We start from the raw sequence: 72,089 nt of genomic DNA, 5'->3' as shown, positions 1-72,089 counted from the left end.
AGCCAGAAGTTTTCCTGTGTCCCATCCTTCCTGCAGATGCTTGGACATGTAAACACAGAAGCTTATATTATTTATAACAGCTTGGCCATTAGCTCAGGTTTATTACTGACTAGCTCTTACACTCAAATTAACCCATAATTCTTGTTTATGTTTATGTTTAGTCACGTGGCTTGGTACCTTTTCTCAGTTCTGCCTTGTCATCTTGCTTCCTCTGTGTCTGGCTGGTGACTCCTGACTCTGCCTTCCTCTTCCTGTCTCTCTCCTGAATTTCCTGCCTGGTGATAGCCTGACTCGCCATAGGCCAGAGCAGCTTCTTATTAACCAATAATAGTAACAAATATTCACAGCATACAGCAAGATATCCCACAGCACTTCTCCTTTTCTGTCTAATCAAAAAGGAAGATTTCAACTTTAACATAGTAAAATTACATATAATAGAAACAATTATCAAGCAAGCATTACTGTTATAATAGCTAGTCTATTTGCATTTGACAAAATTAAAGAAAATATTCTATCTAGCCTATATTTGTGAGTCTGAAGTTTCATGTCTAATTTATCTTTTATCATGACTAAGGAAAACTATAATTATAACTATCTAGTCTTCAACTACATTAAAGAAGCTAAAAGGATATAATATTACCTAAGTAAACAGGAAATGCATTATAAGCAACTTCCAAAATTCTGGAAATGACAGAGGCAGCTGGCTACCTGGACAGTCATCCAAAGTTCCTCTGTAATATTGGAGCATCCATCTTCATCCAATAGGCCTAGAGTTTTTTAGTCACTTCTCCCTGTGTCCTGCAGAATGTCTGGCAGTCTTCTCTGCAAAGCAGAAACCTGAAGGACTATTTTGCCTTTTTTTTTTTGACAAATTCAGTGGTCACTTTCCTATGGGTCCTGTATATCCAGTTTATATAACATATTATCAGCAGTCCAGGCAAGAGTAGTTTCTTGCCCAATTCACTAGTTTTTTGTTTTTGTTTTTGTTTTTGTTTTTGTTTTTGTTTTTGGCAAGAAGAAGATAAACTCCATATGGAGTGTCTTTGATGCCCATACTCCTCTTTGAAGTAAATTGGTCCTGAACTAAATTTGAAGCAGATGTATCTCACTGTCCAGAAAGTCTTAAGTTTTTAAAACATTTTAAATGCCATAGTCTTTAGGTCTTTGAAGTATTTGAACATTATCTACCTAATAGAAATATATCTATGTATACCTTGAGAACTTAACTAACATGACTATAAGTTTGACTATTTTAGAAGACTAATTATTAATCTATATTTCTTAATTATACATTACAATTTCAAATGAGCTTTAAAACATAATACCTTAAACAAGAGTATGTATATATATATATATACATATATATATAGTATAACAAAATTAACTTTAATTTTGTATCAATAAACTAAAATCCATACCAATGTAAAACATTTTTAAACAAGTTGTTGCTCTTTAAAAGTAGATTCAATAATCTACCCTTTTATCCTATCATATATTTCTATATCATATCCCCCTTTATTAACCAGTCATAGCAACACATATTAACATCATACAGAAAGATATCCCACACAGCAGATTCAAACATTTCTAGATTATTTTAATAACTTCACCATGCAACTGATATGTCCTTATTTTTTATAATGTAGTGGCAATGAAAGAATATTAAGAAAAAGGTTTTGGTTGCTGTTATTTTATCATGTTTAGTGCAGTACTATCTTGTTTAATGCTCAAAGTTGAGAAAGAAAATGCATTCAGTGTGTCCAAACTGAGAAGAAAGTTCAAAATCTAAGGATCACCACTTCAAGTCCGTATTCAGGGTCCTAACAGAAGAAATGCACATACTTTAAGTAGCCTGGTCAGGTGGAGTCCTTGCTTGGAGGCTGCCTGTCATTGTAAATCTTCTTTCAGGGGACAAGTTCTCTCTCTGACAACATGTTTCTCCTATAGCTTCCCAGGGCTTCAGACTTTCCTTCACCGATGAGATTCCTGTGATAACTGTAATTTATTGTGATCTGGGTTTTCTAGAGTACAATAGCCAAATAGAGGGACACAAGGAGTTTTTTTTTTTTACATTTTCCCACTTTTTGTTTTCACAACTTAATCCTGAGGTGAAATTTTGCCATGCATGGTACAAATACCATTAACATAATACCAGTAGGAACCAAGTTCAGAACAATTTTAATAGTGCCAGGTGACTGCATAAGAGTCATTTCTCCATAACCTCTTGGTTTTTAGTTAATTTGAAAGGGCTATTATGAGCAATTCCATGTTGTTTCTTTGAGTCGGAGACTCAGGCTTAACGTATTAAATCTATGGATTCTAAACCAATAAACATAAAAAGTTAAGTGTATTTGACATTTCACAATCTAAATGCTTTGGATAGTAGCTAATATGTGAGAAATTGCTATCCATAGGTCTCTGAAACCTTATCATTAACTACAGTACTCAAGAATACATAAAGTAATTACTCTCTTGGGTAAGCTATACTTCCATCAACAAAATAAAAAATAACATTAATTGTATTATGTATAATATGTATAAGTAGGTTTATATTCACACATTTATGTAAACCAATATATTGCATCTAATTTTGTGGAATGGTCTATAGATACATAGTAATATATAATGTGACTATATAATTTACATAGAAAAATATTATTCTGACTAGTTTTGAGTGATTTGTGCATATGTGTTTAATTTTGTTTTGTGCTGAATATTTAAGTTCTGTCAAAATTAATATTTTTAAATTATTACTATTAGTGTGACAGGATTAGATGAGGTATTGTGGGAAATAATTGGGTCATGAAAGCAGAAGTATCAAATTGGATTGATTGGCTCATAAAAGATGCCAAAATTGATTGTCCACTTTCTCTTATTCATATGACCTGGCAGAAATATTAGCATCAAATAAATACATAGCATTTTAAAAGAATCTGAAACAGTTAGCAGGTGTACATGTCTACATGTCTATAAACCCTTGAAGGGCTGGAAAGAAAGCTCAGCAGCGGCTTGCTTGTCTACCATGTGCACTCTTCGCTTTTAATTTCATATCTGAGAGAAAAAAAAGCACTTTTATAGGAAGTTACGATTATTACTTTTAAGTGTCAAGTTGATACAACCTACAATCACCTGGGAATAAATTCATGAGCGGTTTTATGCATGTATGTACTGGGTTGACGTGAGGGATGGGGCTGTGGGAATGGGAGGAGGGAGAGAGCACTGAAAGAGCTGACTAGAAACTTGTGCAAGGGAAATTCCTAGAAATCTACCAGGATGACCCCAGCTAAGACTCCTAGCAATGGTGGATGCATAGCCTGGGAGAGAGAGAGAGGGGGAGAGGGAGAGGGAGATGGAGAGAGAGAGAGAGAGAGAGAGAGAGAGAGAGAGAGAGAGAGAGAGAGAGAGAGAGAGAGAGAGAGAGAAAGAGAACTAGAAAATGAGTATGCATGCATTCACTTTTTTCTTTCCTTGCCTAGATGTGATGTGACTTTCTTTTTCAAGTTCCTGCCTTGATTTTCCCACAGTGATAGAAAATAACACATAATTCTAAGCTAAAATAAAGCCTTGTCCATGAGCATGATTTTGTCAGGATATTTTTTCTTGAAAATAGAAATGAAGCCAGGACAGGATCCTAGTGTTTTTTCAAGAATCTTTTCTGTACCTCCAATTCTTAATTGAGAAGCATATCAGAATGTTTAAGTATACATGTTTACATTATGCTTAAATTAGAAATACAAAAGCACTAATTTCATTCAAAATGCAATACAAAAATATCTGGTGGCTATTAGTTAAAATAAATAATTTGATGTGTCTAGCCAAGATAGGTTCTTTTAAAATTTAAAAGAATATGGAATATATTATTATTGGCTTAATTAATAACATGAGTATAACTTCCATAATAAGCCTAATATGGAATTATCACAAAGGTTCTTAAATTTACATTTATAATGTGGCTCTCATCATGATATCAGTTATTTCTCATTTTTGTGAGATTCTTGTGTTAATTATTAAATTAGTAACTGAGTAATTTAGGTAACTTTATTGGTGAAACTCAGAATCCTAATGTTCATGGACACAAGTTTCAGTCAACACACTTATTCATTTTATTCTATGTGGTGACCCATGAACATATCTCCTAAACAAGCCTGCACATTCAGCTGTAGTTACAGAACAGATACTTCTAGTTGTATTTCTGGATATGAGCCACAGCACTGAAGAAAATTCTGGATCAGAAATGTGAATTCAGCCAACTCTTGTTAACTTAAAACCTCTGAGGCTGCTAATTTTTAAACTTGTGTATCACCAAGTCCTCCCATAGATGTTGAAATCTTAGGTATGAGAATCTCGGAATTTGAGACTTGGATGTCCTGAATGCATCTAATATGATTCAATACATACTTTGTTTTCTTCCTTTATTTCCTATCCTGGATCACGTGCTTATAAGGTCATTATTTCTAGGTAGCACCTATTTTAATATCCTGCATTACTAAGCTATAGCTAGTACCTTATTATTCAACAGCGTTTGTGGAAAGGGGTTATGAGACATTATGTGTAAGAAATGACTAATGTATTTGAAGTAAAATTACTGTGATTTTTTAAATTATCTATTACCATGTAGGATTTTCTAAATTTTAGAAAGATATATTTAGTGTTTATTATATTCTGGACATAAAAACAAGGCTCATTGCATGCATATTCACATATGTATGCAGGTACATAATTATATATGCATAACACTAATATATATATATGTATACAAAGAACTTATATTACATGTATTTTTATCAAATAATTTAAGTACTACATATGTAGATTCTATATCCAGTTTAACAATCACACAGAAAGGTAACATCAAGTTCGTTTTCAAACAAAAGAAGTCTAGTAAGAGAGAAACTGTAGAATTTGCCCCTAATGTGATCCATTAAGAGACTGAGTAATGCAAAGTGTGATAAAATGGCTCTAATTCATGAAATACACTGACAGCATCACTGAATAAGCAGCACCTGTTTGCTTTCTTCATTAGCAGTTTGTTAAAAGTCTGGAAACAAAACGAATCTGTTAAAAGTGAAATTGTGTTCAGTAACTGTCTTTCATCAATTTTTGAATGACTCTCACGAACACTTGCCAACAATCTGGTAAAGATGAGTTTTTTACATCAACCACTAATAATCAACCAGCATGCCCTGTGGATGCTAAAAAAAAAAAAAAAAAAAAAAAAAAAAGCGCAAGCTCAGTTAGTTGATGAATGAATGGACCAACCAAAATACATTGTCTGATCCTCACAAAATTCAAACCAAAGATAAAAATGCTTGAGTTTGCAAGGTATGTGGGAAACAAAACAAAACAAAACAAAGCGGTGCTTAAATTGTAGACATCCTTCCTCAACTCTAATGAAGAGAATCCAGAGCTTGAAAATGTGCAGGAATTTAAACCTGAGGTGGAGACATAGCACAAACTTTTCTTTAGAGCAACACACACACACAGTCAAACTGGGTTATGGAGAAAAAAAAAGTAGTGAATACCATATGTGTATTATAGGAAAATAATTAAATTTGTAAAGTAATTTATATTTAAACTGTCTATTCGTGGCAGAAAAATTATATGCAAACAACTTGAAAGCATATCACAAGGTCTGCTTACAGTTTCCCACAGGTGCTGATTGTGTTATGCTATGCAGGACTTGACTCGTCCACAGAAGCAGTTCAGTGTCCTCTTATTTCTGCTCATGTAACATTATATATTTATCTACACATGTCTTCTGAGTGGACATGGTACCCCTTTTCCAATCTTACATGGGAAATGCCAGGAATGTGAGAATCACCACATTTTCAGCATGTAAATCACTGAGTCCTCTTAATTGGAAAATGCATTTCTTAATAGTCTACTCTGCTAGAAGTACTAGAAAGGTATTGCAAAGCAAGAAAATCAATTGATTATAAAAATTTACATAAATTGATTTATGAATTCTTTTATTTTATTTTGAAGAAGAAAAAAATTTGAATAGAGAACTTGAATTATAAAATCAGAAGCATAGTACTTTTAGTCATGCTTTGAAATTTATCAATAAATTTTCTTTTTTGTCTTAAAAGTGTAACTGTTTTGATGCAAATTAAGTCATTATTATAACACATATTTATTATTTGACAGATATTTTTTCCAAAAGTAAGTGCATAAATTGATATAGCTATGGCACAAAACCAAAGATCATAACATACATTGACACCTTTACAATTTATTTAAAATTTAAAATTTATTATCGAAAATTTATATTTGTTATTTTCAACAAAATTAACAAGAATATGTTGAACATATGGTGATGTTTACTGGAAGTCATTAACTTGATACTCTGGAATCACCTGGGAAATTGGCCTCTGAGCACACCTATGAGGAATTATCTTGATTATATTGGTTGATGTTAAGGGCCTATCTTAATTGTAAATGGGAGCATTTCCTGGGTAGGTGACATTCCACTGCATATGTCAGAAGGGGAGCTGGGTGGCAGTAAACATGCAAGCATTGCCCCTTTCTTCTGACAATGAATCCAATGTGACCAGCTAATTCAATTCCCTGTTATTGCGAATTTCCCTCCAAATGGACTACATCCTGCAGCTATGAACTAAAATCCATTCATTCTTCCTTGAGTTGCTTTTACTGGAGAATTTTATGACAGCAATAGGTAAGACACTAGCACACATATTCAAGCTATAAGAATGAACAGATAAAATGTCGGTTGTACATTCTAAAAGTAGATTTTAGGTATTGAGATTGCTACCTACATTTAATTAATTAATTCAGATCCAGAAAAGTATTCTTCTAGTATTTAATGTGCAGAACCCAGAACCCTTTCTTTCTTTCTTTCTTTCTTTCTTTCTTTCTTTCTTTCTTTCTTTCTTTCTTTCTTTCTTTCTTCTTTCTTTCTTTCTTTCTTTCTTCCTTCCTTCCTTCCTTCCTTTCTTTCTTTTTCTTCCCTTTTTACTGCGCAGAATTTGTCTACATAAACATATTCAGACAGAAATGTTTCAGATACTAAGTAATAATATGATTATAGAGTGTATTTATAACTAGTCAAAGGAAACCATACCATTTGAACATTGAAGAATGAGTGCTCTACTCACAAATATTTGCTACTGTGTGCATGCATCAAATGATTGCACATAAAAGAGGATTGCTTGATAAAATAAGAAACTTGATATTGATCTTGGTGGCAGATGTTGTGCTCTTCAAGCATGCTGTGTTAACGCTTCATGTTCACAACCTGTCTGTGATGGAGAAATTTTTCTATCTTTTTCTCAAGAAAGGAATTAACACCTCTACTAATTTCATACCTCTATTTATGGCTTATTTTTTTATTGCTCTGCTTTTTGAAGCTTATATAAGAAATATTGAAAATGAAAAAAATAATCAAAGTAAATGTTGCAGTCATATTATGGAAATTGAGCTTTGGGTCATGCAAATTGTACATATACTTAATCGTGTCAAATAAAGTGACTTTTGTAGGAAATATTCACCATATATGTAAAATACTCAAATGTTTGAGATGTACATTTTATTTAGTTTTTCAGGGTTGTTTTACTTGATTATTTGACATTATTTACGTAGACAATGATATTATCTGTGCGCTCAGACAATTATATTCGTACTTTCTAAATTGGTTCTCATTCACTTTCAGTCTTACCATAATAATAAAAAGTCCAATGTCTTTTGAGAACCTGAATTCTCCCAGTTTAAAAAGAAAGTATCACTGATTTTTATAATTAAATACAAGATTAAGACCTACTTTGCTGTTTTAGTGTATTGGTTTTCTAGATAGTCTTAATCAGTTGACAAAATTCCTTTGTCATTAGATTTCTAATTTTTTTTTCACAAATTGACATTGGAACCCCTCCAAACATTTTCTTTCTTGTAGAATTTTTTTCTGTTTTTTATAGTAGGATGTGATCTGTTTCCATGACATGACTGGAAGCCTTCCCTTGCTTCTCTTTTCTGATAGGTGTTTTGATATCACTTCTTCCTTAAGTCTTTGATAGAATTTCACAAAAATGTCATCTGGGCATTGTGATTCCTTGAATGGACGCATCTTAGATTTTTTTTTTATTCAACAACTTTAATAGTATAGTATTATTTACCTAATGTATTTCTGCTGTAGTTTTTCTAGTTAACGTAATGTAAATATACTTTATTTTGTCTAAGTTACCAAATTTGTGAAACTTTTTTGTTTCTTTTATTTTTCTTTAAATAGTCATGGGTTGAGTTAATATTGATAACATCCCTTCATTTTAGACATTACTAATTCATTTCTTCTCCTGTTGCTCCAATTTTATTTAATCTTTTAAAAGACCAAGCTAATCAGGTTTGATAATGATGATTTTCTTTATTATTTACTTTTCTAACATATTTTTATTTTTCTCTAAATTTTGTGTATTTTTAATTCATCTTTCTCCAGTTACTTAAAAGGAAAATTATTTTAACTTATTTTCTTTCTAAATATGCACATACTCACACAACACATACACATTCATATATTTAGTGCTATAAATTTCTTTGATTACTATTTTCTTTGAGTCACAGAAAATATGATAAGGCATGAGCATATTCACATTGTTCAGTATCTTAATTTTCCTTGGGAGTAACTCTTTGATCTGAATTATGTACTGCCTTGTTTCTAACTATTTAGAGGACCTCTCTTTTATATTCCAATTACTTAATCCCATTGCTTTCATACAAAACTAAATATAATGTTCATATTTTATTTTGTTATAATTGGTTGAATGGGCCTTGTTTTCATCTGTGTGGGAAAATATCTCTTTTAGTTTTAACAAGATGTGTTTTCTCTGTTGTCAAACAAAATATTCTCTAAGTGTCAAGTCTATCATTTTGATTGATAGTGTGTTAAGGTCAAACACTCCTTTACTGATTTTCTGCCTCCATGATCTATCAATTAATGAAAGGGGTGCTAAAGCTGTCACCTCGAGTAAAGGCTTTCTCTGTTCTTTTCAGTTGCATTTTTTTTTCAGTTTTGTCTCATGGTTAGACTCCCTGCTTTTCAAGGAATACAACTGTACAGCTGTTACCCCATCTTAGACTATTTATCCCTTAATGTCAACATAATGTCTTTTTTATTTTGTAATCTTTCCTATTCTGAGCTGTGCATTAATATTTTAATTAATATTCAAAAATATAAAATTATAAATTATATGTTACGAAAAGACATTTTCATAGTATAAGCTTATATTTTAAATAAAAATCATCATGTAATTCACTCCTTAAAATAAGAAAACAATAAATAAATGCTTAATAAAATTATCTATAAGAGAAGCACTCACTGCATTCCCAATTCTAGGACTCTAGAACTTTTCAGAATTTTCATTAAGTATTTTTATCCTCCTAGAACTGAGTCTCCCAAAGTATGGTGGACCTTATGTATAATAACAAAATATTGAAATATACAGTAGGGTATAAGAAAGTATAGAAATAAAAATATATATTGGGTATTAGACATGATTTTATTATAACTATTCAGCATTTAATATTCTAGTTTTTATTATACAATGACACTTTCCCAAATTAAATGTATTTTCTTTTTTGTTTTTACTATATAAATATGAGTTCAATGTGGGCAATTATCTACAAGTTTAAATTTAAAGTGAGATATTGATTTAAAATATGTGATGTCAATAATGAGCAAGCAATATATAAAAATCCTAAATACAAAAACCTCTTGTTATGAATATTTTAGCTTAACAATTTGTAGCAGGCTTTCTTGGACTGCTACCTCCCAAATCATGACATGGAGACTTATAATTATTTTGAATGTTCAGTCTCAGCTTAGGCTTGTTTCTAAATAGCTTTTTTTTAAAACTTAAATTAACCATTTCCATCAATCTATGTGCTGCCCTGAAACTCATTTATCACATCTGTGTACTGTCCATCCTGATTTTCTGCTTTCTCCCTATCTGACTTGCTGGCCCATGACCTTTTCTCTCTGCCAGTCAGCCCTGTCTATACCTCCTCTACCTAGCTATTGGCCATTCAGTTTTGTATTAGACCAATCAAGGGCCTTAGGTAGGCAAGGTAAAACAGCAACACTACTTTACATAGTTAAACGAATGCAAGATTTCTTTACATAGTTAAACAATTATTATGCAACACAAATACAACACATCTTTACAAAGTTAAACAAATATTCTCTTCCCCAACAACTGATCATTTTCCTACAAAAAAATGTGATATGAAAAAATTAAATGAAATAAAAATTGCATGACCATAAGCTCAAATTATCTAATGAAATTGCAGCATCAACAACTTTATTGTTATACAAAATAGTTTGGTTTATAGCAAACAAAAGTACACATAGAATCTAGCTGCAGAAAAGTAAAAGAATATTTATTTTAAAAGTCTAAGATATTATAAAGAGAGTTATACAATAGTCTCAGAGTCAGAATATTAAAGATTGAGTCAGTATTAATGGAATAAAAATCTTAGATATCAACAACCTCACTCAAATACTATATCTATATTATCTAAACCTTTATCTAATCTACACTTATATCTTTCAAAAAATTGAGCAAATCAAACTCAACTCTAAAACGGAAAGCCTATTGGGAGACAAAAAAAGTCATGTGATTACAGTCTATGTCAATGTGAATATAGTATATTGTTCAGAAAATATAAGTTCATATGTAGATTAAATTCAGTTAAAATGAAGAACAAGTCCACTAACTACTGTATCAACATGTTTTTTACACTAAGCAAAGAAAATTAATGTATAAATAATACTTTTCTTTTTAATCTTATTTTGTTTTTATTATTTTGTTGCTGAATGTTTCCCAGTGTCCTGCCCAGTTCACAGTAGCTCAGATCCAAGTAAACACACAGAGGCTTATATTATTTAAAACTGCTCGGCCATTAGCTCACGCTTAATACTGACTAACTCTTACACTTAAACTCAGCCCATTTCTGTTAATCTATATGTTGCCACATTTTCTGTGGCTTTACCTGTGTGCCATTACATGCTGCTCCCTAGACAGCGGGCTGATGTCTCTTAACTCAGCCTTCCTTTTCCCAAAGTTCACCTTGTCTGCTTATCCCTCCTATACTTCCTGACTGGTTACTTGTCAATCAGCATTTTATTAAACCAGTGCAAAAAAGCATTATTCCACAGCAGAGCCTAGGCTTTAATGACTGAGCTATTTCTGAAGCCCAAATTTTATTTTATTTGTAAATTATGTGTGTGGTTTGTCTATGTGGGATATGTACATGAGTGTTGGTATCTGTAGGAGTAAGAAGAGGGTGTCAGATCCCTTGGAGCTAGAGTTACAGATAGTTATTGACCTGCATTGTGAGACTCCAGTCCTCTGCAAGAGCAAATACTCTTAACAAATCAGTCTCTCTCCAGTCTTCAAGAATAATCTTTTCAAGAAGTTATGCTTTCTAAAATTAGTGGGCATCCATCAACAAACACAAATATAAAGTAGTCAAAATACCTTTACCAAAGGAGATATACTGGTGTTGGTTACATAACATATATTACAAGTTATTCAACATTAGGCAATTACAATTAAGACAGTAATAAGATACTAGTGCCTGCTGTGGGATGTCTTCCTGTATTCTGTGAATATGTGTTGCTCTGGTTGATAAATAAAGCTGTTTGGCCTATGGCAAGGCAGATTAGAGGCAGGTTGGAAATGCGGGAGAGAGACAGGAAGAAGAAAGGCAGAGTCTGAGGGGAGACACCAACATGTCATCTAGAGAGCAGCATGTAATGGCATACAGACAATGCCAAAGAACACATGGTGATGTATAGATTAATAGAAATGGACTGAGTTTAGTTATAAGAGCTAGCCAGCAAGAAGCTTGAGCCATAGACCATGGCCATACAGTTTGTAAATAATATAAGCCTCTGTGTGTTTATTTGGATCTGAGTGGCTGCAGGACTGGGCAGGACACAGGAAACTTCCAGCTACATGTGCCCCCGTTAGAAAGGCTGAAGTCCAAATGTAGTGGTATCACACAATTCACCATAACACCACTTGGTATTTACCCAGGTGATTTTAAGTTACAAAATGTCTGCTTTTGATTGTGTATGGATACTTTAATTATGTTGTCCAAAACCCTAAATTAATCCAGACTAAAAATATAATTTTGTTTTGGAATATTACTTTATGATATGTTACATTCATTTATTCTGTGGAACATTTGTTAATGATGCAAAGATGTGTTACATTCTTTTATGTTGCATTTGTTTAACTCTGTGAAGCTGTGTTACTTTACCTGTCTAAAATACCTGATTGGTCAAATAAACAGCTGAACAACCAACAGCCAGGAAGGAGAAAGAATAGGCAGGTCTGTCAGGCAGATAAAATAAATAGGAGGAGAAATCTGGGAAGAGAAGAGAGAGGAGCAAGAAAAGGAAGGAGAAGACATCAGGGTCAAGCCACTGAGCTACACAGCCAGTCATGGAGTAAGAAATAAAGAAAGTTATATAGAATAGAGAAAGATAAAAGCCTAGAGGCAAAAGATGGATGGGGTGATATAAGTTAAAACAAAACAAAACAAAACACTGTCTAAAAACAAGCCATGTAAGGCCAGGAATTCATAAGTAAGAATAAAACTCTGAGTATTTATTTGGGAGCTTGGTTGAAGGCTCCCCAAAGAGGCAAAGAGAAAAAAAACCTACAACATATCAGTAAAGAAATATACGTTATCCCAGGATCATATTTATTATTCACACAGAAAAAGAAAATATACTATGAAGTCACTGATGACTGTTGAATACATTGTATGGTTAAATCATTTAAAAATAGTTACAATTTGTGTAATCCTGCTTAACTGACATTCTGAAAAAAAAATACAAATATATTAGGTCATAGCACTTATCAAGAGTAATGTTGATCGGTGGATAATTAAATAAGTGAAGCCAAATGATGATCTTAAAGCCATGACTACATCCTATTGGCATTGTAATATTGTGTTATAACACTATGCATAGGTGAGAATACAGACACTTACAGAATAAATTAATCTTTAATGAGTGAAAACTTAATGACCAAGAGACTTATTCTTCATGTTGAGATGTAAATTGTATCTCATGAAACCAAGTTTATTATGAATTCATAAAAAAAACTTTAAACTGAGTAGAGAAATGTGTTGCCCTCAATACCATTGCAAATTGTGGGAATAAGAAGAAAATTTTAATTGTAAGAAACTGTATATTAAAAATGCCAGATCAAAAAAATATATGTCAGATCAATAAGGTTTAGCCAACAGGGATACATATTAACATTCCTTATGCAACTAGAGATGGATCGTATAGACATGTGCAAATATATGTAGATTTATGGTTATTAGCTCAAACATATACCCCTCTATGTGGGTGCAGGAACAATGAGATACAATGCACAATTATCACACATGAGACTGAGGATTCCATTGGTATTTACTAGTTAGAGAACAAGGCTCTTTGGACAAACAATAAGATGTTGGGTAAAATGATCCTAGAGCATCTTGTCATGCTACAAATTGATAATATGCACACACACACACACACACACACACACACACACACACACACGAGAGAGAGAGACAGACAGACAGACAGACAGACAGATATAGAGACAGAGACAAAGACAGAGACAATGAGAGACAGAGAGCAATGGGAAATTAGATAGCTGATAGGTAGATAGATAGATAGATAGATAGATAGATAGATAGATAGATAGATGATAGATAGATAGATAGATAGATAGATAGATAGATAGATAGACAGACATTTTAAAGGACTGAAGGTCCAATTAAAAATGTTTCTATGACTAGAAGTAGAACTTAACAGCATATTAATCTAATATTATATTACAACCCAAACTATAAATCAATAGAAAGATTCTATGCCTGTGTAAACAAATATTTGAATATATTAAAAAGTCTGGGCTAATACAAGATTTATATATAATCTATTCAAAAAATGTATTCTGGTGCACATCCCTACAAGTCAAGAGAACAGTGTCATTCCTTAGTTGTGAACTTTACAGAGTGTTTCTCTTTCCCACTCTATAGAATAGAAACTAGGCCGGGCGGTGGTGGCGCACGCCTTTAATCCCAGCACTCCGGAGGCAGAGCCAGGCGGATCTCTGTGAGTTCAAGGCCAGCCTGGTCTCCAAAGCGAGTTCCAGGAAAGGCGCAAAGCTACACAGAGAAACCCTGTCTCGAAAAACCAAAAAAAAAAAAAAAAAAGAATAGAAGCTAACTTTACAGGTGAGCAAGTCAGTAGCCTTAGAGACTCTACTCAGTCCACTAAAGAATGTTAAAATTAGCACTAAGCCACGTTTATGTCATGAACTATTAATGTGATGCAATGCCTCCATCATCATCCTCATCTTTACATAGTATTAGAAATAAAAATATAAATTAATTAAAATATCTAAGCAGATTATTTTCCTTAAGGAGAGAAGTATAACCAGACTGTTGGTAAAAGCCCAGTGAAATGTGACTATAACATGCAATTTATCTTGTGGCTGGTGTAATATAACCAAATACATATATTAAGCAATCTAACGAAATATGCATAGGATAGGAACTTTAGTTAAGGACAATGTTTCAATTTTTTTTTTAATTGTGGCAAAGACATTGGACAAATATCGGTCCCAGACAATATGTGTGGCCCACAGGAATCATCTGTACTATCTTCAAAATTTTCTAGCAAATTTAAAGTGTCTCTAAAATAAATGTAAGATTTTTAGTAAAACTTTCAAGTAACATCTTTTCAGGCCAACTGCTCATCACTTTAAATTTTTAAACATAAATTTTTTGACCTTTTGGCTTTTAGATATTCAATGATTATTATACTCATGTAGAAAGCTTTCATTCTCCCAGAGTGCATTTTTATGCTGAGAATTTATTCTTACACTAGTTTAATCCTTTAATGGTTGTTATTTTAAATAGGAGAGATTTGGTAATGTCCATGAAGCTTCACTTACTAAGCAGTTTAAATGTATTTGTTAATAATGAAAATGTAAATCAATGAGTGTTTTAAACTAGAGGCTTGTTGACTAATGTCTATTTTTTTAATCATCCAGAACTTAATAAAATGTCATGAATGACAAGGATGGTTGAATCAGCACTTCCAATATTATTCAGTTCAATATCTATTATGAATCCCTTTAATAGTTACACTGGAGTACATTTCCAAATGCAATAAAGCAGAATTAAAGGGCATTTTATGTGAACTAGACTAAAAGCAATTTCTGAAATATTTGAATCTGGGTTTCCACTGTTTTAAGTTTTGCTTACTGAGGTTTATGTTTCTGTTTATTTTTAATACACACCGTTGAAGCACTCAGGAAAGCAATTTACATGGAGATAAACAACAAGCTGACTGCAAGGTGTATTCCTTGAGTAAATGGTACATACTCTGAATTGCAGTTTTAGGTTTCAGTTTACTTAATTGGAAATCATTTAATGCAATAAGTAATTTGCATTATTTCTTTCTACAGTTGTTTTTATTTTCTACTATACATACGATAATGTGCAAAACACAAATCTTTTGAACTTTGCTCTCTGTGACAAGTGAGGTGCTCTACCTTTCTTTCCCCACTGTGCCAGGCATTATTAAACATTTAAAATATGTAGAATAGAGAGTATTTCTAAAGCAATCAGCAGGATAGAACTGATTTTAAATAATATTCAGATAAATAATCAATAATGAATTCTATGATTTGTTATTTGACATTTAGGTTGAGTTTTTCTTTAAACATTTCAAAAACATTATTTTTCTCATTGTGGTTTATTAATTGCATTATCATAGGAGAGCACAATACCTACATATTATTGATATCTTCTGAAAGAGTTGAGTCATTCAACTCTTTTTTCTTAGAATATAATTCTATACATGTTCCATGAACAAAGTGAATTTTTAATTATTATTGTTATGATGAGACAAATATTAAGAGTACTGAGAGTTAAATATGTTTTAGGATTGGCTCTTTCTACCAACCAATGCATCTCAGTACCTTTTTGTTTGTTGCTTTTTTGTTTGGTGGACAAGTAGTCTTACTGTATAGACTGGGCTGTCCTTAAGTCTCTGTGTAGTCCAGGCTGATCTGCCTGTCTCCTGAACATTGGGATTAAGGACATTGCTACTTCTAAGGACCGAGAAAGTATTTATTGAGATAGATGCAACTTGACCAGGATTCCCTTGCACAGAACTCTCAAAAAGGAAGTCGCTTTGATGATATTCCTCCTATTTATAGGAGGAAAAAAGAAAATAGAAGCATCTAAATGCTTATTGGAAAATAAGCAGGGAAAGGAAGGTTCTTACTGAGGAAACTGAACATGCGTTCTTCAGGAAAGCTAAAGATGGCTGGCTGCATCAGTCACAGTCAGTGATCTAAGAGGCAGAATGGGGAGCTGGAACTCCTTGATTTGTGTGTGCATTTTGTTTTTGTTTTTGTTTTTGTTTTTTAAGGGAAGATTAATCTCCCTTGCACATAGTCATTGATGTTTTGTATATCCATTTTGCTAAATCTAGAAATCTGCATTCCTACAATGTACTATTGGTCATGCATTTGTATACCAACTACAAACAGTCTTAATGGTCTAATAAATTTTGAAATCTTTTCTGACTTATGCAATCCCTAGTCAAAAAGTTATTATAAATTTATTATGATGAATTTTAATTTACTAGATTTTTTCTCAATTATCTATTCAGAATTGAAATTGATAAATTTAAAATTTAATGATTGATTTTATTATCTCAAAAAAGGAATAGTTTCTAATTTCTCTCTTCAGCAGTGCACATAGGTACATCAGAAGAATATACTTAATTTGATAAAAGTTATAGCAATTCCTATAACAAACAAAGTTTTTGGTTTAAAACCACAAAAGCATATCCGTGTGTGATACAGCAGATTAGCAAACTCAGTATTTCAATTTCAAAGGCAGAAGGATCCTAAATTCAAGGGCAGCCTGAACTACATAGCAAGACTCTCTATAATCTATTAGAGATTGATTTAAAAAAAATCACTTACAGTGGTTTTACAGAGGTGAGACAAAGACCCCATTCAGTGAAAATAAAGATGCTGTTGCATGACTTGGGGGGACAGCTCAGCATGTAAAGTGCTTGCTACACAAGTTGATGACCCAAGTTCAATCCCCAGGGCCCACGTAAAAACCTGGATGAGGTAGTGTTATCTCTGAAATATTGGAACTCACACAGTATGCTGTGCATTGGAGGCTCTTGGGCCATTTTGCTATGAGTAAGCAGCATAGTGGCAGAAACAGCAAGAGAGACTGCTTCAGGGAGGTGCAGAGGAGGCTCAGCAAAGCTGTTCTTTGTTCTGTTGTTTGTTTTCGTCTCTTTTAAGGGGCCTGCCACCCATCTCTCAAATAAATCACATATGGAGCCTTATTCTTAATTATAAATGCCCGGCCTTAGCTTGGCTTAGTTTCTAGCCAGTTTTTCTTAACTTAAAATTAATCCATCTGTCTTTTGCCTCTGGAGTTTTCCCGTTCTCTTATTTCTGTAAATCTTACTCTTACTCCGTGGCTGGCTGTGTAGCTGGGTGACTGGCCCTTGGAGTCCTCCTCCTTCTCTGGCTACCTCTTTTTTTCCCCTCTCCTTCTCTTCTCTTATTCTCCTCCCATATATTCTCTCTATCTGCCAGCCCCATCTATCCTTTCTCCTGCCTTGCTATTGACCATTCAGTTCTTTATTAGACCATTAGGTATTTTAGACAGACACAGTAACACAGCTTCAAAGAATTAAACAAATGCAACATAAACAAAAGTAACACACGTGAAAATAATATTCTACTGTTCTCCATGCATGGGCCAGGTAAGAAAATAAACACATGTGCATGAACACACATAGAGGTAAAATACATAAATACTGTTCTGAAAAGATGTTGAAAGCAGCAATATTTTTTTTATTGACTCTAGGATACAATTCACTCCTTTTATTTGTCAGTTCCTAAAGACAATGTATGTTCCTTGGGACACAGCCTCCTTTGTCCAAAAACATACAGCAAATTAAGTCTCTGGTCCATTTTCAATAAACACAGGTTTCTCAAAACACCCTAGCCCCCCATTACAAAAGATTAATGCAATTATGCTGGGTTCACACAGAAATTCCCTGATTATTTTCCCATTCAGGATACCTAATTTTAATGTTTGCAAAGTTCCTTTTGTAAAATAAAATAACATATTCATAATCTGAGGGACTTTGAAGATATCTGATAATTACCTTGATTTGACCTTTATATAATGGGCACAGGTATGATACTCCAATTTGTACACTATTATATGCCCATTTAATAGTGAATGTAATGATTAATAATAAACATGTAAGATTTAAACTAAGCATAATACTAGGTATTGATCATAATTGTCAATATAAAACATTATTTCTAAAATTGCTTTAAGTTAATTAATAAATCCTTAATTGTTTTGTAAATTGACATATACCTTTTCCCCTTATGTTCTCAATCTGAACGTTTTAGGTTCTGAAACTTGAATCTGTGTGTATGATAAATTTTCTCTTTTGTACAGTTATTTTTCCTTTCATTTTATTTAGGAAAGAATATGATTGAACTATGCATGAGATAGTTTACATATATATATAGTTACTTTATATGCATATTCTTTGACATTTCATTGTATACTTAATATGCTTATATAAATTTTATTACTTATTTGACAATTTCACATAGTATGTTTTATAGCTATTTATTCATTTATTTTATTTTATCAGATGTGTATGCCTGAGTGTGTGTCTGTGAACCACATTCATTCAGGGTTCACCTAGAGGTCAGAATAGGAACTGAGGACACCTGGAACTAGAATTCCAAGTGATTGTTATTGTCCCTGAGTGTGCTGAGAATGGAACTCAGGTTTCCTGCAAGAGCAAGTACTCTTTACCTTTGAGCCATCTCTCCTGCCATTTTGATCACATTAACCACCCTCCCCAAACCACTCGCAGATCAGTCCCCAATTTCTACCCACCCAATACCACACTACATGAACATCAACAAAAACAAACAAATATAAAAACCAGGTCAAGTCTAATTCATACTGTCTATAACTGTTGGGTTACATTCTTCCGCTGTTGCTTGGTCAACTTACTAGTGGCACACCTATAACAAAACTGACTCTCTCTCCATGCAGCTATGGATTAAGAAAGCTCTTCAGCTGGATATGAATTTCATACTACCTCCCCTCTTCATTCTGGGATTTGGTCTGACTTGAGCTTGCACAGGTCTTGCACATGATACCACAACTGCTTTGAGGTCACATATATATATAACTCTTCTGTTGTACATGGCATACAGTCTCACACTTTAGTTACCCACTGCCTCTGGCCCTTGCATTCTTTCTACCTCCACTTCCAAAATGAAACTTATTGACAAGGAGTGTGGTACAGATATCCCATTTAGGGATGAGTATTTCATAGTCTCGAATTCTCAGCATCTTCATCAGTTGTGGGTCTGAGTGTTAATCACCTTCTGCTGTGAAAAGAATTTTCTTTGATGAAGGTCAATAGATTCACTAAGGTAAGTCATTAGAGTTCCATTGAACTCTCTGTATATTTAGCCAAATAATAGTAGTAGATTCTCCTCAAGGCCTATGACCTGACTAGCCAAAAATTTTTGTTCATTCTAGTCCAGAAATGCTGTTGTACATGGGTTTCAACATGTGTTGTAGACCTTAAATCCATTCATAAAGTATTTGGTTATTCCCAAAATAGCTGTGCAGCTACTTAACCTGAGGTCATATCTTGCCAGTTATTACTGTAGATGAAAGGATTCACAGCTGGGTAAGATTGACGATTAATTTTCATTTCCAATAAGTGCACGTAGCACTTTCAAGCACCATGAAAGCTAATTTGTAGGGATGAAACTTCCATGGGATTGCTCGCTTGATTTCTCCATGTTCTAGGACTCAAGTATTTATGTCTTCAGAAACTAGATATACTATTAAGTACAAAAGGAAATTCAAAACCATTGACAATAGCATATAACGTTTGAGAGTCTGTAAGCCCTTATTAGCCAATATATCCTAAAGAAGTAACCCATTATTAACACTGGGATTTTTATTTGTTAGCTTCTGGTGTCCATTATGGTTATCATCATCATCATCACACTACTATGGGGCAACTCCATTAAAACTGTCACTTTGTATGTCAGTATATATTTAGTTTGGGAAGCTTCCAGAGTAGCGGGTTTAAATATGAGTTTTTCAAAATGTCTCTAGTGTCAGTTACCCCTTTCTCAGATCCCTTTCTCTATACTGCATTTTTACCCCAGACCGCAGGTAGCTACCCCTGTTTCATTCTTCCCCATCAGCCCATTATACCGCTGTGTTCTTGAAAACTGCCCCCACTGTGGCCTCTTACTAATCTCCAGGCTTTTATGAGTATTCAAAATAAAATACTCATATCTAAATATTCAAATCTAACATCCACAAATGACAGAATATGTGCAAGTTTGTCTTTCTGGATCTGGATCTAGGTTACATCAGAATGATTTTATCTGGCTCCATCTGTTTGCCTAGGGATTTATGTTACTTTACTATTGACAGATTTCAGAAAGTATTTTCTACAAACATTATCCTTAGAAAATATTACTATATTTATTTAGAAATTTTTTAACACTCACCTTTAAAACGAATGTGATTATTGTGAACATATAAGTAAAATATTTTAACTAATATAGCCATGTATGGTTTATTTGCTTTGTCTTTGTGTAGATATATTTTCCTAATGGAATCGGCTTTGAGTCAAAGGTTGGTAAATATTCTTTCAGGGCCAAAATATTTGAAAGCTTTATTCAGAAGATTGAACCCTTTTAAGAGCAAAGACCCTATGAAAGGATAGGTTTGTATTCTAAGAAGTGAACTTTATTATGTTTTGCTCATCATAAAAGGCTCCTTTTCTGGCTATCTACTTGCTTTTGGTTAAGTGTGTGCATTAGATGAAAAAGTTTTCTGCAAACTGTAGGCCAACATAGAAACTGTCATTCAATTTCTGGCCTTTCTTTTCCTTCTTGCTCTCTTATTAATTTGGTTTACTTTACCTCATTTGTTTAATGCTAGAGATAGCAATGTCAAGTCTAGTGGTCCCGCATATTGTGGTTTAAAAAAAATCACAGTATGATTTTTTACCTTGGTTTGCTATATTTTCATTTTTATTTTTTACTTGGATCCCAGTTTTAGCTTTTATGTGTTTTGGTGTAAAAATATCAACACCTCTGGTACACATATGATTCTGATAACCTATATATGAGTCTTAGACTAAGAGTTCTATCTAAAGGGAAAATTACACACATAATTTTACTTCTTATCTCTATTGAAGTTTTTATTACTACAATAACTCCAAAAGGTTGTCTTATTTACATGGGAACTTACATAGGCACAGGCAGCTTATCAATGTTAAAAGCATTTTTCTTTAATGTTTCAAATTGGGAAAAACGAATATTCCCTAAAAAAGAAAAATTGATTTTTAAATGAAAATATATGCATTAAGATGATGTCATATAGATGAGGAGCTTTACATACAAAATGAGCCATTTCTTTAGAAGAAATGATAAGGAGGTAAACAGTACATGTGACATGATGGAAGATGACAGAGAGAATACCATATGGAGACAGGCATGGGATGTCAGCAAGCGTCAGACACTAAGAGAAATATATATATATATATATATAAAAAGTTCTCCACTATAGCTTTGGATTCACCATGACCCTAATACCATAATTTCACACTTGTTGTAGTTATTGTTGTTGTGGCAGTGTTTCATATTGCTTTTGTTTTCTTGAGACAGTGTCTTACCATGCAGTCTTGGCTATCTTGGAACTCCCTATTTAGACCAGGCTAGCCTGAAACTCACAGAGGTCTGCCTATCTCTGGCTCTCAAGTGCTGAGATTAAAGGTGTATGCCACCACATTTGCCTATCTGATACTTCTGATCCCACAGCTTTAAGAAAATGAACTTTCATGAATTTAGGCCACCCAGTTTATGATTTCTCTGTTATGAAATCTCAGAAAATTATGTTGTACCCTACTGAAAATAGCATAGTTTCAATTAAACAGAAATATTGGTATGCTATTAATAAACTAAATTAAAAATAAACAATCAAATAAACACAATTTAAAGATTAAAGAAGGAGAATTGATATATATTATATTCAAAATGAAGTATTACTCAGTAATGAAATCAAATAAGCCAAAGTCATATGAAATACTTATACCCTGCTAAGTGAAAGGGGCCAGTACGAAAAAAAGTATGAAAAGGTGTTGTAGATTAATATAAAATATGCTCTATTGGTTCATGTTTATGAACACTTGTTACTCAGCTGGGGACACTCTTTGGGAAGCTTGTAGAACCTTTCTTTAGGCAGTGAAGTCTTGCTAGAAGGAGTGAGCTATTGGAGGTAGAACTTGAGGCTTTTATAGCCCAGCCTCACTTCCTGTTCTCTACCTGCTTCCTGACTATGGAGATTTTGTGAACAACTGACCATCTGCTCCTGTCCCCATGCCTTCTCTGCTATGATGAAGTGTGTCTCTTGTCATGGTAAGCCTGAAAATAGCCTACCTTCTTCAAATTCTGTTTTGAAAGATATTTTATGTGCCTCTGGAGTTGTCTATTTCTTTATTTGTTCCTTTATTTGTTTATGTGTGTGTGTGCATGTGTTTTCTTCTTCTACCATATTAATCCCAGGAACTGAACTAAAATCACCAGTCTTTGGGACCTTGAAGGTACACAGCCTGGTCCTACTTCTTTTTTACACACTACTTCCTTACTGGATGTAATATGACTGCCAGTCGTTGGTTCTTGCTACCATGACTTTTTTAAGATGATGATATGTGTGCCTTTGAACTACAAAAAAGGATAAATCTTCTCCCTTAAATTGTATCTTTTCAGATATTTTGTCGCAATAGTGAGAAAAGGCAACATAATGCATAGTCCCAATTACATGATATTCTACAAAAGACATAATTACAATATAGAAAACAATCAGAGCTTTAAAGGTACACCCTAGGGTAAGGGGTGTTTACAAAAACAAAGTATCTCTTGATACTATAAAAGATGACTATATGGCAATATGAGCAACTCATTATAAATGTGTCAGTTTAATTCAAAATAACTAATAGATATATCTTGCTTTAATTTTCCATATATGGATCCTAATATGAGATGTAAAAGATGAGGAAACAATTTAACTTTATTTTTATTGTACATAGAGGAGTAAGAAAGGTGCTGATGCAAATGAATCTGGATATAAATCATGTCTAAGATTAAAAGTGAAAGCCGGGTGGTGGTGGTGCATGCCTTTAATCCCAGCACTCGGGAGGCAGAGCCAGGCGGATCTCTGTGAGTTCGAGGCCAGCCTGGGCTACCAAGTGAGTTCCAGGAAAGGTGCAAAGCTACACAGAGAAACCCTGTCTCAAAAAACCAAAAAAAAAAAAAAAAAAAAAAAAAAAGATTAAAAGTAAAGGTCTTAGCAGGAGGTTGTATGTTTGAATCCCTAGCACACACATAATAGCTCAGTGTGGCAGTTCATATCAGTAACCCCAGTAATCCAGTAATGGGGTTGGGCAGACAAACACAGGACATTTTCTAGATTCCACTAATCAGTCAGCATAGCTTAAGTGGTAATCACTAAAGTTAGTGAGATCTTGTTAAAAAAAAATATATATAGGATATATAAGGAAGGTACCCAGTATCAACTCTTGGCCTCCAAATATGTGCGTATCCGCACATGCATGTATATATTTATGAATATGTACATATACATAGAACACACACACACACACTAGCATAAATTAAAAAGAAAATATATGTAAGCCCTTTGCTGTAGTTGATTAAAATATCTTCTAAAGAAACAACATTTACTAAGGATTATGGTATATCTATCAATGTATACCTCAAATGAGCAATTAAGGAAAGAGATAACAGTCAAAATAGGATTCTTCAGCAATGGAAAATAGGTCGATAGAAAAAACAAAAGCCAGAAGTGAGACAGATGCCTGAGACAAGGAATTATAGTATGACATATGAACATGAAGTTGCGTTAGCTTATTGTAGAAACTGATAATGACATTTAAAACAAGCACAAATACAGGTATATGCATTAGTCAGTGCAGACAAACATTTGGTCTTTTCGTATCAGCCAAGAGAACCTCATAAGCAAAAGATATCAAGTATCACTGACAGTCCCAGGCAACTTGATATTGCATTCTGATAACATTCTCCAATAAAGGAGCTAATGTCTCCTGGAAGAAACTGGCCATTATAAGAGTGAGGGAGGAAACATACGAAGCTTGAGCCAGAAATAATGTATTACTTTGAAGAGAAAAGAAAAAATAGTACTAGGCCATCAAAACAAAAGACTAAACTCAAAGAATTCCAGTGTGGCAAAAGTTGTGGCAATGTACATCATCAAAAACTGAGACAGTCTTGGATTTAAAGTTGGTATCAAAAAATTATCCCATGGTTATATAAATTAATTACTAGAGAAGTCAAAAAATGAGTTCAATGATATAAATATCTGTATCTTAGCTAGTGTTCTATCACTGTGAAGAGACACCATGACCATGGCAACTCTAAAAAAGAAAGCATTTATTTGGGGTTCGCTAACAGTTTCAGAGGTTTAGCGCATTATCGTCATGGTGGGGGCATGGTAGCATGCAGGCAGACATGGTGCTGGAGAATTAGCTGAGATCCAGATCTGCAGGCAGCAGGAAGAGAGAGGTTGGGCTTTTAAAACCTTAAAGTCCATTCTCAGTGACACATTTCCTCCAAGGAGACCAGAGCTACTCCAGAAAAGCCACTCCTCCTAAACCTTTTCAAGTAGCATCACTCATTGATGACTAAGTATTCAAATATATGAGCCAATAGGGGTCATTCTTAGTCAAACCAGCATAATCTGTTAACGAATTTTAGCATTCAAGGTTATCACCTGTAGTTTCCTAATTAACTGTGCACATCTCATAGTGACCCCCCCAGGAGGACACTAGAAGAAAGAGGAGTAAATTAACAGTGGATAAATCTGATAAAACTATCTCAAAGTGATTATCAACCCTAACTTCATGTTCTTAGCATGTAGTGTTTATACGATGAGATAAAAATGGTACATTATGTTTGTGGTAGTTTATAAAACAATAAAAATCCACATCTATTATAATATGAAAAATATCAGACTAATACTAGTTAAATGAAATCTATAGTTTCCCTCATAAGGGCTCCAAATTTGAAAAAGATATATAATTATATATAAAGAACATGTCGGGGTGATGTCTCATATCTCATATCTCAAATTAGGAGGCAGAAGTAGGTGAATCTCTATGAGCTACAGTCTAACTTGGTCTACATATTAAGTTCCAGACAAACTAGGGATACACAATGAAACTAAAAATTATAAAGAAAACAACAATACAAACAAAAACAGCTTAGAACTTGTTACAAAAGAAACTTAAGAACACATGATGACTCATGGATATATGGAACACTGTCATCATAAAGAAAATAAAAACATATTGCAGTGAGACAAAATGAATGTGATTGAAGCATATAATTTTATCTATTTAATAAATACACCTTAATAATATACAATTTTGATAGATAAAATTCAGTGAAACATAGGCAGTGTATTGTATTAATTGTTCTGTAAATCTTAAACTATTACAAATCTTAAAGGTTCATTTAAAACTAGCATCAGACTTATGTTTTGACCTCAACATCACACCAGTCTTCATAAGTCCAATCACAATTATTTGGATGATTGGTCACCTTGCTTTTGATAAGCATTTTACTGAATGATAAACATCATGACTGCCCTAGACTCTGGTCACAGGAATATCTGCTTAACGGGGCACAGAACAGGGGTGGTTTTATGCTAAGGATTTATATATCTAATGAAGAGGAATCTACATATTTCTATAGAAGTTATAGCCTCAGACAAGCCACAACTAAAATTTGATGGAGAAACAAACAAAACAAAACAAAAATAATAACAAAAAAATCCAGACAGAGCTTTGGAATTTCTGAACATAAATTATAGTTCCAGTGTCCAGGAATGCCAATCTAAAACCTGGACAATTCATTTAATATTATAGTTTTAGAAATTCATTTTTTTAACTAAAGAATTTAAATGTCATCAAACGTTATGAATATGTACAACATATTACCTAAAGTCTATTAAGCTGAGCCACTCAATTCCTGCAGAGGACTGCAACAATGCAATATTAATTTGTGGAAACTTGAATTGGGAATGTGATATCGCTGTGCCGCATGCTAGCTTCACCATTATCGTTGGAATGAAGGCCTGTTATTTCATTTTCAGTTTTTCATTAGAAGCTCCATAATAAGGATGAAACATTAGCATTTTCATGCTTTGTGGATAAGATTGTTGTTGAACTTGCTCTCAGACATGTGAACAATCACTTTTGAGTGCTCTTTCTTTATTGTAATTAAAGATTGGCTCCTTGACAGTAATCCTGATCTCTAATGTAATAGGCAGCACTGCTTTTATGCACTCTGCTATTACTCAGGAAGTATTTTGTAACCAGTTTTCAGTGTCTTAGCAATTCCCCCAAAATTAGCAGTGTCCTTACTTTAGCTCATCTCTTCTCATGTCCCAAATTTAGGTCTTCCAAAGTTTTCAGTCCTGAGGATGGATATATCCATATATATATATATATGTATATATATGTATATATATGTATCCATGTATATGTATATATATGTATGCATATATGTATAAATATAATTTATAATTATTATAAATATATATTTAAATTAACTTGTTCTACAATGCATTAACCCCAGGAGCTTGTGTCTTGTTTCCTCTGGAAGTAGCATTAATTCAGAAGAAAAAGTTATTTAGAAACAGTGTATTGGATACCAACAGATTAGCTTTCTCACATACTTCATGTCCCACCTTGCTAACTATATCTTTACTACAATATACTATAAAATAATAGTAATGATTATGTGGAAAAATTGTCTCTACTACTCATGTCAGATTCTGTATAAAGTATACCTCATGGTGTATGTATTTCCAATTCTCATTTTAACATGTAAAGATATTTTATAAAGGGGCAATATGCTACAGGTGAGAATTTGAATCACTTTCCTGATTAGAACAAGTCTGAATGAAACAGATTGATAATTCTTAATATCTATTTAAAATCATTTTAGTAAAGCAATGAATCTGAAATGTATATGTGCCTCTTAATACACGTGTATATGCAAATCATGTATGTGTATAAAGAGCACTCATACATTAACAGCATACTCAACTTCCTCTCTGTAGGTACATCAAATTCAATATACTAAAAAAAAAAATAAGCATTAATCTAATTAATTTTTATCAATAAAAAATCAGGAGTCAGATATCAGGGTAAGATCCTGAAAGATCAGAGAAGCATGGAACAGCCACCAGATGCCTGCTACCTCTACCATTTCTCCGTCCCAAAGGGCCGAGATCCTCTCTCAGTCCCGCCTTACTACTCCTGTCTCCTCTCTTTTTACAGTCCTCCAAACCACTATGGTTAATTTTGGTCTGCTACCCTCTGACTCAAAACCAGCTTTATTTCTGAGAACACAAACAAAATATAACACAACTAAAACATATGCTTTAAATATGCATAACTATGTCAATATGCCCTGTTCACTCAATATTCTTTCACCCAGCTTTCCTATGCATTCTAGAAAGAATTGCTGCTTGCTGTTGCCTTCCTTATTTGCTAGAGCCCATTAATCATTAGATCCTACATGGTAATTCATCAGCATGTTGTATGTATGTTTCCTGTGTAGTGAAAATTCTACAGTGGACTCTGTCATATGTTTACATTAATAATATTTTACACTATGCCATTCTTATTCCTGTCTTCTAAGCATTACCTTCACAGAACAGGACAGCAATTTCACTTTTTAATGGAACATGGTTCTGTCACATTAACTTTTTTCTTACTCGGGAAAGACAGCAAAAATCTCTCTAGTCGACAAGTTCCCTTTTTTATAAAAATGAAATCTAATCTTATAAATACAGTTTGTAAGGTTTCAATACATCTGAACTGGCAAGCTTTTTTCATAGTACTTCTTAAACTTTTCAAAGAACAGTGATATTCCTACTTTAAGATTTCTAGTTTGCCCTTGTTTTGTGTAGAGGACCATTATCTTCATTCTTCCCTGACTCAAGCCCTCCTCTTCCAAGCAGCAAAGCACAAGAAGAATGTATCCACCTGGAAGAGAAATAACTGTGGTCTGCCTCTCTTCCATCATGGACTATTACTTTATCAGCCTGTACAGTCTCCATTCTTATATCTGTAAAATGAAAAATAATACTCTATGACTTGATAGCAGGTCTAGAGGGAACATAGTTTTCAAATGTTAGTGAAGAAAAATTAAGAGTTGTTCTAACCTAAGAAATAATTTCAATAAGAAAGAATGCCCCAGTCTATATACCATAGGAACCTAAAATTCCCAGCTGATCACTTAGTGTATTGGAAGAAATAAAACAGTAAGCAGATGGTGAGTTTAAGGGCAGAAAAAAATCAGAGTAATATGCATTCTATGTAGTTCTTTGAATACTACAGACATGTTCTGGCTAATCAAATAATCAATTGTCTTACAGTAAAGTACATGGTCAACCTCTAAGTGGAGATATGCCATTGTCTCCTCCTTAAAAGCAAATTCATTTGGGCAGGTCAATCACCTGGCCAACGGACAACCTCTTATGAAAGTTAAATTTAAGCCATGTCAAAGAAATACAAGCAATAGTCAATGCTTTAATGAGATAACTTACCTTTCACCCTAGTGAAGTTAATCCCTTTGATGTCCCATGGGGTTGTCGTGGGTCTGCCCACATAACTGAGTGCTGACTCCTGAAGTCATTTTTTTCTTCACTTATATCATTTTTCTTTGGGATGTTGGTCAGAACCTGCTTTCTCTGGTACTTTGGACATACTTCTCTAAGGCTCTCCATTTGACTGAGCTCTAGAGGGACTTCATTTAAGCAGCATGTGTGTTTTCCCCTATCTCTTCCTCATTCTCTTGCTCCAAGTAGTTTTGAAGATTCATCCCTTGCCCACTGTCTTTCTTAGGGGTTACTATGGCTGTGATGAAGCACCATGACCAAAAGCAACTTGGGAAAAGAAGAGTTTCTGTTGCTCACTGTTTCAAATGATATTTTATCCTTAAAAGCAGTGAGGACAGGAACTCAAGGAGGGCAAGAACCTGGCGACAAGAGCTGATGCAAAAGCCATAGAGAAAATGATGATTACTGGCTTGTTCAGTCTTTTTTCTTACAGAACTCAGAACAGCCCAGGGATGGTAGCATCCACAATTGGCTGGGTTCTTCCTCATGAATCACTAATTAAGAAAATGTTCCATAGGTTTGCCTACAACCTGATCTGATGGAGATATTTTCTCAAATGAAGCTCCCTCCTCTCTGATGACTCTATCTTGGGTCAAGTTGTCATAAAACTATCCAACATACCTACCGTGGAACTTTTTCTTTAAAACTCTAATACAATTGTCCTCAAACATTATTTTGAGTCTCTCTCTCATGCTGTGGGATGTCTTTCTGTATGTTGTTCTGATTGATTGATAAATACAGCTGTTTGGCCAATGGTAAGGCAGAATAAGGTTAGGCAGTACATTTAAACTAAAGAGATAAGAAGACAAGGATGAGGGGATTCGCTGTGAGCCACCACCAGGAGAAGCAAGATGTGAAAGTACCAGTAAGCCACAAAGCCATGTGGCAAGACATTAAATAACAGGAACAGATTGAATTAAGTAATAAGAGCTAATTAATAATGTGCTAGAGCCATAGGCCATACAGTTTGTAATTAATATTAAGCCTCTGAATGAATATTTTGTAAGTGGCTATGGGACTGTGGGGCCTAGAGGGATAGAGAAACTTCTGTCTACATTTGGCACCCAACATGGGGCAAGGATTTCCACCCAACACCTGAGAAACCGTTAAAAAAAAAGATACTAAAACAGAGCTAAAAACATCTTCCTAGTTATGTCTATCAGGCAAGCTGTGATACAGAGACATTGTGGTATGCAGGCTTGAGCTACAGTGTGATGAGATTTGTGGCATATGGGCTTGACCTACAACATGGCAGATTCCCACACAGAGTTGTCTCCAAGCTATGCAGTGCACTGCATGATGGATTTAGCTTTTGCTAGTATAGACCAAAAAAAAAAGTTTCTAGGCTACATATTGCTGGATGGAGGCATGGACCCACTGCTTCCCAGAGTCAGTGGTGAGTATGGCTCCCAGAGCTGTCAGTAAACCTTCTCCATGTTGGGAAGCTGAGGGGGATGGAGTCAACAGCCAAAGTCTCTATGCAGATTAAAGTTTAAAATCTCTCCCAGTCAGAGAAGTATTACAGATTCACAATAAGACAAATTCAGATGGAATAAAACTCCATAAACAGTTTACAATATGTATAAAAATGTATGTAGGCTTGGAAGAGAGAGGAAAAGGAGTGTAGGCAGTTATATAAAGAAATAGCTAGTTTTAAAAAATAAAGTCTTTAATGAGACAGTAAAAGTAATATAAAAATTAAGCCACATAAAGATAAAAATTACAGAGAGTCTGGATTGTGCTGTCTTTGGGATTTTTAACCGGAGAGAGACATTTGATTATAAAGGCTTCTGAGTTACACACACACACACACACACACACACACACACACACACACACACACGTGTATGTATGCATGTATGTATGTATGTATGTATATATGTATATGTATGTTATATATGTATTTTAAAGGCATCTTAACTTCAAAATTAGGGTCTAAGGATATGATCCTTTGGAAAGGAGGCTCTGTTTTTGTTTCCACAAGAAGCAAGAGGCTATTGATTTGTTCCAAGTTGAGATGGATCAGATTTGATCAAGTGAGACCTCCTGAACCTTGACAGATAGTATCAATCAATGAAGGTAATAGCCAGTCTTCCCAGGACTTGACAATTATCTCGAATTTCCTCAGGATCCCCATAAGATTGCCAGCGACCATGATAAGTAGGAAATATCTATCTATCTATCTATCATCTATCTATCTATCTATCTATCTATCTATCTATCTATCTATCTATCTATCTTCTATTTATCTGTCTTTTTATTAGTTCTTTGAGAAGTTTATACAACATGTTTTAATTGTATACAACATTCCTTCCTCAACTCTTTCTAGATCGATGCTTACATTTCCCTTCTCCTCTAACCTAGGTCTTTTTCCTTCCAACAACTCCAATTTCTACTTCCCAAATATTTAATTGTATTCCAGTCCACTAGAGAAAGAGGCTATACATTTAGAGATAACTTACCATTCTTTTCTAAGCAGCCAGATAATTGCCAATATCTCCCTGGGGAGGGGTAAAACTTCTTGACTAACTCCCCTTTCCATGCTGGGCTGTGGTCTTTTTACAAACTGCACAGGTCTTATACAGAGTGTCATAGCTGTTATGAGTTCACATTCATAGAAACCAATTGTGTCAGAAGATACTCTTTCCTTGTAATTATTTGCCACCTCTGGCTTGGATATTCTTTGTTCATGCTCTTCTATGATGATCCTTGACAATTTGGAGGAGGAGGTGTGGTATGTATGTTCCATACATATATAGCTGAGCATCCTGCAGTCACTTAATATTTGTGCCTTGGCTTATTGTAGATATTTGTGTTGATCACCATATACTGTAGTGATTTCTCTGATGTGGGTTGAGAGATGCCATAATCTATGTATATATTTATAGGTCATTAGGAGTTGGCTTAATATTATATCTGTTTCACAGAATAACAGTAGTAAGTTTTCCACATGGGCCTGTGACCTATGGAGTAGAAATTAAATTTATTCAAAAAGTACTTGATTATTTCTATATCCTTCTAGTACCTATTGCACCAGTGGACATGTCTTTGCCAGACCAATTGTTATTGTAGCTCACAGTGTTCATATTTGGGTTAGATTGATTATTGCTTTTTTCCTCTGGTCACATCTTCCATAACTACATAAGGTAGCAAGGAGAGATAAAGTTTCAAGACAGTATTAGCTTGCGTTGTTCATGTTTTGTGATTCCAGTGTGTGGTATCTTCAGGCATAGAGTCTTTTTTTTTTTTTTTTTGGTTTTTTTGAGACAGGGTTTCTCTGTGTAGCTTTGCGCCTTTCCTGGGACTCACTTGGTAGTCCAGGCTGGCCTCAAACTCACAGAGATCCACCTGGCTCTGCCTCCTGAGTGCTGGGATTAAAGGCGTGCGCCACCACCGCCCGGCCAGGCATAGAGTCTTACAATTATATTTTAGAAGGTAAACAGTAGCATTGTCAACCAACCACCTGAAGTATTTGGATGTCTTTGGGACTTCACTACTCAACAGCACTCCAAAATAAGTAATCCATTCTTGGCCGTGGGCTTTTTATTTGCTATCTTGTGCTGTCTAGTAGAATCATTGTTGCCCTTTGTAAGATGGCTCCATTTTGACATCTTTTTTCTTGTTGTTGTTGTTTCTGTTTTTATTTTGTATTTTTATAGATATGTTTAAGAAACTACTACAGTGGTGTTTCAATATGCCTCTTTAAAAAATAGACATCAGTGATATTTATCCCTCTTAGTTTCTCTCTTCTACACTGCTTCTATTACCCAGGCACAATGTATCCCTTGTTGCTTCATAATACCTACTGATCTTTCATAGCAATGCATACTATTCTCCCTCCTATGAAAGATACTCTTCACTGGTCCTTAGTATTATGAATACCCATAGAGAACAGAATGGTACTGATATCCACAAATTAATGAAATCATGTATGTTCATCTTTCTGGACCTAGCTTACTTCACTCAGAATGATTGCTTCCAAATTCATTTTTATTTAGCAGCTGTGGAATATTCTTAAACTATTTTATTAATAAGAGTAAAAACCTCAACATGGGACCCTGAAACTCCTACATTATGTGGTGAATCCACTTGGACTCTGAAATTTTCAGAAAAATTGTACATTCCTCTATCGTATAGTTCTCTATATAATTATTCCTTGGAAAATCTAGGTTTATTTTTGTTACTGCTCTTGCTTTTTTTATGAATGAAAAAATGAATTTCTCAGCACTAATTCATGAAGATAGTAGAAATCATGACACATTAATAAATTTCAAGGTAAATCATTTTATAGAAGTATTTGTTATTTTTGAATAGTAACCATGTATAATACATTTGTTTTATGTATGATTATTAATGTATTTTTGGATTTATATATAATATAAAACAAAAATTATTTCTTTCTTACTCATATATAAAATATTTAAGTCAATATCTAATAAACATTGCATGATGATAACAAGTACAGCATAATTTTTTAAAACTTTTATTTTTCACAGTAATTTAGCTATAAAGCCTATATGTACAAGACTGAACTTAATCCTTCCAGTAAAACCCAACTATCTAAAGAAAAATAATTGATTTTAATGTTCTTTTGGTCTTATTTTCCTATTCCTGTGAGTATACTGGAAATGAAGGTAGTTAATTTTTCCATAGGCTGGTGAAAATTAAAGAATGAAGCTTTTCAAAGGAAAGGTTAGAATCTAATATGATCTGTTCTCAAATTCTGACCTTTTTGAGTAGAGGTTGCCATTATTCTAAATCAGCAGGGAGAGTGCTAATTACTCATTTAGAGATGCTAAGGTAGCTCTGGGAGGTAGATGAAAAGAGAGAAAACCCTAACTAGAAAACAAGTCCCCTACAGGGACTGCTTGTTAGCAGTTCTTCCCTTTGAAAAGCTCAGACAGGAAGTTTTTTAGTTAGGAAAATGTCTATTATATTTTAAGTGGAAACAATTATTAGAATTTTCATGTTAAAAATTAGTTTACAAAGGACTGCCATGGAACTACAAAGTTATTGATAATGCAGTAAGTTCACATCGAGAAAGGTCCCAGGAGTAACTCAGCCATTTAAAACATTAACTTGTGAACATTCACACTAGAAAAGCAGGAAACACCATCAGAGTAGCACACATACTAAGGAAGATAAAATCCTAACCATTTGTCAAGGATACTGTTACTAAGGCCTGTACTAATGTACAAAGAACTGAGAAGTGATAACAAAATGGAGTTCACTGGTCCTCCCTGGAGCTAGTAACCAGCTCAAGGGCATCAATACAGGAAACCAGTAAGGACTGTCAAGGTTCTAGTTTCTTCTTTCTACTCAGTGAAGATTTTAAGAGCAATTTTGAAACTATAGATTTTCCAGCAAGTCTATGCCATTGTTTTCAAATGCATACACAAGATTAAAAACAAAACAAACAAAAACCCTTGATGGTCATTCATGCAAAAAAAAAAAAAAAACCATCATTTAACTCATTTATTGTTCTAAATTTATGGCCTTTTTCATTAATTGTTGTTATAGCCATACATACATGCTTATGTATTATATATAATATATATATATATTACAAAATACAACCAGCTCAATCTGTATAATACTGCTTGTAAGCATGTTTTCAGGGCTGACCATTTCGTATTAAAGAAACCACTTGATGCACCTGTCTCTGGGGAAGACTACTGCATCAGTCAGCATTCCTTAGCTGTCTGTACTTTTTGCATTTTGATTTTTCTTGTATTAAAATTTTTTCATACAATATATTTTCATCATGTTTTTTTTCTTCTTTCACCCAACTCCGCACAGGTGCTCCCCACCTCCCCATAAGAAATCAGGCTGAGCAAGCCCGAAAAAAGCAAACCAGTAAGCAGACCCCTCCATGGCCTCTGCATCAGCTCCTGTCTCCAGGATCCTGCCCCATTTGAGTTCTTGCCCTGACTTCCTTCAATGATGAACAGTTCTGTGGAAGCTTAAGCCAAATAAACCCTTTCCTCCTCAACTTGCTTTTTGGTTATGTATTTTATTACAGCAATAGAAACCCTAACTAAGACAGTTATACACAGGGAATTATATACTATTATGATACAGAAAATTCAGAAAGGATAATGGAAGAAATGGACAGAAATAGAAAAAAACAGAGATACTTATCTTTTTAAATATTTATCTTCTTCTTAACTACCTATTACCAACCACTGAGCTTAAAAATAAAATAAATAGAAATGTAATTTAACATGTTTCCAAAGGGGTAAAAGGGAACATATTGTGACAGGGCAAGACAATGAAGAGATTCCTCCATCTTGGATTCTTGCTGAGGCCATTTCAGGTTGAACTAGGATTTGATCTCCTTGGTGGGAAGCCCTGTGGAAAATTACGCAACTCTATTCTAGGAACTGGAGATCATGATGCCTCAGCTAACTTATCTTAGCTGCTGTTAAACTGTCTGCTTCTGCAAACCTCCCCCTCCAGCTAATTGTGTATCTTAGCTTGTGTTAAACTTTTTGCTTTCACAAAACTTACCCCTGTAACAGCCAAGCAAAAAAACAGGGTGTGGGTTCTTTTTGTTGTTGTTGTTGGTGGTGGTGGCATTTGTTTTATTTTTATTTTTCAGTATTTTGGATGTGTGTGTGTGTGTGTGTGTGTGTGTGTGTGTGTGTGTGTGTGTGTTTCTTTTTGTTGTTGTGGTTGGGGGGCGGGGGCAAAATAGCTTGACCATACAGCTGCCATGACAGGCTTAGAGGCCCAGACACAGCTTCTGGCTAGTAACACCTGGATCCAGGAAAAGCCGTACGCTGACCCCACCCAGGGAGTGTATGTGTCTAAGGGACAATACCTGACAATCCAAAGCAGGACCTGCATCTAACAGAAATATCTGACACCTGATGTTCCAAGCATACCCTATATCCCTAGACAAATTTCAGGCACTCATGGTCCTGAACCCTGGAAATCCCCTCACCCCAAATATATATAACCTCTGCTATGATTAAAAACCCAACCCTGCCTGAGCTTGGGGCCTTCTGTTCTCACTGCTGTGTCAGACAGAGTCCAAGCTCCAAGCTTGAAAATAAAGGCTCTTTGTTTTTACATACAGGATTCTGTCTCCATGGCGGTCTTTTGATTATGGTGGCCCACAATCTAGGCATAACAGTTGTCTTCAAAAGCCCCTTGCTTTAATTGCCCAGAGCTGCTTTGGGTCCTGAAACCTGTGTTTAGTCCCTGCTGGCTGGAGTAAAGACTTTGAATTGGCTACAGACTGTGTCTGAGTGGTCTTCTCTCGTGGGGACCAATAACAGTGTTGTTACCCAGAACACATAAATCTATACATTTTCCAGGCTGGAGACATAATTATTATAATTACTACTGCTGGATGAACTGGTTCTGTTAGCAAAATATTTTATATATGTATATATATGTATATGTATATATGTGTATATATATAAACATTTGTATCTTTATCAAAAGCAAAAAGAAAATTCCCCCTTATTTCTATTTAAAATGTTACATGAGTGCTTCTGACACCACACACATATATCAAAAGATGTTAAATGCCATGAACTTTATGAATCTTTATATTGATATCTGATTAGTGAAGTACCTTCAAAGAGCATCTTTATGATTTAATACATTTTTCAAGGAACTACAATGAAGTTTTGACTATCATGTCAAGAAAAATTAGAAAATTTCTCAGTACAATAATTCTGCATAGTCTCACTTTCAATAAATTTTTAATTTTTTCTTGTATAGAAATCTCTTCATTGTAAAATTATATTATTCATGAATTCATTTCTAATTATTCTATTTTATACAATCCAGAAAATCAAATGGAGTACCTAAAATTGCATTGTCAGGAAATATAAATCCTGCTTTGAGATGAATCTAACTATGCAACAGGAACTATTTGCGGTGGAACCTCACAAAACATTCTACTTTATTAAGCTGCAATAAGAAGTCCACCTATTAGAGGACATCATAGTAATATATCACATTTGTTAGTTTTTCTGAGAGTTGCTTGGAAGACACTCCGCTTGACATAAAACCATAAGTGGGAAAGTTGAACATTCTTGAGATTTGTCCTAGACTTAACCTTTCCTTAAAAAATTATTAAAACTTTAAAAATTACAGTTCTCAGTTATAACAGTGGAAATAGGTTCAAGGTCAAAGACCAGCATTTCTTCACTTTTTTAATAAGTACCTTAACTGTGGAGAACTGAAATGATTAAAGATATCAATAAAGAAGACATTTTAGGATAAAATCTCTGAAGATATTTTCAGTGTATGAAGAGTTACAGTCACCAAATTGCCTTCCTGCTTATTGTCAAAAAGCTTCAGTTATTGTTGTCATAAAAACCAAAATTCAGAAAAAAAAAAGGAGAGTGCTTCTTAGTAGTACAATGGGTTGGAAGACTTCTGATATAAACCTAAAGTTAAAAATCTTACTTCAATATTTATTTTCCATTAGTCAAAAAAACTTGAAATTAATTTCAGAAACAACAAATGTATTTTAGATAAATGTGATTTTTAAAACTGTTCACTCTTTATAACAACTTTAGTTTACCATAATGAATATAAAAATTATAGTTTTCATAGATATGTGTTTGCAACTGCATATTAAGTTTTTATAAAAGAAATTTCAGAAATATAAGTATTCTGTTTAATAAGCAACAATGCCATAGTAGGAAAAAATGCAATAGTCACAGTGCTTTATACTCAAATATCTAGATCACATTATAAAAATTACATGTACATGCTTTCAGTGTTGTGACCATGTTTTTTTGTATGAAAATCATTATGCATGTTTGTCCAGTGTTTTTATTGAATGAGAGATAATTTGGAAAAGGTATTTTTAAAAGAAAGACGTTTTCCTGTGTCAATAGATCTGAGAATAGTTCCGTAGTAACAAGAACATATTTAGAAAACATCATTTGCATTCCTATGCCTCATTACTATGGAAAGTGGTTCTGCTTGGATCACCCTAAGGATCCAAAAATGCTAAGAATGAGCAACTCTTGTGGCACAGACCTCAACCATAAGAAACCCCATAGAGAAGCCGTTCTTTTCCGTATCCACTCCAGTGTGGGAATGCCTAAGAGGAGTTTTAAGCTGTTTCTTAACCAGGTCCAGTCACTCAGTTAAGCTTACTAACTGCCATCACTGGTTGCCTTCCTTTCTTTTTGTTTCATAATCTAATTTGATGTTCATGAGAACCACCAAATAAATCTATCATGCTAATATTATTATGCTAGAATTTCAAAATTACTAAAATCCTCAAAGTGTTTGTAGTATGACGATAAAATAAAAGTAAAATTCTCTTGCTAATCATAGAGTTGTTCACTGTTACTGCCAATCCTACAGGTATGAGGAAAAAGACCACTGACCCAAATCTTGGCTAAATTAATCAAAGCAAGCTATTTTACTCGTGTATAGGTGCTGTGTCTCTCTGAAGGTGAGGTGCAGTAGATCAGCCGAGGACTTGGGGAAAATTTGACTTTTTTTTTTTTTTTAATCTTGGGAGTAGGAGGTTTCCAAATGTGGAATTTGGCAGGCAAAGAGTTGAGAAAGAAGAAGCAGAACACAAGACTAAGAAGTTGTCATAATAACATCTTGAAACTAAGACATGTTTGCAAGGCGGTCATAACAAGGAAATCGTAACAACTTTTCGAAACAAAGGCACATTTACTGTTTCCTGGTACAGGCAATATAGAAACATTTGTAGTTAAGGTTATAGGTGAGGCATAGCACACTCTTTGAGAAAGAGATTTAATCATAATCAGGAATGAATTCACTTTGTTTTTTTCTATAAGATGGCTTTCAAGCTTAAGATGACAGAGAAAATAATATTAGATATAGAGAAATTCTCTCTCTCTCTCTCTCTCTCTCTCTCTCTCTCTCTCTCTCGTGTGTGTATGTGTGTGTGTGTGTGTGTGTGTGTGTGTGTGTGTGTGTGTAAGAGACAGAAAGGGAGATAGACAAACAGAGAGTCACTGTGTAACCCTTGCTGCCCTGGAATATGTAGAACAGGCTGGCCTTGAACTCATAGAGATTCTCAAATGCTGAGATTAAAGCTTGCACTACCGTGCCAGCCAAGAGGATTTCTTGAATATATTGTTCTGAAACAAGATTTTTTCACATTAGCAATAACTCCAGGAAGAAATCATAAGAGAGTTGGAACTGATATTTGGAGCATGAACAAATAAATATCCTACAATTTTTGAAGTAGAAATGATAAAATTGCTTTGGAAATGTATTGAGAAATAGGACCAAAAACTCCATAAAGTAAATATGCTAATATGAATGTATTGCACACTACCAAAGAACAGACAGCTACTCATGCATCTCAGCCAACATTAAAGACAAGGACTTAGTAAAACAGAGTCACTGAGAAACTGGAGATTATGCTGTAAGGATCATTATATTAATGTACTGGAATTATTTAGTGGTGGAGGCCAAATGGTTACATTATACTGTCAGAGGAAAGCAGATATATTACTATGAGAGGCAGAGTAGTATGCAGGGAAGAATGACCTTCAGGGATCTATGGTAATGGTTAATGTAGTTGAAATTCTTAGAAAGACATTATCAACAACATTGATTAAGTTATATGACCAAGAGACAGTAATATGCTCATCAGGTAAAATACCTTGTTACATAGGCTTGATAACCTGTTTGATCCTAGGATTTCATTATGTAAAGAGAGAACAAAATCCCAAAGTTTCCTCTGAGGTCCACACACGAGCCATGGGATATACACACTAGCATACATGCACACAGATAAACACACACACACACACACACACACAAACACACACACACACAGAGTAAGAATAATAATTCAAAATTCCATGACATAAAAATATATACAAAATAAAAGTCATGGCCTATTAGTACTTTCCATCTTTAACTATATTTCAGATATGGAGTTTATCATAGTATGTGGAGCCTGAGTCACCTTGAAAGAGTCCTGATAACACTAAGATTTAGTAGGTTGTATTAGCATATCTAATATTTCATACAAAGAGATTTTTTAATCATTGTTTAGAAAAAAGAGAAGTGAAAATATTTTCATGGATTTTGAATACAAGGTGTGATCTAATACCAGTATGTACATAATGGTACGTGATTACATGAATGAAATTTCCATATTAGTAACAATGCTACTGAACTCTCATAAATTTTAATATTAATCTGCAAATGTAAATTGTCAATATCATTTCTTCGAGGCCCAGGAACTTAAGTCAACCACATAAGATATTTCTTAGCACAGAGATCTTTAAATGTCTACAAATTAATATCCACAGACAACTCTACAGATAATGAAAGGAACTGATAGATGCGAGTTCAGCTCCCTCCTACTCCCAATGGGATAGAGCTGATCCATACAATTTACAGAGCTTTCTAACTTCTTTAAGAGTTTATGATGTAGACACAATAGATAATACCTAAATGGAGCATCATTTACAACTTTTTTCTATAGTTGGATTTTTCTTTGTACTGCTAGCTCACAAGAAATGACTTATATCATGAAAGCTTGGCCATAGCTTAGGCCTGTTTCTAACTAGCTCTTATAACTTAAATTAACCCATATTTTTAAACCTATGGTCTTTATGTGCTTTGGTTACCCTTACTCTGAGCTCCCCATCCTGCATCCTCTCCACCTGGTTGGCAATTCCTTCTTTCTTCTTCCCAGATCTCTCCCTGTGCAGAAGTCCTTGTTATACCACCTAAGCTATTGGCCATTTAGCTTTTTATTAAAGCAGTCAGAGTGACACATCTTCACACCATGTATAGGAATATTTCACAACAATTTCCCTTACCTGTTATATATCTGAATACTTTCCATTTTATCTTGTACCTTCGGAATAAAGTATTTTCACTGGAATTCTTTTCTTGGGATTTTTTTTTTTTAACACCTAACCAAGAGAGCTGTCTGATAACAACTTATAATCTAAATAATACCCTAACCTTCAGAATATAATATTTTTTTATGTTGGTATGATTCTACAGAGGAAAAAATTCTTATCATCCAATGACTTTTTGATTGTTGATCTTAATTTTCAACTTTACTAAAGTGAGTTATTTTAGAAACTTGGTAATGAATACTTCTGAGTAAAGGATGACTCTAGAGATGATTATTCAATATTTCTTAAGTGTATATTCCCTTTGATGTTATCATTTTCTGTGACCATCAGACTACCAATCCTTTATCCTTTGAATATAGACTTGAACCAGAATTTCTCAAGCAAGTTTTTGGTCCTTCAGTCTCAGACAGGGTATGCACACACTATTCCTCTTCTTATATGACTTTAGGGCTTTGACCTAAGTATCTACTGTATCCCAGCTCTCAAACCTGAAGGAAAGAATATTGGACTATTCAAACTCTGATTATGTGCATCCACCTAGCATATCATCTATCATTTTTCATGCTTCAAAATGTTTGTTTTATTGTTGTTTCTATATATTTTTTCATTTGTACATTTTAATTAAAATATAATCACATGAATTGCTTCCTGCAATTAATTCCCTTTGCCCTCCTAGGCCCCTCACTTGATTTTCTTCCATGCCTCATCCTTACTCCCAAATTGGTAACCTCTTTCTCCAAAATTACTATTTTACACGCACACACACACACACACACATATATATATTCACATACTTATGTATGTATATGTATCCACAGATGTACAAATAGGGACTGTTGAGATTATTTTTATTGTTTGTTCATATATAATTTCAGAGCTGACCAATTAGTATTGGACAACCAATTAGGGAACTCATATCTAGGAACACTAACTTTCCCTCTCTTGGAAACTGTCAGTTGCCTATAAGCTCTCTTTCCAGAGGTTGGTCTACCAAGATTTTTCTCCCTTCAATTTACTGTGTCTATTGTTACAGCATTCTTCAGATCTGATTTATGTGCCGTTTCTATGAGAGACTGTTTACTACTAGAGACTTCCTAGTATTCTATTTCTTACACTCTTTCTACCTTCTCTCCCATGATGTTACTTGAGTGACAGATGGAGAGCTGTTATGTAGATGTATATATTCGGGCTGGACACCTCATGATCCAATGACCATTTTCAGTTGTCAGTCTCCGGGATGCTCTTCATTGGCGGTGTCAGGTGTGACAATCTGACTTTCCTTAGATTGGGCCAGTGCAGGTACTGTGTGACACGAGCTGAGCCAGGTAAAGCTGGCAGATGGACTCTTTCACTGCATCAGGCAAAGGTGGCTCCCAAATCGCAGGTCTAGACCTTGGCCTGTGGGTACAGAGATGGCAGCAGCCTAAGGGGAGGGTGGGAGAAGAAAGGTATGTCTCAATAGTCAAAGGTGGCTCTTGAACAAAGCAGGTTCGAGGCCACCAATCTGAACTTAGACACACACACACACACACACACACACACACACGCACGCACGCACGCACGCACGCACGCACGCGCACACACGGAAATGGTCACAGGCATCGGTAAATGGTGAATATGGAGGGGAGTGAGAAAGGAAAGAAACAGCAACTAACTAGGCAAATGTTTCTCAGAAACAAAGCGCACTGGAGGGAAGCAGGTCTGAGATTAGGCCTATGGATTGCAGATGGCAGCTGCTTCAGGAAGGGGCAGGGAGAGGGAAGAAGCCACTTACCCAGCAGAGTTGGTCTGTAAATCTCTTATACTTTTTGAATCGTTTCCTCCTGGAAATCCTTAATATAGTAACTCTATGATTTAAATGTAATGTAAATTTTGCTAAATTCCTTATGTACAATTACATAGTATGAGTTGATGTTTACCTTTCTCTAAGCATTTGAAAGATCTTTGGAAAACCCTATGGGAAGTTGGAAAAATAAAATGTACTAAAAACAGGGGAGAAACTATAGAACAAACATCATTTTCCAAGGGCACCATATCTATTGGTTCATCTATCTACATACTGACTTATCACTCTGAAATATAATCTAATAAGCACTTTCTTATTTGTGAAAAGAATTTAATGCATAACTGGAGGAGCTGATAAAACAGAGGTATTGATTTTCAAAAAGCAAAGGATTTCTTGAAATGCTCTAGAATGACCAAGTGCTTAAATATACTCCAGAAATATCAGTTCAATAGCTATTAAAAATAGAAACTTTAAATGGTGTATTTAAAGATCAAAAAAAGATTATTTTGCCTTATTTTTTTCACTTTAGGGCTCTCTCTGAAGATTCACAATGCAAATGTAAAAATTACATTTAATGTTTGTTTTCTTTAAATACTGTTATACATCATATTCTTTTGACTGATATTATCTAGGATTTAAGTGAATATGTATATAATTGTGCAAAATTATATTAAGTCACAAAAATTGTGGAAAGCATTGTACTCAGAACCCAAATAAGAGTCAGTTAAATATCATTCATAGCTTAAGTTTTATATCAAGCCACAATCTTTTATATATTTTATTTAATCTGATTTATTAAATTCAATAAATTCTATGCCATGTCTCCAGGTTTGTGTATAGTAAACATAAAATCTCATGTTGGTCAGCGATTTCTTCATGGTATCGAATCTGTTATAGACATCAAACATTTTTGGGTGCAAATAGATAAACTATTTTTTTATTGGTATTGTGGATCTCACCTCAAAATTTACTTAAAGAATCAATTTGAAATATAATTTTAAATACCCAAAAATGTGTTATATAGAGAATTTATAGAATGCAGGAAATTTTCTTAGCATGAATTTAAATTAACATTTCAGTGGCAAACCATATTTACATAGAATTACTAGCTTGTACAAGTTACTATACATAAGTAAATGGCAAAGACCACTGTATAATATAAACATTTAAGAGTTGCATAGAAAATAAATAACATTGTTAACTATAAATTCTTTTGAATTATTTTATATTTATAAGTGATATTTCAGATTAACTATATCACATTAAAAGTAGTTAATTATCATCTGTCTATTCATTTTTAATTACTTCTGTGAACCTGTACCATAGAATGATTCAAAGTATAATTTTCCTTGATCCAAAGAGAACTTTCTTCAAAGGCATGGTAATCTTCATGTTAATGTAGCTTGGAGTTTCAAGGGCATACCTGATAGAACAGTGTATTGTCATAAATACTTCTGACATTTATTCACTGTACTTTATATAAAAGAAAGTTAATATTTCAAAAATAAATTAATAGTAACATCATTTCTCAGCTCAATTATAAAATATGCTAATGTGTCAGACATTCTTAATGCACTCGGATTGGCGGGGGACTACAAGAGCCTAACTAAAAGGAATTTTAAAAAGCAGTATTCCGTGGTGAATAATTCAACCATATGGTCATTTGGCTTTGATTAAATTCACTTATGGGTGTTTGAAATTTTATGGTGCACCTAAAACAGATCTACTACTTCTAAGAAAGACATTTTACAGAAAGGAAGATATAAGTAGCATGAAAACTTCATTTCTTATATTTCTTCACAGATTTTACACTAGCCTTTCAGTCTCCCCAAGGAAACATATTTCCTTTGATGTATTAGAAATGACATAACCAATTCAGCTGCAATCCAATTCCTGATACCATTAATGCACAATCATTATATTTTGGATGAACTCTGAAATATGAGTAATTAGCAGAAAAAATTTTCAAAATTAAATTTTAATTATAACAGATACAAGAGAAAAACAGAGCCAAGGAAAGTTGTTGAAGTACATAATTGTCCTGCCCTGATGAAATACAACCTGTACGGCTCTTTGGAGGTGTCCCTTGGGAAAACCCAGAAATGAGTGTTCCAATTATATTTAAATGTGTAGTTATATGCATTTTTATATTTGTATGTCTATATTGACATGCACACATTAGTTCAGGGATCAGCAGTGTTATACTAATGAAACATTTATGCTCAGACAGAGTAGTCACTGGATCTACTTACCAACATTGACCCAATGTTGTTAATACTGGGAAATGTTGAGGGTTCCCAGGCTTGTTATTTATAATGCTGAGAAATGAGAGCAGGGCATGTCATAATGATGGTAAATAAAGCCCTATGAATGAAAACCAGACCTATAGAGACTGCTTATTTTGTGCAGATGGCCCTACATCATTGCACATATAGGTGGCACTAAGAGGAGTCTTGTTTTGTTTTGTTTTTCTTTTCAAAAGAGCGCAGAAAGTTGGGAAGGAAAGTGTTGAAGAGAATACAGAAGTGAAGAGGAGAGAAGATGGCTAGATTTAATCAAAACAGATTATATACATATAGTCAACCATTAAATGATCAAAAGAAAAAAAGCTTAGACTGAGCCGTTCATGGATTCCATTAGCTTTGTATATATAATGCAGAAAAGTTTGTGTGCTCTCTTTGCAGAAAGCATCACTTCCTTAAGCATTCATGTCTTCCTTTCTGAAACACAGATCCAATGCATACCTTATGTTCTTCATGGATTTCTGTCAAGACTGAGGGTGATTGGAAATACCTTTGAAAATAGAAAGTTTAATATCCCTTCTGCTTTTGTATCCATCTTTTATATGTCACCCCAATCTCTTAGGCCTGCCTTGGAGAGTGTGCAGTGATGAATTTAAGCAAAGAAAATAAATAAAAGAGATATAAAATGAATTACCATTTTAGAGAAGACATGGAATGCGTTTTTCAACTGACACTTCCAAATGAAAAGAAATGGCGCCAGTGAAGATTCAGCATATACCCTGCTGCTCTATGGTCAAAGAAAGCAACCGAGAAAAATAGTGTGCCTGTGTTGTAATCTTGGAAGTGTTCTGAACTGTTTGAGGATCACATAGGGCAGGAGTATGCTATCAATATAACGAAAAGATTAAGCTATCAAGTGAAGAATTATCATCAGAATTATCAATCTAATTATAGGAATATGATACTTTATTATCCCTTAAACTGCCATTGCTGGTAGAGTCCATTTAGCTAATGAAAAAAGATCAATAGTAATTGTACGTGAGACAGTTTGCTTGTTCTTTCTGTACGCTATTCTGCAGCCGCTATTTTCTCTCTCTTGACCTTCTGCAAATACACCTCATGTTATATCTTTCTGCTGATACTCATTTTCACTGCCCTCACTGTCCTGTAGGTGTTTGCCTCCTAATTGGCAACAATGTCACTCTATTCACAAGGTGACACTTGCAAGTGCAGCTTTGACACCTGTGTCGCTGTGAGCATTCCCTCTGTTAACCAGTCCCCAGCACCTGCCATCTCTTTCTCTCGCGGCTTCATGCCAATTCAAAGGGTTTTGCTCCATTCAGATTTAGTGCAGTGCATTCGTGTTTTAGTAAGAGGATGAGGGTATTAGAGTTTTTTTTTTAATTAGGAATTAAAAAAAAATTGAGTTTTGCTATCCCCATAGTGTCTCTAAACTATTTTTCAGATAATCAAGTTATATATTTTTTTCTATAATGCACTATTAGTGTTAAACCCACTCTTTCCATTGGCGATCATAACTTCATGAGACAAATTACATAATTAGCACTAAGCTGCTGAGAGGGAAGAGAGATGAGTTCATGATTTCTTAAGCATCACTCCTCAGAGCTTTATGGCAGTCACTGTATTGGTCATGTTCTCCTGAAGTTCTGGCAGGAGTATTATTTTTGTCCCATTACTTGGTGTAATTGTCAACTCCATTTAATCCTGATTTCTCTAGCTTATGTGTTCATAAACATAGAGAATGTTTCCATTTTGAACATGCTCTGTCTTTTCAATGATAAAAATAACATATTTTTATTTTTCATCATTATATGCATTTTTAAATTTTTTCCTCTTTTTTTAATTAATTTTTTTTAATTCATTCTACATACCAACCACAGATCCCTCCTCATCCCTCCTCCCACTCCCCTCCAACCTTCCCCTCCTCCATAAAGGTATGGCCTCCCATAGGGGGTCAGCAAACCCTAGCACATTTAGCTGAGGCAGGTCCAAGCCCCTCCCCCTGCACCAAGGCTGTGCAAGGTGTCTCACCATAGGCAATGGGCTCCAAAATGTCAGTTCATGCACCAGGGGTAGATCCTATTTCCACTATCAGGGGCCCCTCAAACAAACATGCTTTCTTATCTGTACTTATGCTTTGCTGTCAGCATTTTATGTTTTGATATGCTCTGTCTTTCCCCTGTTCATTGACTGATTGTTATGCATCTTCCTTATTATATCATTGTAACATAAATCTTAAAAAGTCTTATTAATAAAAAACTCAGGAACCAGGTATTAGGGTGAATTCTGAAAGATCAGAGAATTGGAACAAGCCACAGCTAACCTCACTTTATCAACTCTCAGCTGATCTGTTTCCTCAAATTGGAAGCCTCTGAGTCCTCATCAGAATGGATCTCAGCTGAACTGTTGCTAAAATGCCTAAAAGCTTAAAATAGTTCATGGTCCTCATGCCTTATATACCTTTCTGCTTCCTGCCATCACTTCCTGGGATTAAGGACTTGTGTCTTTCCCTGCAAGACATGAGATCTCAAGTGCTGGGATTAAAGGTGTGTGTCACCATGCCTGGTTGTTTCCAGTGTGGCCTTGAACTTACCACAGAGATCCAAATGGATCTCTGTTCCCAGAATGCTACCACTGCCTAACCTCTATGTTTAATATAGTGGCTGTAATGGGGATGTTGTTCTGTATTCTGTGAATATGTGTTGCTCTGATTGGTTGATAAATAAAGCTGTTTGGCCAATAGTGAGGCAGAATATGGTTAGGTGAGACATTCTAACTGGAGAGAGAGAGGAAGGAAAAAGACAGAGCAAGGAGATGCCAGCCCACCGTCCAGGGAGCAGCATGTAATAGCTTTACACAGGTAAAGCCACAGAACGCATGGCAACATATAGATTAACAGAAATGGGCTGAGTCTAAGCATAAGAGCAAATCAGTAGTTAGCCTGAGCTAAAGGCTGAGCAGTTTTAATTAATATAAGCCTCTGTCTATTTACTTGGGTCTTTAAGGACACTTGGGTCTTTAAGGACTTCGGACCAGGTTGGACACAGGAAAGCTTTCAGCTACATGGCTGTTCTGTTCTCTGACCCCTTGATAGTTTTTTGGGGTACACAATATATCAACCACATAGCATAAATTCCAAGACCAAAGGCCCACATAAACTTAACTTTATATAATATTGTCTAGCATCATGATCATACTCAGTATGATATATACATATATGTGTGTGTGTGTGTGTGTGTGTACTTTCTATGTGTCAAAAAGGCAAATAAATAGCTAATTTGTCCTTACATAGAAATTTTAAGTTGATATAAATTCCTATGCATGATGATTAAATCCTCCTTCCAGGAACTAGAATCCACATAACAGATATGAAGATAATAAAGGATTGACTTGAGTCAATATGGTCTGATTTATGAAATACCAAGTTAAGGTCAACCATCAATCCACAAGATAAATTTTATGTTTCCTAAAAATGTTGCCCACTGTGAGTGTAGGGCTAAGAAAGGTGGGAAACGTTTTACTCTACTCTAGTCAGATAACTGAAGGGAGCAGAGGAAGCCCTGAGTGTGTGAATTCCTGGATGAATGTGTATTGTTGACATGGGCATAATTATGACCAGGTCCAAGGCCTCAAACCTATGAGGTATTGGCATTGGATTTTTGTATGAGAATGAGTCAGGGTCAAACTTGGCGAAGCATTCTTCCTCTGATCCAAGTAAGAGTGTTTGCGAATGATTGACCAGTATGCCAAAATCTAGCAACTATAGCTTCCTCCTGCATGATATATACAGCCTGAGACTGCTGGTCTTCAGAGACATCCTACCTAGACTAGATAATTTCCTCACCCTGCTGACATTCACAAACCAGCTGAATTTCTGGGTTGTGGAATTAGTTGGTGAGGCTCCATCAAAGTGTGCATACCCCCTTGACACTAGGTTTTCTGTGTATCTGTCTTGTCTGTATTTCCTTCAGCATCACCGGGATTTTTTAATGCCTACCCTAGTCAGGGTTCCAGACCCAAGCTGCATGAGTAGTAGCAGATATCTCTAGTGTTCATAAAAATATGGTTGGGATTTACAGGTTGGACTCCCAGAGATCCACCCGGGGCCTAGCCATGGATCTCTGCATCCAGATCCCTTAGTAGTTGGATGGGGTTTCTAGCATGACAGTTAGGGTGTTTGGCCATCCCATCACCAGAGTAGGTCAGTTCAGGCTGTATCTGGACAATTGCCAGCAGTCTGTTGTGGGGGTATCTTTGTGGATTTCTGTGGGCCTCTCAAGCACTTTGTTTCTTCCTATTCTCATGTGGTCTTCATTTACCATGGTCTCCTATTCCTTGTTCTCCCTCTCTGTTGTTGATCCAGCTGGGATCTCCAGCTCCCCCAAGCTCTCTTTCCCTTGACCCTCGCCCTTCATTATCACCACTCATGTCCAGGCTGTTCATGTAGATCTCTTCCATTTCTCTGTCATTGGGCGATCCCCATGTCTTTCTTGGGGTCCTGTTTTCCAGGTAGCCTCCCTGGTGATGTGAGTAGCAGTCCAGTCATCGTTGTTCCACATCTAGTATCCTGCTATGAGTGAGTACATACCATGTTTGTCTTTCTGAGTCTGGGTTACCTCACTCAGGATGATTTTTTCTAGATCCATCCATTTGCCTGCAAACCTCATGATGTCATTGTTTTTCTCTGCTGAGTAGTATCCATTGTGTATATGGACCACATTTTGATTATCCACTCTTCAGTTGAAGGGCATCTAGGTTGTTTCCATGTCCTGGCTATTACAAACAATGCTGACATGAACATAGCTGAACAAGTGCTCTTGTTTTATGATTGAGCATTCCTTGGATATAACCCCAAGAGTGGTATAGCTGGATCTTGGGGGAGGTTGATTCCCCATTTTCTGAGAAAGCACCCTATTGATTTCCAAAGTGGTTGTACAAGCTTGCATTCCCACCAGCAGTGGAGGAGAGTTCCCCTAGCTCCACATCCTCTCCAGCATGAGGTGTCTTCAGTGTTTTTGATCTTAGCCATTCTGACAGGCATAAGGTGGTATCTCAGAGTTGTTTTGATTTGCATTTCCCTGATGATTAGGGATGTTGAGCAATTCCTTAAATGTCTTTCAGCCATTTGAGTTTCCTCAGTTGAGAATTCTCTGTTTAGTTCTATAGCCCATTTCTTCTTTTTTTTTTTTTTTTACATTTAATAGTATTGTAATATTTAATAGCAGTGAAGGATGTAACATTACAGAGTAAAAACTTCAAAACAATAAAGTACTGGATTACACCTTCCTGTGATCATGTATAGCCACTGGATAAGCAAGGCCTGACAGGGCAATTGAAGGTGCCAGGAGGATACCTGTATATGAGGGAACTCTTGGTAACATTCAGGAAGCTTAAACAACCATCCTCACAATCAAGAAGCACACCAACCTGGCCCAATGGCTTCTCTATGTAGTGCCGGAATACAGGGCATGTGGTGAGGAGACTGTAATGATTACCCTCCTTCACACACACAAGAAGAAATGGACCCTCAGATTCGATCATTTGGTTTCTACTCCTTAACTGTGAATCCTTACAGACTCCCACAGCCCACTCACAAGAGTCCTTCAAATCAATCTCCCAATAATATTTCCCTGAGATGAAGCTCTGTGATCCCCAGGAAGCAAAATAAAATCCAGCAGAATCTGCAGGTCTATCCTTATGGTGAAGTCTGAAGCTGAATCTTCTCATGACATTAAATATGTTCATCTTGGAATGAAGTATGGTTACGTTTTCAAAGATAATGTGAGCTTGGAACTGCTTGTAACTTTCAGTCAGTCCAGTGATAGGTAGAGCAGTGAGTTCTGTTTTCATAGATGGGGGCATGCTCAGCTGCATTGACTCACTCCTTCTGAACATGTCATCCAAATCTTGCAGCAGGACCACATATGGCTCCTGGGACATTGCCATCAGCTCCTGGTACATTTCTCTTATTTCTTTGCTCTTTTGGATCATGATGGCTTCACTTGTCCTGAGTTTCTCTAAAACACATTGCCCTTCATTTCTCATAGACTCCATGTGTTGCACTTCCTCTTCAGAGAGGAGTGGGTGCAGTTTTGCATACTCTGTCCTGATCATTTGTTCCCGCAGAGTCAGGTAGTCCATCCACAGAGTTGTCATTCTCTTCTCTGCCTCTAAATTCTCTTGATTTTCTTGGATCTTCTCCCATAAAGACGCCATTTGCTTTACAAGTCTTTCCATTTGACTCTCAGCAGCTGCTTCAATGGGACAGTGTCTGTGTCCTCTGTGCTCATGGGAGTTAGAACAGAGTTGACAGAGGAAGATCCTATTCTCAGTACAGAAGATCCTCTTTGTCTCTTTGTGCGTCATACACTTATGCTCCTCAGAGCTCAGGTCCTTCATGAGGCTGGTTTGTCTGCTAATGGACACCAGTTTCTTCAGAACAATGTTGGTTCTCAAGTCCTTCTGAGATGGTTCCCTACACATAGGGCATTGGACAGGAAGTTGGATGTCTTCCCAGGAAAGGTGGAGGCAGGCTCGACAGAAGCTGTGGCCACAGCTTATGGTGACTGGGTCTGTCAGGCAGCTCAGGCAGATGAAGCACGTGAGTTCTTTCTGGAAGGCTTGTGAAATGTCTGTCTCCATTTCTCCAAGAAATAGTCTCTCGCCTCAGCAGTGTTGTGGAGACACAACAATATTAGCTCAGCTCTGGAGAATGATCTTCAATGTGTGGAGGAGACAGATGTGGCAGTCTAGGAGCCAGGAGGTATGGAAACACACTCTCTCTAGTCTAGAGAAGAATGAACCTGGCTGGCCCCTGGAGTGTCATTATATACTCTCTAAGGACCACGCCTACTTCCTCCCATGTTGCTTTTACTAATGCTTGCTGTAGGTGAGCTCCTGTAAATAGCAGTATTCTAAATGGATGGAAGATTGAATTAACTCTTTGGCCAGTATCCACAAGCAAATCTCCACAACAAAGTTTCCTGAGTTCCTGCTTAGGTGGGTGTGGTAGCTCACACCTTTAATCCATGGAGTCCTAGGGAATGAGCTGCTGAAGCAGGAAGAGTTTTAGCTCAAGGTCTGCCTAGAATAGACAGTGAGAACTTGTCTAAAAAATAAATAAATCAATAAAGAGAAATTTTGCTACAATATTTCACTGTTTCTAAATAATTTATGGTGTGCTTCTATTTTCACTTTTCCTTTGGTAATTTCACAGTTGATGATATCAATCTGTGATTTTAGCAAAAATAAACATTAAAAATTTCTCAAAAATTCTTTAGAATTTTGTTCAACACATTTTTATCATATTCACCTCAACTGTGAGTTCTTCAAGATTCATCCCTCCCTCTACCCTCTCAACTGTCTCTTCTTTTCTTTTTTTAATAAATACATGGGGAAGCCAGGCAGTGGTGGCACATAACTTCAATCCTAGCATTCTGGAGGCAGAGGCCGGCACATCTCTGTGACTTAGTGGCTAGCCTGGTCTACAATGTGAATTCAAAGCTATGCTTCAAAGATACACAGAGAAACCAGGTCTCTGAAAAAAAAAAAAAAAAAATATATATATATATATATATATATATATATATATATATATATTTGGTTAACTAAAACCCAAGAGTCAGATTTTTCTTGTGAGGAAATTTTTCTTGATTGAATCATTTGAAGTGGGAAGCCCCACCTAAACTCAGAAGTTTTAAGGTTTGAGAATCCACCTTAAATCTTTTTTTTTTTTTTGCTCTGGGTAAGAATATCTTTTTTATTCTTTTTTTTTTTTTATTTTGCAATACAATTCAGTTCTACATATCAGCCACAGATTCCCTTCTTCTCCCCCCTCCCGCCCCCCTCACCTTCCCCCCAGCCCACCCCCATTCCCACCTCCTCCAGGGCAAAACCTTCCCCCAGGACTGAGATCAATCTGGTAGACTCAGTCCAGGCAGGTCCAGTCCCCTCCTCCCAGGCCGAGCCAAGCGACCCTGCATAGGCCCCAGGTTTCAAACAGCCAGCTCGGCCTGGGAGGGGACTGGACCTGCCTGGACTGAGTCTACCAGATTGATCTCAGTCCTGGTGGAAGGTTTTGCCCTGGAGGAGGTGGGAATGGGGGGTGGGCTGGGGGGAAGGTGAGGGGGGCGGGAAGGGGGAGAAGAAGGGAATCCGTGGCTGATATGTAGAACTGAATTGTATTGCAAAATAAAAAAAAAAAAAAAGAATAAAAAAAGATATTCTTACCCAGAGCAAAAAAAAAAAAAAAAAAAAAAAGATTTAAGGTGGATTCTCAAACCTTAAAACTTCTGAGTTTAGGTGGGGCTTCCCACTTCAAATGATTCAATCAAGAAAAATTTCCTCACAAGAAAAATCTGACTCTTGGGTTTTAGTTAAGCAAATATATATATATATATATATATATATATATATATTTTTTTTTTTCAGAGACCTGGTTTCTCTGTGTATCTTTGAAACATAGCTTTGAATTCACATTGTAGACCAGGCTAGCCACTAAGTCACAGAGATGTGCCGGCCTCTGCCTCCAGAATGCTAGGATTGAAGTTATGTGCCACCACTGCCTGGCTTCCCCATGTATTTATTAAAAAAAGAAAAGAAGAGACAGTTGAGAGGGTAGAGGGAGGGATGAATCTTGAAGAACTCACAGTTGAGGTGAGTATGATAAAAATGTGTTGAACAAAATTCTAAAGAATTTTTGAGAAATTTTTAATGTTTATTTTTGCTAAAATCACAGATTGATATCATCAACTGTGAAATTACCAAAGGAAAAGTGAAAATAGAAGCACACCATAAATTATTTAGAAACAGTGAAATATTGTAGCAAAATTTCTCTTTATTGATTTATTTATTTTTTAGACAAGTTCTCACTGTCTATTCTAGGCAGACCTTGAGCTAAAACTCTTCCTGCTTCAGCAGCTCATTCCCTAGGACTCCATGGATTAAAGGTGTGAGCTACCACACCCACCTAAGCAGGAACTCAGGAAACTTTGTTGTGGAGATTTGCTTGTGGATACTGGCCAAAGAGTTAATTCAATCTTCCATCCATTTAGAATACTGCTATTTACAGGAGCTCACCTACAGCAAGCATTAGTAAAAGCAACATGGGAGGAAGTAGGCGTGGTCCTTAGAGAGTATATAATGACACTCCAGGGGCCAGCCAGGTTCATTCTTCTCTAGACTAGAGAGAGTGTGTTTCCATACCTCCTGGCTCCTAGACTGCCACATCTGTCTCCTCCACACATTGAAGATCATTCTCCAGAGCTGAGCTAATATTGTTGTGTCTCCACAACACTGCTGAGGCGAGAGACTATTTCTTGGAGAAATGGAGACAGACATTTCACAAGCCTTCCAGAAAGAACTCACGTGCTTCATCTGCCTGAGCTGCCTGACAGACCCAGTCACCATAAGCTGTGGCCACAGCTTCTGTCGAGCCTGCCTCCACCTTTCCTGGGAAGACATCCAACTTCCTGTCCAATGCCCTATGTGTAGGGAACCATCTCAGAAGGACTTGAGAACCAACATTGTTCTGAAGAAACTGGTGTCCATTAGCAGACAAACCAGCCTCATGAAGGACCTGAGCTCTGAGGAGCATAAGTGTATGACGCACAAAGAGACAAAGAGGATCTTCTGTACTGAGAATAGGATCTTCCTCTGTCAACTCTGTTCTAACTCCCATGAGCACAGAGGACACAGACACTGTCCCATTGAAGCAGCTGCTGAGAGTCAAATGGAAAGACTTGTAAAGCAAATGGCGTCTTTATGGGAGAAGATCCAAGAAAATCAAGAGAATTTAGAGGCAGAGAAGAGAATGACAACTCTGTGGATGGACTACCTGACTCTGCGGGAACAAATGATCAGGACAGAGTATGCAAAACTGCACCCACTCCTCTCTGAAGAGGAAGTGCAACACATGGAGTCTATGAGAAATGAAGGGCAATGTGTTTTAGAGAAACTCAGGACAAGTGAAGCCATCATGATCCAAAAGAGCAAAGAAATAAGAGAAATGTACCAGGAGCTGATGGCAATGTCCCAGGAGCCATATGTGGTCCTGCTGCAAGATTTGGATGACATGTTCAGAAGGAGTGAGTCAATGCAGCTGAGCATGCCCCCATCTATGAAAACAGAACTCACTGCTCTACCTATCACTGGACTGACTGAAAGTTACAAGCAGTTCCAAGCTCACATTATCTTTGAAAACGTAACCATACTTCATTCCAAGATGAACATATTTAATGTCATGAGAAGATTCAGCTTCAGACTTCACCATAAGGATAGACCTGCAGATTCTGCTGGATTTTATTTTGCTTCCTGGGGATCACAGAGCTTCATCTCAGGGAAATATTATTGGGAGATTGATTTGAAGGACTCTTGTGAGTGGGCTGTGGGAGTCTGTAAGGATTCACAGTTAAGGAGTAGAAACCAAATGATCGAATCTGAGGGTCCATTTCTTCTTGTGTGTGTGAAGGAGGGTAATCATTACAGTCTCCTCACCACATGCCCTGTATTCCGGCACTACATAGAGAAGCCATTGGGCCAGGTTGGTGTGCTTCTTGATTGTGAGGATGGTTGTTTAAGCTTCCTGAATGTTACCAAGAGTTCCCTCATATACAGGTATCCTCCTGGCACCTTCAATTGCCCTGTCAGGCCTTGCTTATCCAGTGGCTATACATGATCACAGGAAGGTGTAATCCAGTACTTTATTGTTTTGAAGTTTTTACTCTGTAATGTTACATCCTTCACTGCTATTAAATATTACAATACTATTAAATGTAAAAAAAAAAAAAACCTCTGAGATACCACCTTATGCCTGTCAGAATGGCCAAGATATTTCTTTTCTTTTATTTGTATGTTTTTGAGTGATGCAATTATGATGCAGCTTTTTCACTGTTCTTATACTTAAAGTAAATCTTTTTTTTTTGCATTTTTGGACTTATAGCTTTCATCAAATTGCAAATGAGTTAATCATCACTTACTCAAACATTTGTCTATGATTTTACATGTTCCAGGGACTGCTATATTACATGCATGAAATTCAACTAATGATAAGATGCTAATGATAAGATATTCTGCTGTATTTGACTTAAAAATGCTTTCCTCAACTTATTTCTTTGTAGAAAGAATCAGAGAAATATTGTGTTGACTTACAACAGCTTTAGTGAGACCTAATATTTTACTATATATTGCCTAAAAATTGACTATTATATGAAATGAAAGCACTGAATACTTAAAACTTTGACTACTCAGAAACTAACAGTTTAAAGAAACAAGATGGTTTAGCTGTACATCCTGTGTTCTAAAGAACCATACCTTCTAGGGTTAAAAACTTTGTGGGAGAACAAACAGATGAGTAATTTTATGTGAAGATTGTGTTTTATGTAATCTAAGGTATACATTTTCAGATCATTTTAGAGGAAAAGAGAATCATATAACTCTGAAGAGTAGCATGCACTGCTTGAAGGGTTACCCACTCTGAGATAACCTCAGTTGCTGTAATTTGAAATTAGTGATAAATGAGCTTTTGTGGGAATAATATACAAAATAAAGTCATAAGTAGAAAGTATATGAAAGCAGATGTAGTATGGACTAAAATTTGATAACGGTGATGTAGACAATGATTAGGAAGGGAGACGGCAGAACTATGCTGTAAATGTATTGAAGGAAAGCACTTGAAATCATAGGGGTATAGATAAGGTTATATATTACTTCTAATATAAAAGAAAACTAGCATGTAATTTTCATATGAATTAATTTTTGATTTCTGCATATTTTAACATATGTCTTTTTGGTTACTGTGGCTAAGAAAGTAGCTGGCCTTGTCAAAAAAAATCAACTTCTATAGTAACACAGGGAAAGTTAGTTTGTTTTAAAATAAATATTACTTTTGTTTATTAATTTATTTACTTTGTGTTTATCTATGTGTGTGTTTACAAGCTGACCATGGCCATAAGAAAGTTCTCTTCTTCTACTGTGTGAATTCCAGGGACTAAACTCGGGTCATCAAGCTTGGTGGTAAAAGCCTGTATTGCTGACTCATCTTTCTAGCCTGGGATGAGCCTCTGATAGACAAAACGTATGGATTTGTCAACAAAAACTAAAGAGTAGTCCATGGGTTTGAAGAGTATGGAAGACATGGAAGAGAGGGAGGGAGGAGTGGGAATTATGTAAATAGAGTACTCACATTATTATATATGAAATTCCCAAAAAAACTATTAAAAATTTGTATAGCTTTTTTAGTCATGTTTCATACTTTAGAGAACTAGAAAGAATAAGTTAGTGCTGTGATTGTTCATTAATCATAGCTACATCTGCTTTTCTAAAATTAAAATTACTTTCTATTAGTTACAATGTGATTTCACCTTCAATTTTTGTCATCTTTCTTTTGAGAAGATGAATTTTTTTAAATTTATCTCCTTTATTGAATTTCAGTGGTAATGATGTTATTTATTGTTTGAGATATCCTGTTTAGTGTTTATACTATGTACCTTACCATATCCACAAGTAAATTTAAGTTTTAATGTTCCTGGTCACCCTTCTGAAGGAATAACAAAGTAAGTGATTTGATACAGTGACTGAAAATTCTACAGGCCTTTTCATTCATCCACTGTTGCTTTGAGAAACTATAACATTTCCGTAGTTACATAGAAGTTCTTAAAGTAATAGAATAAAAGTCTGTAAATACTTAAAGCACTGTAAATATCTTAAACTATTCTGAGAAACTTATCAGAATAAATACATGAGGTGCGAACTTTGAGTTCAGAAAAATGTCCAGAAGCCCAGCATGGTGATGAAAAAAGAGGAATGTTATGAATTCAAGGCAACCCTGGGTGACATAGAGAGTTTCAGGCCAGCTAGGATGACATACTAAGATACTGTCTCAAAAACACAAAACAAAACCCAGAAATGTGTCTAGAATTTATCCACTTGGATGGATTCTTTATAATCTCTTGCTTCTGATTGATTAGCCATTCATAATACTCCTTTATTGCAGAAAAAATAAGAATATTTCAATAAGAATCTCTTAAAAACTTCAGGACTGCTTAGGCAAGTAGAAAATTTTCAAAGCAATAGCATAAGCACGAATGTAGTAGTGAACTCCTTCCTGAGACCATAGACCACTTTAATTAAATCCCATAAACCTTATTTTATGAGCTCAGAACACACAATTTTATTTCTAAGAAACCTTGGTCCTATATTTATATATGTAATATTACGAGATGATATGAGGTCGTGCATTTATATAGTTTGTTAACAGTCACATACAATTTCACAAATGTATTAGAAATTTAATACTAACTTTTAAAATAGGATTTCAACACAAATGAGATAATTCCAGAATTTAGATTATATCTTTTATCTTAGTTTTCTAAAATTATGTGCATTTAATCTCTGAAAGAGTCCAGAGTTTAAAATATTTTCAACTGTTATTTGTGTTTTTGCGAAGCACAAAGTCATATGTACAGAAATATCAGTTGATTCTCAGACTGAAACCTCCACAAAAGCTGGTAAACCTCTGCATTATATAACCTTCAGGAAAATTTCACTAGTCTGCAAATTCAGATATGTTCTAGAAAGGACCTATCAAGGACATAAATTACTGAAGAATGGGTGTTATAGTAAGGGAGTAATAACTAAGCAGTTTTTTTCTGAATATGAAGTCAATTAAAGCAAATTTTTCTAATTAAACATAAACATAACAGTTTCCTACCCGCATCAAAGCCACAACTGCTACTCTAGTAGATGAGTAGGATAGTATTGATTATTACATTAGATTAAGGAAAACTATGCTGCTGTAAAATAAATGAGAAGCTTCAGAGGGTTAATATACTGTTTATTGCTATTTGTGGTAGTGTCTAATATGGTCAGTGAGGGCTTTGTTACAAGCATTCCTTTCTATACTCAAACTGCTAAGTTGTAATTCAGTGAAATTCACAAATAACTAATGTAGTCATTGGAAAGAGAATGGAGTGAGGTAAGAGATTTTCTCAGAGGATGTATACAGTCATTTCTCGAAAGTATTTTCTTCTCATGATATTTTGTTAGTCAGAATGCAGTCATATGGCCTGATTACAACAACCTGGAAAGTCTATTTCTTATCATACAAAAAAAAAAAAAATGAGCTGGGCGGTGGTGGCACACACCTTTAATCCCAGCACTTGGGAGGCAGAGCCAGGCGGATCTTTGTGAGTTTGAGGCCAGCCTGGTCTACAGAGCGAGTTCCGGGAAAAGCACAAAGCTACACAGAGAAACTCTGTCTCAAAAAACCAAAAAAAAAAAAAAAAAAGAAAGAAAGAAATAGATATTCTAATGTACGCCGTTGACTATGCAAAGGAGATAGCTCAGGATTGAGAGCTTTGGTCCTATCCCTAGTGTAAGTGAGACTGCAGTGAAACCAATGAACTTGACTGCTCCATGAGTAGAAAGAAAGGTTTTTTGGGAAATCAAACAGGTAAGGTTATCACCCATAAGGTAGAGAGAATAGCAAAATAGTGGAAAAGCAAGCAGATTTTACATAACAACAGGGCGCTGGTGGTCGTGGTGGTGGGGGTTGGGTTGATCTTGAACTCTACAGATAAATGCCCTTTCCCAAAGTAGCTGAACTTTGGGACAGATTATGGGAGGTTCCTGGTAAGCAGAACCCAGTTAAGATATTTGCTATTCCAGTATACAGAACCCTCTCTTTGAACTTGTTTATCCAATAATATTTCTTTTGTTTTCCCAGGCAAAGTCCTTCTGTTTGGGACAAGGTCACCAGAACTGCCATTTGGGGGATGGGGGCTTTTGAACTAGGACCCACAAAATAGAAAGATAAAATCAATTCCCAAAGTAGTCCTCAATATCAATATATGTGCTGTAAATGTAATAGAAAAAATTATTTAAGTGTTGTCATTGTCAAAATGAGATTTCAAGAGAACAGTGACATTTTCAAGTAAAACATACCTGAATTATATTTTAATTATAAGAAAATATTAAAATTGTAATTATATATATTTTGAATATCACACATAGACTCATGGATTGAATACTTGATTGCAAACAGATGGGACTGTTTTTTGAGGTTCTGTAAACTTTAAGGTAGGAGGTCTAAGTTTACCAAAGCAAGTGATTGGAGACAGGGCTTTGAACGCTATTCCTAGTCTGCTGTCCCTTCTTTATTTTGTTCCTAGTGTTGCATGAAGTGGATAGCCTCTGCCCTCACTTCTATAGTGATCTACACAACCAGGTCCCAGAATCAGTGAAACTAAGGACTGTGGGCTGAAATATCTAAAAGTATGAAACCAAAACCAAATCTTACTCCAACTGAAATTTTTTCCTCAGGTATTTTCTTACAATGACACAAAAGTAACACACAAAACTTTGAGTTGGAACAATATTTCAGTGAGGAAAGGAATTTGCCAAGGATGAGAATGTGAGTTGGATCTCCGGGACCCATATGGTTGAAGGTTGAACTTCCTGTGTTTTCCTCCAACCTCCACACACATAATAATGAACATTTTTTTTTTAATTTTAGTTTTCAAGGTATTAGAGCTAAGAGTTTATCATGAATTGCAGAGAGCATTTGAACTTCAACTTTTGAGCACATGCTTGGCTGTATCCTTGAACACACAGAGATCCAGATGGATTTCTGTCTCTGGAATGCTAGGATTAAAGGCATGTGCTACCACTGCCTATCCTCTATGTTTAATATTGTGGCTGTTCTGTTCTTTGACCCCAGATAAGTTTATTAGCGTGCACAATATTTTGGGGAACACGATACCACCACACAGGGCTGCCTAAAAAAAAATTTTTCCACAAGACTCATTTCACTATATTCAACTACACAGGTATTCAGAAATAAATGTCATCATGTCCAAGGCAATTTGTTGCACCTCAACCTGGTATCAGACCTTGGCATGATCCATGAAATGCCAATTTTCCAAGCTATAGAATGAGAGATATCAATTCACCAAGCACTAACAGCCTCTTGCACAGTCCTTAAAGTGTCCACCAAATTTCAATGAAAGGTCTGGAAGCCAATCAATATATAATGGCAATGCGTGAAGGTACAGGAGAAAAGCCAAAGACGCAAAGGAGAATGTCAAAAGATTTGGAGTGGCAAACAATGAGGACTATCTGTCAAGGAAAGCTGTAGGCAGGAAGAAAGCCAGCCAGGGATTCAGGCCATCTGGGCTTCATTCAACAAAGCCATAGGAACAGTTAGCTGAGCAGTTACATTAAACATCGCCAGGATGCCAGACATGGATTTAAAGCTTGGCCTTCTGGGTCTCAGTCTTATTTCATGTCATACCTTTCCTTACTATCCTCTTATAACTCATGTTTGAATGAAAATTCTGTCTTGGAAGCATGCAACATGACTTTGTTTTGATTTTAAAAGGGCTTATTAATTTTAATTGATGTTTGATTTATAGGAGTTTAGACTTAAGTTTTGTTTTTCCTGAATTTCAGGATACATTTTAGACTCTAAAAAAATCAGGGACTTATAGAAATGGACTAAATATCTTTGAACTATAAAACAGTTATAAAACTTTCAGGTCTGAGAAAGAGTGCTGTATTTTAAGTAGGAAGTATTACTAAAGGTCTGTGGTTGAACACTCGGTTCCCGCATGGTGACACTGTTTTGGAAGGTCTTGAATCTCTAGTGGACTGGCCTTAGTTTATAAGTGACTAGAAGCAAGCCTATGAGGATTAGACTTCATCTCAAATCCATTTTCCACCTCTGTCTACAATCAAACAAGCCTTGGTGACAAGTTCCACCACAATGATGCTCCACCTTACAATGAACCCAGATTCAGTGTAACCAAGCACTACATACAGACTATAGTCTCTAGAATATATAAGACTGAAATGTAATTCGGCAATAGAATGCTTACTTAGCACACACAAGGCCCTGGTTCAGTTTCCACAAACATGCATACATACCCACTCCCCACCCCACCCCCCCACACAAAGAATTATAATGTCAGTTTGTTCTCCATAATACTTTCCTAAAACTGTAATAAAATCTTTATATTCACAGACTTGGGAAAGGGGGAAAGGAGAGAAAGAGAGGCTAAAAAAATGAACAAAGAAAAGGAAATGAAATGAAGTTGTCATTTAATATGACATTGTGAATGCATATTTGAGAGCTGAAGCAGAGAGAGACAGTGTTGTCTGCTTAGAAAGTGCCTGTAGACACAAGCATATGTCTGAGGCTGATTCTATAATGAGATTTCAGGAGTGTGAACAAAAGCACATGAGTGAACAGAGTTCTTCAATAGTACAGCATAAAATGATGAACTGTTAATTTAACAGTTTTGCATGAATGTCTAATGTTTTTCTGAAAGACCTAGTTTTTTTCCAGAACAAAAAAGACAGATAGGAAACCATTAGGGAGGAAGCAAAGCTAACACCTTCCAGATGCAAGGTGCCTGGAGTCCATATTGCTCTTCTTACAGGCATATGATGAAGAGTAACAGGCTTCACTTCTACATGAAAAACATTAGGACTTTCACAAGTTCATCAAGTGGAAAAGTCCAATGCAGAATCACTCATAGAGGCAAGAATGCAAAGTTACATATGGCTACTTACCTGTTTTTTTGTTGCTGTTGTTTTGTTTTTGTTTTGTTTTTCTTTGCAATGAACTGAGAAGAGATAATCATCTTACTGAAATCAAGTGCTTCACATTTAATTAACCAATATCATGATATTCACTTAAATTCTCAGGGGAAAGACTTTTGAAAGCGGATCCCATAGAATATTATGCTTTATGCATGCAAAAAATAATTTTGTTGTCATGTGGAATAAGATGTCAGATCCTTTTTAATAAAACTAAAATCCTAAATTGCTGAGTCAGGGACATGATTATATTCCAAACTTGGTGTCTTCAAAAAGGAGAGGAAACAGCTAGGGCTTACATGCAAATAAGGGGAGACTTCCAGAAGTTTATGATATATTTGTATATAGGAGAAAGTCAAAACTGAAAAGATGTGTTCCCCCTAGAACTTTGCTAGAAAGATATTTTTCCATTTGTTTGTTAATCAAGGTTTGATGGGATTAAACTTTATTGTTTGTTAGTCTATCAAAATAAAATGTATGCAGGAGACAATAAAGGCAATTTATACAAAACAAGCTGTGGTCTGAAGTCATGATAAAGTTAAGTCCCATGATGGAGCAGAATCACCTCCATCTTAGAGACACACCAAGGGGAGAGTGTCTCTAACTGTGCTGCAGGCTCTTTATTCCTATGCATGAGATGATGGTATGATGGGAAGCCACAGAGGGGAACAAGTCACAGGGAAGCTGTGACAAAACAGATACTGTATGCCTAAAGAAAAGACAGAATTACTATTGGTGAAATTATTAAGGCCACTCCACGTAGTTAAAAGGAGATTTATTTAATGGCGTAACTTACAAATTAAGGGATAGGTAGGTCGCGGGGTCTGGGGAAGGTGTATCACAGTCCAGCGGTGTTCTCTGGAGCTCTGCTTGGTCCACCTCCACCATCCAGAGTCCCGGAACCGAGAGTGCCCGCCGATCCAGATCTTGGGTCCCCAGGCGCCTCCCTTGGCCCCACCTTGTAGGCGTGACAGTTGCCGACGTCTCAATGGGAGTTGGAACTTCCAGATCAAAGCTGGAATGGCTACCCACTACAAATTACTACTTCTGCATTTGAGCATAAACAACATCTCAGAGTTACTGATTTGAGTTTGGCTTGATTTCTAACAACAATGCGTTGGAAGGGTATCTCAAACCATTTCAGGTGTTGGTCCTTGCTTTTCATAGGTAAGAGATATGTGTCAGGCCATGTTGATTTTTACAAGTCCAAACAAAAGAAATGAACAATCAGTTAAAAGGCATCCCAAGAATTGAACATTGCCTCAGATCATGAGTCGAAAGAGCGAGCAATACATGGACATGTGCTTCACAGCATCAGTCTCTGGGAGAGGAGAGAATCAAAACACGGGAAAAGTAAGGTGTCAAGCCAGAGTGACTGTCAGAAAATTGAGGCATGGGGAGTTTGTGGGGCAATGAAAACACATGAGAACGGCTGCTGTGATGGTAAAGTGATACAACTGTTGTCAAAAAAGTCAACAAAACAGACTTGGTGATTTCCTGAACTACCCGATAAATACCTTAATTCACTTTCAAACCGCTAGATACTTCTACATGTATGTTCACAGTGGTACGCTTCCTGGTAAGCAAAAAGCAGAATCATTCCAATTGTCAATGAATAAATATACTGATGAACAATGCTTTGAATAGGTAACAGAATATCATTTAGCCATAAAAATGAATTAAAAACATGTTATGCTGTGGATGAACATCAACATTATACTGAGGGAATGAAGCCAAAAATTAAAGGTTAAACGTTGCATCATTCTTATATTCACATACCCAGAATACATAGTTTCCTTAGAGACAAAAATCATATTAGTGATCGCCATAAGCTTAGGGCAGTCAGCTGTGAAAAGTCAATGGGTACGAAATCAGGAAAATGGTGTGTTCTCTCCAGTATCCATGAGCTTATTTAGATACTGATACTAAGAAGTACCATGAATCATAAGAAAGGCAGTGTTGTGAGAATATATACTTTATATATATATATATATATATATATATATATATATATATATATATATATATATATATTCGAATCCAGGAACATAGGCAAAGTGAGTGTTATTAGCTTAAGAAAATACCAACCTAGAATCACAGAGGATGGAGAATTTATGTTAGTTCTATGTATCAATGGGATTTAAAATTTAATATGTGTGGGCATGTGTGTGTATGGATACATTTGCATTCTTATTTTTATTGCAGCTGGGCAATAGTTTTACCCTGGAGCTCCATCCCTACTTAAAATAGGGCACAGGTCAGGAGGGGCTTTTTAAAGTGTGAACAAACAACGTTTTAAGCAATCAATCAGAAACTGTCAAGATCACCTCACACCTAGTTAGACAAGGTCACTGAGTCACTGCTATCTATACTATAATGAGGGAGCTTTGAATTTGCTTGTATATTTAGGACATGAAAACACGCAGATACATGCAATAATTCTTGTATTTTTGTTTCTTTTAATTATTGCTCTTTAATCCATTTTCATTTAAGATTTTAATCTTCCTTTCAGAGTATTTCCTTTTATAGTGTTCATATGTGTGAGGAATTAACAATCATATTCTCAGTGGCTTCATGTAATCAACATGTAATCTCCTGAATCAAATTGTCTGTGTGACCCACACAGGGACATTATTGTTCTGCTTTGCAGATTTGTTCAGAACTCCATTAAGAATGTGGTAATGCAGACTTTCTTTATATCTAAGGCTAGATTGTCAATCTATTATCCTGTTAAAAGAACTTTAAACTTACCTTATTTAGAATGTGAAATACTTAGAGTGAAAATTTGCTAGACAATTTTGAGCAATACAAGGTACAATCGGAACTCCTGTTTCTAGGTTTCACATTCACACACTCGTTAATTTTTGAACACTCAAAGCAACCATGACATCAGGCAATGATCTGTTGAAGGACTCCTAGAAGTTTCCCTAGTGGATACCAGGGAAACAGTTGAACTTTGTGTGTGTGTGTAACCATTTACACAGCGTTCCAAACAACAGAGAGGGAAAGCGCCTTCTCTTATATGGGTTTTCAAAATTATGAGATGTGATTGTTGGATGATCTGTCAACAGAAGATTGTCAGGTGGCAATGTAGAAGCAAGACAAGACTGTTCTTTACAAGCAGCTGACTAATAAATGAAGCAACTGGTTCATGCAACTGAACCAGGCACCAAAAACAGGCATCGGGTTTAAGCAAACATCTTCAAATCCAGGAGACATGGATAGAATCACAGCTCCAGAAAGGATGTACAGAGTAAGTAGGACCTTGCTAAAATCTATATGTTTTATTCATTTGAAAGCATATATGTACACAGGGCACATTCATAGTTCTTCAAGAGGAAGTTTACTGTCTTTGTTAACTGTTCTACTGCTGTGAGGACACAACTTGAGCAAGGTAACTCTTATTTATTTATTTTTATATTTGTTTTTTTGTTTACTTGGTTGGGTTTTCAAGACAGTATATCTGTGAATAGTCCTGGCTGTCCTGGAACTAGCTCTGTAGACCAAGCTGGACTTGAACTCAGAGATTTGCCTGTTTCTGCCTTCTGAGTACTGAGATGAAAGGTGTTCTATAAATGATAATAGACTTACAAAATATTGGTATGTGTTAGCTGTTAAAAGTTCTCCTTTCAGTTGATAACAATTATTCCCTATGTATTTGATGTGAATATTGAGATGATTGACATCAACTATCACAAAATTCAGTGAATTTTATATTGGATAGTCAGAAAGTAAGATTTTCATGATCGATAAAAATCTGATTTTAAATCTAATCCTACAACTGTGCAAGTTATTGATTTGAAGCTGATATATTTTTTAAAGTCTTTAAGATTTTCAAACATTTTTTCCTATTAAAAAAAGAAATTGTATTTTTCCTAAGGTATTATGTCCTTTCTTTTAATAGACTCTAATCTTAGAGCAGTTTCTCTTATGGAACTTAGTAAACACTTATGTTGTTCGAGCAATTTACAATGACCTAGAAATGGTTTTAGTTAATAGTGGGAACAGCAGAATGCACAGGAGAGTAGGTTACCTTTAAATAGCACATAAAGGAAGCTCCTTGATGCAATAGGAGACTTTTATGAGGAACCTTTGGAAACAGTTGCTCTTCAAGCTGACCAAAGAAGAGATGATGGTTGTAGATTATGTGCAGACATCAGAGGCACACACAAAGCCTGCTTGTGCCAATTTGGCTGGGATACTCTGAGGCAGAAAACCTCCACAGAGATGTGTCTCTGAAGCAAAATTCAGGACAAGTTGAAAGGGATAGTAATTAAAGTCTGGGATCCAGGCCAGGGTTAAAAAAAAAAAGACTGATAATTATTAAAATTCAGATGGGGCACATGGATGATATTATGCTCCAAAGGTTTAGTATTGCATTGAAAACTGAGCATTTCCCCAAAATATTTCTCCCCCTTTCTGCTTAAAAAACTGTTATGTATAAGTCACTGTGATATTGTAATTTAATCATGATACCGAATACTAGGGGGACAATGAATATGAAGATAAAACCCTAGATCATGAAAAGCAAACAGTTAATGTAACAGTTATTAAAGAAACCAAACTGCCATTCATGAGCACTTATATTCTGGGGCTATAATTTTCAACTTAGAAAAAGTTAAGCTATAATACATAATATCCAGTGAACTGTATCACTTAATAACGCACAAGCTAATTGTGAAAATAGTGGAGAGACAAGAGAGAGAGATAGTGATAGATAGATAGATAGACAGAGAGAAAGATAGACAGATCAACAGAATCTGAGGCCCATATTTCATTCATCTGTAACAGACAAAAGCATTATAATAGTGAGATTTTATAAAACAGAAATAGAATATCCTAAGGAAATATATGAAGCATTTATTCTGCAAATTGGTCTTCCATCAAAGCCAAATGACTGCATTTTGTATTGATAAAATTCTAATGGAATTATCATATAGTAAATTTGCCTCAAAATATTTCCCTGGTTGGAAAGGACCTATGAAGGGTATTTATATAACATAGAAGGTTTAGCTCACAAATAATAGACACTTCTTTGCACAAAACGGGTACATAGGTGGAGAGATGGCTTGGTGGTTAACAGTACTAATTACCCCTATAGAAGAGAGCGGCTCACAAACACTTGTAATTCCAGCTTCAGGGGCTCTGATGCCTTTTCCTGGCTTCAACATACACAGCACTCATGTACACATACCCACACACAGACACACAGACACTCATAGTTAAAAGTTAAAAAGTATATAAAAGTGGTAAATTTTTTGGAGATCTGGCCTATAAGACAGCGTTGCTTTCAGCATCATACTTATCCAGTGCTGTCACCTGTTCAAAGTTTCAATACCACTGTGTCATAGGACCAGTATCCACAGCCTCATAAAATATTTGGTTTATTTATAAAAGCCAACAAAATGGAAAACCATTATGATACTTTCCAATTCATCTAAGTTCTCCTTATTATACACTGATTTCCCATGATTGCTATAGGAAAGTAAGAAGGTGAATAATTAATATTACCCATAATATTATAATTATATCTCACAGTATAATAGAATGACATCATAAAGTGACTGCAAGCACATGCATCATGAAAGTGTGACACAATGCCAAGCCTCAGCTTTCTTTGCTTTAAATGAAAACCGCCACCGACATTCCGATAGTTGTAATTAATGCTGAATATCTTGTAGCACATCATCACACCTGCTGCCTCCTCACCCACCTGCTGATCATCCTGTGATCTCTCTTGCTGTTTTGTCAACCTGATGAGTGGTGTTGCCCTCCAGATACCCTGCCCACCTGTTCATAATTTATTTCCAGCATTTCATCCTTGACTGTTTTATGAAATTAAAAAAAGAAACTGTGGGAATGATCACTCCCAATCCTTGGCTTAGAATACTTCTCATGCTTTGGCTGCTTCTTCCTAATTCACTAATAACAGCCTTCAGTTCTTTTCCTTACATTAAAAAAGCACCCTTTCCTCTTGTGTTCAAGACCTAATTGTTCGTACCAATGTCCTTCATATTGTACTTCAAGAGTATATTCTCCAGACAGGGAGCTGCTTCCTCTCCGCAGAAGCTTTGGGACTAAGAACAAGAAAAACGTAGCAGGTGCACAGAGGGCCAATTAAAAAACAAATCTGCACTAACTGATGGGTAATCTTCAGTCAAATCACTAGTGACAATACCAGATGCCTGGGGAAAATTGACATTGACCAGATCTGTTTATGGCTGGCGGGCTTTGATTCATCTGCACCAGGCAGCTGCTATAAAGGTGAATGCCTTGTGCTCCCATTTTCTGCTTTTATGAGTTTGTTTTGTTGTAGCACTCTTAGCAATGCCTTTTTTTTCATCCAAGCTTGTAATAGGTCAGCTGTTAGCATTTTCAAATAGCCCTTCCATCTTTCATCATTTTCCAGAGGACTGAATTTGCAAGTAGATAACTGCTGCATTTGCGTTAATCACAGTGTGAATTACTCAACGGTTTGAATATAGTTAATGAGTGCACATTTACCTAAAAGATGGATGATGCAAATTAGAAAAACATGAGCCTTTGACCTATTTCCCCCATCTATAAAACTGAATTCCAGTACAAGTTGCTTTTCACATTTGAAGTCGAGTCTTTTACTTGCTCTGTCTTTTACATAGGTCATTGCCGGAACACAAAAATGTAGACTATTCTTTATTGGTGACTAAATAGACATTGCAATATCTATTTCTAATAATTGCCCAGTTTACAATGCCACCAAAGTATACAAACCAATTCCTGCTGTTGTATTAAACGTAGCCTCGTGTGTTTGTGTATTTGTCATGTGTTACATCTCTGCAGTTAGTGTCGTATCAAGAGTACATGAAAATGCAGAGGGCTACAGTGAGTATGCTGAAATGCTCAACACAGCTTCTACCAAACAGTCTCTAAATTTAAAGTACAGTGAAAACCTACAATGGAACACAGCTGAAACGTTAACTGCAAATTCAAAACTTACATATCTATTTTAGTTTGGATGGGGAAACCAGATAAGGTGGGTAGACCGGGAAGTATTTACCTCACCTAGTCATTCAGAACGCCATTAAATGTAATCAGTTCAGAACTGCTTAGATCATTACAAGACATTAAATAGCTTGTAAAATACATCTTGGAAATTCCATCCTCAAGTCATCTTTAGTAATCCTATAGCTCCTGGGATCTTAATTGTAATAACAAGGGTATGAACCAACACGAGATTTTCTCAATGTGAAAAGTCCATTTTTCTAAATCTGTGTAGCTTTGAGATTTTGATTTGTGTCCCCACATCCCCACAGGCTCTCATTGCTAGACCAGATCAACCTGACACTAACAATCCAGCACTTCACTTCTCCATCTCAAGTCATATCCTGCAGGGTTCTGCTTGGTTGAGAAGTTTCCACAGACATTCACCTCACTGGTTCTTGCACCATAATTTAAATGCCGAGACATACCCTTTCTTATTTTCCAACTCTTTTTTCACATTCCATACAGCTTACAGGTACATATGTATTGTTTTCATGTCCTAAATCCAAGATAAGCATCACACATTCATTTTTTTTTAAATTACAGTCTTACTATGGACGAGCTTCAAAATCCCATTTCATCTGTCTCAAGAATTGTAGTTCTGAAGTTAGAAGTAGACTACACAACACGTAACCTACATTCATCCATTTTAAACTCATCGCAATAGTTCCTGAAAGCTTTCACTGTACTAATACCAATACCTCATTTATATTGGCCTGTTTTAAGATTCAGCACTCACAAACAGTTTTCTGCCTGAGTTCCTCTACTCAGGGCCCCATTGACAGTCACTGATACTTCTTTTCCTTCAGGTTTCAACTCCTGCTGTTCAACACTTATGATCTCCATAACTACTTTTATGTAAGTTGCTTTTTATCCTTACTATTAGATACAATCATATTTATTTTATATGTATTAAAGAAATCCTTTAATAATGTATGTAGTTATTTTATAATGTGTGTAGTTATTTTATAATTGATTTATTTTCACTAAGTAATAAACTATTAACAGTAGGATTAGTGTCTGCTTTATGAACCAATTAATATGAAGGGACACAATCCCTGCTGTAGCAGAGTCATCAGTTACACTTCTAGACAAAGATACAAGCATTTAAGTAATTACTTGTGCTTTAGGTTTGGGGGCAATGGTTTTAATAATGAAAATATAATTTCTGAAATTCTTTTTTCTTCTTTCCTTGAATATTTAAAAATACATATTTTATTTTGTTGATTCAGTTTATTTTTATTTGAAATAATAAATTAAGTTGGCTAAGGAAGGCACCATTAATAAAAGTTCAAGAGACAAATTAGTTTCATAAAACTTGATGTGCGCAATGCTTTGCAAATGTTGGTAAAACGTTCTAAGTGTTAGTGTCTCCTCACCTGAAATTCTTCTACTTTGAGCATTTATTTGACTCTCTCTGTCCTCTTTTTTGCAGAATACCTTTCTCAGTTCCTAATTCTAGGTTACAGAGGTGAAAACCAAGTCCTTTTCTTCTTTAATCAAAGCAAGTGATAGCCCGGAGAAAACCTGATACGTTATTTGAGACTCGATCCCAACTGTACCCCCAAGACTACAGACTCGGTGGCCTATGGGGACAGTGCTGTTAATGGAGAATGACCAAAAACCACTGCCAATTTGCTCCAGCCGGCCCGAGAACGTGGAGAGAGCTAAAAAGGCTATTCTCCTCTGTATTGATCCTTCTATGAAGCACATTCACGGGCTGCCAGCAGTTTTTCCTTCTCTTGTTTAAAATCAGATGTAATTTACTGTTGACAAACAGCAGTGTAAGATCTGTTCGATTGGAGGTCACTTCGCTCCACTCTCCACTTTGATCCTATATTGAACACACAGCAAATGCGCAGTTATTTTTAGCTGACTCAGATTGTACCCGCTCTCCTTAGGGACTTTCAGCTTCACCTGGAACTTCATTTAATATCTACCTGTAAATAACAAAACACAACTGTGACCCAAAAGCCACTTAAGGGTAACAGTTCCTACCAGTGCATACTTATAAAGATGGGAATGTAGGTTTTAATCATGGGGAGGATTAATTTAGGTATTAAGATTTTTATTTATCCATTTTTTATTGGCACCCAGTGCTTAAAAATTTAGTGGAGAAAATTAAATAAAAGGAACAATGTAGGGTATTATATAATCTTCACAGAGAACACAATTTAGAGATGAAGATAGATAAACTAAAGGAAAAGTACAATGTAGTATAATTAGAAACAGAAAAAGATAATTGTTCCTACCATCACAGTCCTGCTGAGTAGAGATGAACTTGTCCCAGATAAAATAAGGAAGACACAGTTTGCTAGACAAGAAGACCCCTGAATGTTGAGTCTTCAATGACATTTAGATAAATCCAACCTGCTGGCAAAAGGGTTTGGGGTGTGCTTTAAGGAAGTGAGAGTTTGCCTTCAGGAGAAGAGGCCAAAAAAATCCATGAAGGATATATGAAGTGATCAGTGTAATTCACTGAAGGAAAAGGGACAAATGTCCAGGAAGAAAAATAAATTTGAAAGTGTGTTTAGAGAGCTTACGGCAAAGGCCATAATATATATGTTAGGAAGGAGATTGTGGTTCATCTTGAAAGCTGAGGAGACTCACATAATATGTTGTTTGATAATAATAGCAGCCAACTATCTTGAAAGTTTATACGAGCAACACTATTTTAAGTGCCTTCCATTTGTTATCTCATTTAATCCT

The 72,089-nt window shown here is 35.5% G+C and overlaps 2 protein-coding genes across 2 annotated transcripts; one reads left to right on the top strand and one right to left on the bottom strand.

Moving 5' to 3' along the window:
- Positions 1-50,057: 50,057 nt before the first annotated feature.
- Positions 50,058-51,407, bottom strand: LOC131925755 (tripartite motif-containing protein 43-like). The gene has a single exon (XM_059281106.1). The coding sequence runs from the start codon at positions 51,405-51,407 to the stop codon at positions 50,058-50,060; it is 1,350 nt and encodes a 449-aa protein (XP_059137089.1).
- A 2,683-nt stretch (positions 51,408-54,090) lies between these two features.
- On the top strand, positions 54,091-55,440 carry LOC131925495 (tripartite motif-containing protein 43-like). The gene has a single exon (XM_059280850.1). The coding sequence runs from the start codon at positions 54,091-54,093 to the stop codon at positions 55,438-55,440; it is 1,350 nt and encodes a 449-aa protein (XP_059136833.1).
- Positions 55,441-72,089: the final 16,649 nt, after the last annotated feature.

This window comes from Peromyscus eremicus, chromosome 15, assembly GCF_949786415.1.
Source record: "Peromyscus eremicus chromosome 15, PerEre_H2_v1, whole genome shotgun sequence".
Taxonomy (NCBI): domain Eukaryota; kingdom Metazoa; phylum Chordata; class Mammalia; order Rodentia; family Cricetidae; genus Peromyscus; species Peromyscus eremicus.
The sequence above is the reverse complement of the archived record's forward strand: the minus strand, read 5'-3'. Positions and strand labels throughout refer to the sequence as shown.

Excerpts from the sequence above, each read along its gene's own strand:
- LOC131925755 (XM_059281106.1), bottom strand. The coding sequence starts at position 51,407 with ATGGAGACAGACATTTCACAAGCCTTCCAGAAAGAACTCACGTGCTTC.
- LOC131925495 (XM_059280850.1), top strand. The coding sequence starts at position 54,091 with ATGGAGACAGACATTTCACAAGCCTTCCAGAAAGAACTCACGTGCTTC.